Source organism: Capsicum annuum, chromosome 1, assembly GCF_002878395.1.
Source record: "Capsicum annuum cultivar UCD-10X-F1 chromosome 1, UCD10Xv1.1, whole genome shotgun sequence".
Lineage (NCBI taxonomy): Eukaryota > Viridiplantae > Streptophyta > Magnoliopsida > Solanales > Solanaceae > Capsicum > Capsicum annuum.
In genome coordinates, this window is record NC_061111.1 from 147751998 (window position 1) to 147824086 (window position 72089).

Here is a 72089-nt window from a genome sequence, read left to right on the forward strand (position 1 = left end):
AATGCCCAGAACACATGGTGCCTTTCCTAGATCGTTCATATAAAATATTTTGTTCAATCAATGTTTAGTTTTGTGCAATAGTCCCAAATTATTACTAACAAGTAAAATATCATCAATATAAAAAGTGAGAATGATGAACTTACTCCCACTAATCTTGAGATAGACGCAATGATCAATCTTGTTCTTTACAAACCCCATAGAAGTGATAATTTCCTCAAACTTTAAGTACCACTGTCTAGAAGCTTGCTTCAAGCCATAGATAGATTTCTTTAATTTACATACAAGATGCTCATTGACTTTACCAACAAAACCTTGGGGTTGTTGCATGTAAACCTCTTCATTAAGATCACTATCCAAAAAGGTTGCCTTTACATCCATATGATGTAGCTCAAGATCAAAATGGGCTACCAATGCCATAATGATCCTAAAAGAATCCTTAGATGACATTGGTGAAAAAGTTTTATTGTAATCAACCCCTTCTCGCTGTGTGAATCCTTTAGCAACTAATCTCGCCTTGAATTGTTCAACGTTTCCATTTGAATCATTCTTTGTCTTAAAAACCCATTTACATCCAACAACCTTCTGGACTTTAGGAAGCTCTGAAAGCTCCCACACATCATTTTTACTCATGGATTTCATCTCTTTAGACATGGTATCAAGCCACATCTTTGATTGAGAACATGATAAAGCTTCAGAAAAGATTACATGATCAACAATGCCACCTTCAGCTAGGTATACTAAATAATCATCTGATAGCGGCGATCGTCTTGGTCTACTTGATCTCCTTAAAGTCTGAACCTCTTGATCAACAACAACAGGTGCCTGAACCACTTCTTCAATAATAGGCACCTGCATTTCTGCAGGTATAAAGTCCTCAGCTTTCCCATGTATATGAGGTTCATCATGTATAGGTGCAGACATAAATGATTCTGAGGTAATAGTAAGAGAAATTCTGACAGCTTCAATACTTTCAGTTGGCTTATGAGTAATATGCTGAGAACAATCCTTATCTGCAACATTAAATTCAAAAAATTTTGCATTTTGAGATTTAACTATTCTTGTTCCCCTTGTAGAACATTAGAACCTGTATCCTTTAGAATGAGCTGGATAACTAATGAAAAACAACACGAAGTTCTAGGTTCAGTTTTCTTTTCTGAAGGGTTATATATCTTTACCTCCACTGGACATCCCCAAACTCAAAAATGATTTAAATTGGGTTTTCTATTGGTCCACAACTCAAAAGGAGTTTTAGGGACATACTTGGAAGGTACACGATTAACAATATACATGGAGGTTTTAATAGCTTCACCCCAGAGGAACTCAGGTAAGTTAGATCTACTCATCATATCTTTTAAAGTACGATTTCGCCTTTTGGCTACACCATTTTGGTCAGGACTACCACGCATAGTGTACTGGACAACTATGCCCAATCTTATAGATATTTGTCAAAGGGTCCCATCTGTTGCTCAGTCTCAGTGTACCATAGTACTCACCCCCCACTATCAGACCTCACTATCTTAATGACCTTTTCTAGTTTTTTCTCTACTTCAGTTTTAAACACTTTGAACATTTCAAGAGAATTTGATTTTTCTTTAATAAGAAAAACATAACCATACCGAGAAAAGTCATCAATAAAGGTGATAAAATAACTTGAACCACATATTGTAGTAGAATACAAATCACTTATGTCTGTGTAAATAATTTCCAACAAACCAGAACTACGAGTAGCGTTCTTTTTTCTAGTTTTAGTCAACTTTCCTCTAATGCAATCAATACAAGTTCCTATGTCCCCAAAATCAAGAGAAGGTAAAATATTAGACTTAACCAATCTATCAACTCTATCTTTAGAGATATGACATAAACGCCTATGCCACTACATGCCTGATTTTTCATTTAAAATTGGTCGTTTAGACCCAACAATTTCAAAATTAAAAGAGTTATATTCAAAATCAGAAGTCAAGAAAATTTTAAACAAACCATTAGATAGGATTCCATAACCAACAACTCGAGAGTTCAAAAGCAAATTAATTTTTCCATTAAGAAAATTAAAACCTTAACCAAATCTGTCTAAAACTGGAATAGAAATAAAATTTCGTCTAAAAGACGGTACATAAAGAGTGTTTTCAAGAACAAGCTTATAGCCAATTTCTAAGTTTACAACTACAGTTCCTATGAACTTTACTTCAATTTGGACATTTGTAGCGACTCTAATTCTTGACTCCGTTTCATTTGGCTTTCTTTTGTTTTTGAACCCCTGCAAGAAATGACAACATGAGCAGTAGCTCCACTATCAAACCACTAAAAATTAATAGGGATATCTACAAAGTATGACTCAAAACAAACAAGAGTTAGGTGATTACCTTCTTTTGACTCCTTTTTTTATCCAAGAATAACATTTAGTGCAATCTCTCTGCTTGTGACCAGGTTTCTTACAAAAGAAGCAATTATTATTTTTCTTAAAAACCATGTTATTGGTCCCAGGATAATCAGTCTAAGCTTTACCATGCCTTTTGTTGTCCTAAACCTTCTTAAAAGTATGATTATTAGATCTTTCAAACTTCCTAGGTTCCTTGCTAGAGCTTGCTTTGGAATCATGAGAAGCTAACTGACAACCTCACTCTTCTCCTTTTTAATTTTTCCCTCTTCAACAATACATTTAGAGATAAGATCATTGATTGACCAAGATTCATCCCGAGTATTATAGGCAATTTTTATTTGGTTAAACTCAGCAGGCAAAGAGTTACGAGCAGAGTGAACAATGTAAGCATCACAAAGAGTTATTTCAAGAGTTTTTAATTTGGACTGAATGTGGACCATCTTAAGTATGTAACCTCTAACACCCTCAGTAAAGTTATACCTCATCTCTGTAAGTTTATTCATTAGATCTACAGTATCAGCCTTATTGGATATAAGATACCTTTCTTCCACTTGGACAATAAACTTTTTGGCATTGGTAGTTTCAGGCAAGCCACTTTTAAGGTGCTCAACAATTGACCTCTTAAAGTTAAGGATGCATAGCCTATTAGATCTCTCCCACTTAGAATAAAGTTCTTTTTCAGCAGCTGTACTAGAATCAGTAATAGGTGGAGGCTCATCCTCATGCAAGGCTTGATCTATGTCAGCCATGCCCAAAATAAATTCAAGATCTTCTTTCCATCGCTTAAAGTTTAAGCCCAACAGAACCACAACTTCATCGTTGTTATTGTTCAAATAAATGGTAAATATTCACAACATACATGAATGAATTTATCAAAATAGCAAGGCATAAGAATAATAATCTTATCACAACGATGAGTCCCGCAGCATCAACAAGTAGTCCTTCTTTGGGCAGGGCAAGAAAATATTTTCAATATTAGAAACCTATCCCCTTTGGGCAGATAAATTTAATAAAATTAAAATATTTTCACATAATGGGGCTCATTACAATACTAATTTAGAACACACAATAAATCTCCTTTGGTCAGATCATTGTATGTTCTAACTTAGTGATGTCCCTCAAAATGGATTAAACAAGTCTCATAAAGCAAAGCAAATAGGTTACTTTGGTGTACACTAATTACCCTAATTTACAAAAAAAATTCAATCTCAGAAATTCAACAGACCATTGCTTAATTTTCTCATGTGACACAACACGAAACCATATAATTAAAAATAATATAAATAAAATTAACACTTTATCACCAAGAAACACAACGGAAAAGAAAATTAAATTTGTGATAATATTAAATAAATTTCAAAACTCAAATCATGTTGAGGTTCTCAAAAAATACATCATAGTATTCAGTCATAGGGTTCAAGATCTATGTGAAAAGCTCTTGATACCAAGTGTTGAAATTAATAGAGAAATACACCACAGATTCACATAAACCAAGAACACCTATAAGTAATGAAATATGAGGGAAGAAAGGTGCTTACCTTTGTCCTTCATTGATTACACGTAACCAAAGATGAACTAGGTTGAGTCTTCCTCTCCTTTGCTTATGACAGCTGGCAGCTTATGGAAATGCGTTTTATGTTAAAATCAGGAGAGAGGACCTAGACTTAAATTTATAGGCTTAAAATCCTTAACCTAGTGCACCCTCCATTATGGGCTCACAGGTCTACTACAGGCCTATACTATTGCCAGTCCACACCAATAACATGAAATGGATAGAAGCCCATATGGAATCCGCATGAATACATGGCCTATATCTTGTCCACCAACTAATAACATCAACCCATTTTATTTTAATGTAATAAAAATTTAATGTTAAGTCCACATAAAAGAAATAATTCTAACAGGTGTGGCACAGGATCTAAGGTAAATCAGACAAAATGAGTTTAGAAATCTAGTTAGTGCAGAAGATTCTAGGATCAATGTCAATCGTTACTCAATAGCACTAATGTGCAATTAATAAATTTTACGAGGACATGATTTGCAGATCCGATCTCTTAATATTTGTTATGATTTGGACAGATTAAGCAAACCACAAGCAAAAGGAAAAACAAGAAAACAAAGATTTACGTGGAAACCCTTGCGGGAAAAATCACGGATAGAGGCAGAGGAACTCACTATAATGAGGAGAGAGAGTACAACGTGGAGACAAATTTTCTCAATGATGTATTTTTCTAAAAATCCAAAATAACCCACCAAATGCACTTATATAATACATACATACAAATAAGCCTAGGCCCAAAAACATAAAAGTCCATACCTGGTGAGCTCCGGGATCGGGCCTATTGGCCCAATCCCTACGCTACCAGCTCAAAGCCCATTGAGAATCACAAATATGAGTCGCACCACAAAATTTTCTGGGCCGAATTAATAAAATTCGAGTCACAACTCTAACAATATTAGTTATAAATAGAGCATAATTAATCTCCTTGTTGAAAGGATCAAAATTCATTCACAAGCATTATAATAAAATTTCGATACTCATGGTTATTAAGGTTTAACAATATGAAAGTGTTCATATTAGACATTGTCAGTCAAACACATTGAATCTCAGGATAATATCATTTCTTATCTTAATTTGTATTGTTCAATTACTTATTTCTTGTCTAATCTTTGCAAGTTATTTTGACATAATCCATTATTTGATTAATTTAATCTGTGTCCTTATAGAACGTATATAAATTTCACTCTACTATTTTATAGATAAATAGTATTTTGATTTTTTATTGAAAAAATTGTGATAGCTAAAGTGTTGGTGGTTTGATAAGTAATTCATTTGAGATGAAACAAGAATCGAAGAATATAAAAGTATTGTAAGATTTATTAATTATAACTAGAAATTACTCCTTCCGTCCCAAGTGGTCTTTAATGACTTCACACACCTCTTAAAAAAATTAATTAGGAATATATATGGTGCTTTGTAACTCTAAATTTTACTGTTTTTTAATTTATGATGTTATTTAATATTAAGAATAGAAAGAGAATTCCTTCTACTAGAGTAAAACTCATATAGGTAAGTTCTCCACTAGTAGGGTTTATGCTATTTTTGTGGAAACTCTTAATCCAATCCTTTCAATTTCGCCTGAATTTAAAAAATACCAGCTCCTAACAAAGTCAAATCCTTCATTTGGCTACTAAATCATGATAGACCCCCTACTAGATGTTACATTTACTGATTAGGTATAATCATAACACCTAGTTGTTAATTTTGTGACCACCCAAGAGAAGACATTGACCATGTCTTCTTCAAATGCCCAAATATAATCATCCTTTGGACTAACATCCTCAATAAAAGTACTCTAATTCACTCCATCACTCTGAGCCATCTTAATGCCACTGACTGGCTCAAGATCTTGCATTTCCTTAAAGGTAAGACCTACAGTGCTTACACCTACTGGGACAACATTATCTCACAAGGCTTGTGCTGCATGTAACTTAGAAGGAATGACAATCTCTTCACTAACAAGAAATATATTATAGACTGAAAACGTGTACTGAACCTTTCCATTGAATTTACTCTTTTATCCATAATGGCCTGGCAAAATAAAGATTCACAGCACCACCCTTGTGAAATAGGAGCCACCACCAAGGAATTCCTACATACTCAACATTGATGGTGTTGTCCAGTCGAGGTAGAACCTGGAGGTTTAGGGGGCATGATTAGAAACTATCAAGGAGAATGTATCATTGGTTTCATAGACAATGCTCCCTATGTAACCCCCTTCATGATGAAATCAAAGCTCTCCTTAAAGGCCTTACAATAGCCAAAAGTCATAATCTCACCCCTCTCCAAATCAACACTGACTCAATAGAACTAGTGAATATAATTGAATATGACATATACTCTACACTAACCTTCTGTTGGAGTACAGACAATTAATTCAGGAGATGAAAGTAACCAAGGTGACACACATCTTTAGAGAGCAGAATCAGGTAGTGGACAAATTAGCAAAGGAAGAAAGAAAAGACTCTTGTCATCATGAAGCACCACAAAGTTTGATAGTTCCACTATTGTGTGTGACTGCAGTTGTAGAAGCAGACAAACGAGAAACTATTTTTATTAGGCAAAGTAAGCTTCTTAATATTTGCTGCCCAAATTGATAATCCCCATCCCATACTAGAATGGAGCACATGCTCCATGAACACTTAACTTGCTAGTTTTTGTTTTAATATTAACTATCTTTATTATCAAAAAAATAAAATACTTCCTCTGTTTATTTATAAGTACTCATTTTGAGTTGCAATTTTTTTCCTAAGTAAGTTTATGTTTAGGTATTCAAAAATACTTTGACCATAATCTTTCTAATATGCCCTTGAGTTCAAATATATTAATTGATGACAATTTAAAAAGGGATAAAATTTAATTAGGATTAAGTTGGTAAAATTATCTTTAATTTTCTAGGAGTAACTAATTATTATCAGTGTGTATCTAAATAAAAAATATCACTTATTTAAAAATTATTTTTTTCCTAATTTTATAAAGGCCTTTTATAAATTATATAAATAATTTAAAATGATTATTTTTAATATAGTGACAACTAAAACAGAAGAAAGGGAGCTGAATGCTTAACATGAGAATAGCTATACAAGTAATGCACTAATACTTATAACCATAGATTAGTTAAAGCTCATCCTTAATTGGAAAACAAAAATTACGTAACTGTTATAAACTAATAAAGAATAAAGAAGAAGAGTAGAGAGAATAGAGAGAGTAATTTTTATTTCTCTTGAGGAGTGAGAGATTATTAGATTGAGAATATAATGAACAAAATTCTTCTATTTATAGGAAAAATTACTCTTAGTTTCTGACTAAAAGATAGATACTTTAAATCCTGATAGATATCAACTAGATCTTGATAGATCTTATCTATATTCTTGATAGATATTCACTAAATACATTTATAACACCCCCCTTGAATGTCTAACTGATAGATAATGTGGATCGTTAAAACCTTACTAGAAAAAACTCAATGGAAAAAAAATCTAGTGAAGGAAAGAGAGTACACATCTCAAACAATACGCATATAGGCTGCCTCATTAAAACCCTTACAAGGAAAACCCAGCGAGACAAAACCTTGTAAGAAAAAAAGAGTATAACACATATTAACTCCCCTTAATGAGAACATCCTTGAACCTTTGCATCCCGATCTTGTGCACCATCTTCTTGAAAGTTGCAATTTAGGGAGACTTGGTGAATAAATCAGTCACATTGTCACTTGAACGAATCTGTTGCACATTAATATTACCATTCTTTTGTAGCTCATGTATGTAGAAAAACTTTGATGAAGTGTGCTTCGTTCTATCTCCTTTTATTAATCCTCCACTAAGATGTGCTATGTATGCTATATTATCTCTATATAAACTTGTGGGTACATTGTCATATTTCAAACCACATTTTTCTCGAATAAGATGTATCATGAACCTCAACCACTCACATTCCCGGTTTGCTTCATGAATATCTATAATCTCATCATCATTCAATGAAGTGTCTATGATAGACTACTTTGTATATCTCCAAGATATGACAGTACCACCACATATGAACACATAGACTATTTGAGACCGAGCTTTATATAGGTCAGATAAGTATCCAACATCAGCATGACCAATAAGATTGGGACTACAATCTTTAGAAAATAAGATCATGCTTTTGATCCCATTTTGATGTCTCCTAGAAGGAGTAGAACTATACCTTGCTAACAAATTAATCGAAAAGGCTATAGGCCTGGTAGTATTTGCAAGATACATGAATGCACCAATTGAACTAAGATATGGTACTTCATATTTCTCATTTAAGCAAATAATCTATTGTTTTTGAGCACTCTCCAAGAGTTTCAATAATTTTCAAGCTATAAGCTTATACAAATATAAGGATGCTAAGTAAGTTTCCCAAAAACTTTTATATGCTTCAAACATTTTAAATCCTTAGAAAGTTTCACATAAATTTTGTCAAGTGACAATATTCAACATTTCATGTGTGACATCTTCAAGTGTCTGGACTGCAAATCAAATAAGCTTTACACTTACCAAGATGCACCCTTTCATGTCACTTGATAAATGTTTCTATGTCAGCATGCTTAAATAAACGTAGAATTCAAATCCTCGTAATCTTTTACAATATTGCGCTAATATTGTATCAAAGATATCATTGATGATATATCATTTCGTATCGGTTCATAGTATGCTATAACATTTTGAGATTTTATCACTTCATTATTTTCAGGTACCTGAACCTCTCATAAGGTTTCATGAAGTGTTATGTCGTAGGCTCTTCAAGAGCACAATGCCTTCTTATTATGATTATTTTCTCCTTATCCTTTTCAATGATCATTTTATTTGGAACCGATTGGTCTATCATGCTTCACGCATGCATAGATATTGTCCTTTAAGGACACAAAATAGGAGCACTTGCAGCTTAATATGAGATGCTTTCGGCATTTGACTTGAATTATCTTTTGAATGAGGATATGATGATAATACCTAACATATTTCATAGCCGCTTATAATCTCCCTCTTATGTTAGGAAAACTAACATACATCATTCATTTTTTTTTTGAGAAATCTATCTTTGTGTATCATAGTATATTTATTAATTGTATACCGCACATCAAAACTATTGATGGAATAGTCGATTCTTGACCTTAAACCAATTGAGAGGAAAGAAATAATCATAATTTATTGGTCTAATACATACAAGTGTTATTGTATGCAATATATCATATTTCAGACCAACACATAACGTTTTGTTCTCATTAGCAATGATTTAGTTATTTGTTGAAGGCATTCAATGTCAAACCATCATCATCAAGATGAATTGTCTTGATTGCACAATCTGAAAATTATGCTTTTAACTCAATTTTATTGAGCAAGCAACTTTATGAATGCCAAACTGCAGGTTCACAATAAACGTACAAGTGATCATCTTATATCGATGCATCTTTTCAAGATATCACATGATAGGTGACTGGATACTTATTCACCTTTTATACTTTTCAGATTTTAAGGAATCCAATCTCAATATTAGTTGGTCCAACCAACTTATCATAAGAACAAACAACATTAAAAGTAATGAAGAATTTTTTAATTCTTCAATATATGCTCAATATGCACATATTTGAGAGGTCGCAATCATTCATGCTAATTTATGAACTTTTATTATTAGCAAACTCCAAGTTTACCATGACATGTACTTTTTACTTTAGTAAATTTTAGATTTACTATTGCATGAATAAAGTTTAGATTTACTACTTTAGAAGTAGATTTCAAAATAACTCTTTACTACTTCAGAAGTAGATTTCAAAATAACTCTTTACTACTTTAGAAGTAGATTTCAAACGAACTCTTCTCAGTTATTTTGCCTCATTCGGAGGTGAGTTGTGATACCATCACAATCAAGTGCACATTTGTATTGAAACAATTAAAATCTTCATTCCCCAGGAATGAAATATAATCGTGCCCTAAGTCTATCAAATTTTGATAGTTTAAACCTGTTTCATGATATTGCTACTTCAGGAACAAATCGAGGCATACATATCTTTCAAAGTATATCATACATTGCTACCACATTTACTTCAAAAATGAACAAATTGTCATATGAGGAAACTGTCATCTTTCAGACCTATCATATATTGCTACCACATTCACTTCATGGAATGGAGTATATTCAATAGACAAGTTTCACGCCTTTTCATCAAAAACACATTATTTTACTATAACCATCATTATATCATCAATATAGTGCATTGAGATTCAAACTCAACGTTGTATCCATATAAAGACGTCTTAGACATAAATCGATGAGACTTGAACTCAACATCTTCATCATGGTGCATCGAAAGTCTAACCCGATATCTTACCCTTTTTAGTGCGATGAGATTTGAAACCACCGTCAATGACATAATATGTCAAATTGTAAAATAAGATTCATCAAGGAACCTTTAAGATACTACATATTGGCTTTAAGCAAACAATACATAAAATTTGTAAATAAATAAATAAGCATCTTTAAAGCCAATATATAAAGGAAATCATGACTTTTGATATCTATGTCGCGTACTTAATCAATTCTTTGATTATACCTGACTTTAATTTCATGGCAGTGTAAAATGATACAAACGCTTTCTCTTGGTTTCTGGTTTATTAGCAAAAGACTAGTAGCTTATCTAGTCAGCAAGTTAGAGTATCATACTAACAACATGTTATAAACTAATAAACAATAAAAAAAAAAATAGAAAGAGTAATTCTTATTTTTCTTGAAAAGAGATTATTAAATTGAGTATATAATGAATAAAATTTTTTTATTTATAAAAAAAATATTCTACTTTCTAACTAAACAACTTTCTAACTAAAATAGAACTAAACACATTTATACCATTAACAATATTGACATTGATTGATAACCAGCTAGCAATAACAACATTGAATAATCGAAAAGGAAATGTTAACAAACAAAACTGTCGGTGTGTCTTTCTCTCTGTACTCTATTCCCTGTTGAGTTAAGCTAAAGAATCGGCACAACAACCCCCCACCTCACCCCCACCCCCACTCCCACGCCCACTCACACTCACACACACACACTGCAAAGGGAGACTCACAGTAAGTGTGAGATCGGAAATTTTGCCCTTACAAGAAAGTTCTACCATTTACATCTGTTCAAGTTGTAAGTAGTAAATCTTGATTTTCTTCTTCTTCTTCTTTATTGATCTGATTTGATTTGATTTAAGTGTTGAATAAATGAGCTTTTAATCTAATACCCATTTGGGAAAGTAGTTAGTTTTTTCTGTATATTGAGCTAATTGTTTGATTCAATGATGGTTCAAGATCATTCATCTCCTAAAACCTCAAAAACCCTTTATCTGAAACACAAAGTTACACATTATTCTGACACTAAGAATCTTGATTTTTCCACATGGGTATCTGAGAACTCTGGTAAACTACTTGTTGCTTCTCTATTGACAATTAGTGTGGCAGCCCTCTTCTACTTTCGTACCGCTAGTGTACCCACCTCAACACTATGCTTCCAAAATTCCCACCAAAGTCGGCCTCAGGAACCAAAGTTACCAAAACTTGATCTTGATTCAGTACAGCCTATTTTAGATAAGTCCTCTCCGTTTTCATCGTTTCATTCGGAGCAATGGATTGTTGTTTCTGTATCAGATTACCCCTCTAGTTCACTCCAAAGTCTTGTTAGGTTAAAGGGTTGGCAAGTTCTTGCAATAGGCAATTCAAGAACCCCGAAAGATTGGAACTTAAAAGGTGCTATATATCTTTCTTTGGAACAACAAGCGAGTTTGGGGTTTAGGGTGGTGGATTTCCTTCCTTACGATTCTTATGTGAGGAAGAGTGTTGGGTATCTTTTTGCTATTCAACATGGTGCACAGAGAATATTTGATGCTGATGATCGCGGGGAAGTGATCGGTGGGGATCTTGGGAAACATTTTGATTTGGAGTTGGATGGTGCCACTGCTAAGAAGCAGAAGATTTTGCAGTATAGCCTTGAGATTGAGAATAAGACTGTTGTCAATCCTTATATACATTTTGGCCAAAGGTCAGTTTGGCCCAGAGGATTGCCACTGGAAAGTGTTGGTTTTGTAAATCATGAAGAATTCTATACTGAAGTGTCTGGAGGACGACAGTACATACAGCAGGGAATATCAAATGGGCTACCTGATGTTGATTCAGTTTTTTATTCGACAAGGAAGGTTGGATCAGAAGCACTTGATATTGTATTTGATGAACATGCCCCCAAAGTGGCATTGCCTCAAAGTCTAATGGTGCCAATCAATTCATTCAACACGTTGTTTCACTATAATGCATTTTGGTCATTGATGCTTCCAGTGTCAGTCAGCACTATGGCTTCTGATGTCTTAAGAGGTTACTGGGCACAAAGGTTGTTATGGGAGATCGATGGCTTTGTTGTGGTGTATCCTCCTACAATACATAGAGATGACAAAGTTGAAGCATACCCATTTTCAGACGAGAAAGATTTGCATGTAAATGTGGGTCGCTTGATCAAATTTTTGGTTTCTTGGAGATCTGAGAAGCAAAGATTGTTTGAGAAAATCTTAAAATTGAGCCATTCAATGGCATTAGAGGGGTTTTGGAGTGAGAATGATGTCAAATTTACAGCTGCATGGTTGCAAGACTTGGCTGCTGTAGGGTATCAACAGCCTAGACTGATGAAAGTACAATTGGATCTCCAAAAGACAACTGTTCAACGTGGAGAAAAAAAGGAATTTGTCCCCCGAAAACTACCTTCTGTACATCTTGGGGTTGAGGAATCAGGTACAGTGAATTATGAAATCGGGAACTTGATAAGGTGGAGGAAGAATTTTGGCAATGTTGTGCTAATTATGTTTGTTACTGGGCCCGTGCAACAAACTGCATTAGAATGGAGATTGTTATATGGCAGGATCTTCAAAACTGTGGTTATTCTGTCAACACAAGCTGATGCAGATCTTGCCGTTGAGCAAGGACAATTGGATCAAGTATACAAGTAAGTGTACATTATAATTCTTTTCTTCATACAGTGAGTGTACTTATGCCTTACGTAGTAATTAGTATCTACTTATACCCTGTTAAAATAAGGACAATTGGATCAAGTATACAAGTAAGTAGGCATTATCATTCTTTTCTTCATACAGTGAGTGTACTTACACCTTAAGTAGTAATTAGTATCTACTTATACCTTGTTAAAATTTAAGTAGTAGTTAGTATTGTCTTCTCAAGATTATTGGAAACAAAAAGTATACTTCCCATCATTTTGCGTCACATTTTCTATGTCCAGATAGTTCTCTGATGCATACATTTTGACATCTAAAGCATACACCTTCCCAGGAAAAAAATGGTTTTCTTTCTCTTTTGGTTTGTCCAAATATACTTGTCATGTTTCCTTAAATTGAAAAGAGTTTATCCCTCCGGATATTGAACTAATCAATCCGTCTTAACCATCTGTCCAATGTGATCATTTCTAATCTTTTCTAATTCTATATAACCATAGATCCAGTCTAACGTTTGTATTTTATGACACTTATGGGCCTCTAAGGCCGAGTTTCCACGTAACAATTACCCGTCTCACAACTGTTCAATATAACTTATCTTTCACTTTGTTAGGCATCTTCACATCTCATATCACTCCCGTAGCACTTCTCCATTTCAACCACATTTTATGGGATATATCTGCATGCCATGCCACTGTCTTTGTCGATTGTGCCTAGATATTTGATTTGTCTACGTTGGCATTAAAAGCCAATCTAATCTACTTGACTGTCATTCGTCTTATGGGAACTATCCTTGTAGTGCAACTATTCTGCCTTACTTCGCCTAATGTAATAACTCTTTACTTTCTAGGATACATCTTCATACTTCCAACTTTTCATTGACGTCTTTGTTAGTATTGTCAACTAATATCATCTGCAAATAACTTGTGAATCCTCGTTTTGTATACTATTGGTTAGTTCATCCATAACTAGGGTAAACAAGTAGAGGTTCTAGGTAGATCCTTGATGTAAACATAGGTAATTGGGAAATTTTTCGGTATTACTCCGTTGTACATATCATTTGTGGCATTTATATATTTGACATGGATTTCTTTCTTCTAAAGCTCTCTCCCTCAGAAGATTTTTCTTGTCGCTCTATAATATGTTTTCTCTAGGTAATTGAGTATCTTGTGGGAATTCTTCTTCCTCTTCCTATAATTTCTGTCAATCTTCTTAGAAAATTACAGCTTTATCATACATCTACCTACTGAGCATGAATCCAAATTGGTTCCCAGTCAGCTCTTAATTCCTTAATTCCTAACTCTCCAAAGAGTCATTCCTCATTTCAAACTCTTCCCTCAATCAGAACTCTCATTGCTTAGAGTTCTTTTTCAAGTGAGACTTCTTCAATTCCAACTCTTTCCTCTTTAGTGTTGTAGTCAAACTCCAACTCTTCAAATCAGTTTATTTCCTTGAGTTTATCTGAATTAACCACCCATCTGGTCCTTGATTCTTGCATGCTTGTCTTTAATCATCGATGATTTTGCTACAAGTTCATCTAAATGAGACAATGAGACTGTGTGTCTGTGGACCAGCTTGACTGACATTTTTCATATCACGTTGTCAATTTGTCAATCATCAAAACTACATAGTACCCAACAGAGTGAGGCAGAGAGAAGAAGTAAACTGTTGGTAGCATGTTGAAATGACAGGTCTCAAGTTATAGAAATTTTTTGAAAGACTTAAAAAGGCAGTAAATGACCGTACTGGGAAAAAAAGCTCGAAGAGATGTAAGACAAATAGGTTTGTGCTGCCATAACTTTAGTGAGATTAACAGAAATTTGATGGGTATGAAATTTAAATGGACCGGAGAAAGGTGGAATTGGCATCATGTTGTAGAAATACAGAAGACATGTTGATTATGGAGTATTGCTACAGGTATATATATAGTCTGCAGCTGGATACCCGAAGCTAAGGAATACCTACCAGGCAATTAAAACTTTACTCCACAACTCGAGATGTGTGGTAATATTTGTACAATAATTCCTAATTCATAAAGATTAAGCTCATCTCATGCCACACGAGCACTGACAATCAGATTTGATAATGTGTTACACTTGATTCATCACATACATATTAATAGCAAATGGAACTATGGATTTTGTTTTGTTTTATCACCAATAGGGGACCAGTCTCTAACTGTATTTTGCTTCCTCGAGGCTTGTGTGCTGTATGTAGATTGTTTTATCTTAGAACTATTATAGAAGTACCAGAATGTGGGGGCAAAATATTGAATTTTTGAGTAGCAATGCGCTGAAAGTGGGAAATAAAGTTACAAAGGTTTGCACATTTATCAAAAAGAGGCTGGGATGGGGAGCCCAGGGGCTATATAAGCTGGCTAACAGTTATGGGTAGTATTCCTTGATGAAGAAACTGTTAAATCCTATTTGTAGGAATATTGTGAAACAGTCGCATGAAACTGGTCACATCCTGCAAATATTCTACTATCAATACATTCCTTTTTTTGATGATGGGTTCATTTTGACTTGTGCATTTCTTTCTATTATGTGACCATGTTCTGTAATTCATAATAAGGCGTGTTTAATACAATTATTACTCTGAACTTGTTTGTTGCTTTGTAAAAGTTGATTGGTTCTATGTCGAAGGAGTCGGTTTGTACGTTTGTTGATGACAATCAAATCATCTCTTAGGTATCTTCCAAGAATATTCGAAAGATTCAATAGCACAGAAGGATTTCTCTTCCTACAAGACAATACAATTTTGAACTACTGGAACCTTTTGCAAGCCGACAAATCTAAGTTGTGGATCGCCAATAAGGTAATATGATCTTAACATCAAGAAATTCAATTATCTAAAAGGCAAAATATTCATCCCACAATCAATTGGATCAGGTGCCTACATCTCGAAACATGATCAACGGGAAGGACTCTTCATGGTTCGTAAAGCAAGCAGAATTGGTGAAGAAAGTGGTAAGCACAATGCCGGTTCACCTCCAAGTCAACTATAAGGAGAGTGGCCCAACTGACCAGAGCATCGCCTTGTGCGGCTCTGAGGTGTTCTACGTTCCTCGACGTTTCGTACAGGACTTCGTTGACCTTGTAGACTTAGTTGGTGATCTTGATATACACCAGAAGATTGCTGTACCCATGTTCTTCATGGCCATGGATTTACCTCAGAATTTTGATACGTTGCTGAATAAAATGGTTTATAAGACAGGAGCATCTTCTACCAATTTGTTGAAACTGTATTCTGCTCAAGTACCAGCTGTGCACCCGTTCGTTGTTTCCACTGAATCTAAATTTATAAAGTTGATAAGGCTCATGGCAGCAGGTGATCCTTTGCTGATGGAATTGGTTTAGGATCTCATGTTATTGTGAAAATATTAGAAGTTGTAGGAGACAACATCATGTACAATAGAGTTACTCTTCCAACTTCTCATTCCCAAGTGGAGGAAAAAGAAAAAAGTTGGATATATAGTGAAATCTTGTAGTTCTCTTTTGTCTTTCAGCTATGGCTTTTGAGCAATCTCTAGCAGTCTTTCAAGTGTGTATTCTTATAATCAACTACTGATTCCTCTGTTATCCACCTGACAGACATACAATTGATGTACAACCATAGTTGATTAATTTTTTATTCTTCTAAATCTTCTGTGGATTGTGAGTATTTGTTGATATTAAAATATCAGGGTTTTTAAGAGGAGATTGAATCACAAACTGATATTGCAGTGATGTTCCATTGCAGAACCTTGCAGAAAGTTATTAACAAGAACACTGGAGTTTCTATGCTTGCAATCACTGTGTGGCATGATTGTAGGACAATGATAAGTTAATGGATTTGTAGTAGGAACTCTCCAACTTCCTAGATTTGAACACTTCTAATGAGTTGGGTGTCCCAAGAAAACTATCGGTCACTTGTCAATATCAATCGTTGTGGTAACATGGTGTTATAACACTCATCCGGGCGTAGGGTTTCTTGGATAATGTAAGGTGTTGAATTCACCATAAACGCCTTAAATCAAACCGTTAGGAGGAGGTAGTATTGTCTTGGGAGTTCAGTGGTTGGTAATATCAGGGAATATCAATTGGCACTTCAAACAACTCATGAGTTTAAAAGTAAAAGGGAAGAACATTTCCTTTGAGAGGCATGCGACCACCTGCTGTGAAACTAGATAAAGACCAGATTGATAAGCTATTGTCACAGCCAACAACCCTTTCTATGAAACACATCATCCACTGAGAAAGAAAACACAAGTAGAACCAAAGTTGTTATTGTACAATCATGAAAGAGTTTCCATTTCTGTTCATGTTTGACTCTGGAAATGGATGATCTCATCTCAACTGAAATATTTCTCAAATAGAGCAGTAGCAATAGCAAGGGCGTCTCCTTGTGCCTTCACAGGGTAAAGCTCGGTACTTTCTTGCCACTTATTTGAATATGGTATCCACTCTTTTCTCCACTCCAACAAGTTGAAGTCCACTTTTTCTTCTACGCTTCTAGATAGGAGCTTGAAATACATCGATGCTCGTGGAAGATAGTATGCTTCTAATAAGCCACTCCAAAACTTGTTTGCTGAGTGAAGACAAGTGAAATATCAAAATTATTAAATATGAAGTGAAAATGAAGAGGCCGAATTTTCTGATGGAAATAGAGCTTACCATAATCATGAAGTTTACTCTGATTGTACTTTGTGTTGTCATACCACATAGTTATTTGTGTCCTTGCATTCCACTCATACTAAAAAGAAAATACCAAAGGATTAGTAGACAGTAACGAAGAACTAGTTACATTATTAATCTCCAAGATTCAGCAGACAGAATCCCACAGATAAGGACATGTTGTTTGAAGCTTAGTGCATGCTGAATAAATTATAAATGAGAATCCTTTTTACTGGAAGAGAGTTATCTTTTTCTCAGACAAGCTTTTCCATGGGGAGGGCGATGGGGTTGGTCAATCGAAGGGGGGGTACTCGTAGGATTTCTGATAAAAGAATGTAGCTTAGTGATGTGAGTCAATGAGGGGGTGATTTAAGAGTCATAGTCAGGGCTTCGCAAAAAAAGTCCCAAGCTAGGAAAACTAGACTACTAGAACATATACAAAGTCTATGAATTTATTATTTTCACTTGATTGATTCTTTTGCTTTTCTATCACTACAAATTTAACTTAACTTGAGAACTTCCACTCTCATGTTCATTTTCCTGTTAATCAAGTTACTCAAATTGGTAGTAGAAGATATATCTTCATTTAGCTATACTCACCTGCTTCATTTCATCAGAATTCATCGCCAAGTTTTTGGCACTCTCCAGCCACGTTCCAAGTAGAAAATTATCATCAGCTGCTAGAAGCTTGTCAATGTCCTTGATAAGTTGAAGGAATTTCTGACTTTGCAGACTCAACGCTTTAGCATCCTCATGGAGGAAAGCTGATATTGCGTCCAAGTAAACCTGGTTTGCAAGCTTGGAAAGTGATTGTCTGGTTAAATCAACCAAATCGTATCTGTTGAAACCAAATACCCAAGTAGAGGTGATTCTCACGTTTAAGATCATTTTCACTGTGCACATGAGAAGAATAATACATATTCATCTCCTCCAGTGAATGCAAAATAGCTAGAATTTCAGAGTTCAAGGCTTAAGAATTTGTCATTCTATTCTATTGAGCTGAGCATCCTCCCTGTGCCTTTCTTTTTTGTTACAGGATTTTGGGTTTCTTATTTATAATAACTACTCTCACTGTTACATTTTACATTACACTTTCTTTTAATTAGTTCCAAAAAGATCAAGATCTTTCTGTATTGATAGTTCTTTATTCTTAACATTTTCGTTTTGTAATAATAACATGCTCTCATAGGAGTTGCCATGGCATATAGAAGACTACTAGATACTAACAGGGTAGTTTAAGTTATATGTTAAAAGTCTCTCCTTCTTAAACTCCATTCCAACAAACAGCTTTGACAAAGAAATGGACCTTGGGCCTAACTCAACTCTGAAGACAAGCTCATGCACAAGACCACATAAGGAGTTCAATTCCCTTTCCACATCCAGTGTGAGACTCAACAACCTTCATGAAAAACGAAAAATAGCTAGCAGTTCCTATTGATCAGAAAGTGCATGTCATGTACATGAAAGACAATGCAAAGCCCACAAATACATTAAATGATTTTGAAAAGAAATGTTTTGGAATTGTTATAAAAAAGAAGAAAAATAGGTTTGGGAATTTTCAACTTGACTTGTGCTGCCCACTATCTGAAATAGCATATATAAACATCATACCTTTCTTCAAGAGTATTATGAAGTTAATGAAAACAGTAAATCACCATTAATTTCTTATTAAGATATTATAATCCCTGCCTCCCAGTATTTTTATAATTTTGGCGTCCGAGCCGGCTTGCACGCACCTCGGCTAATTCCAAGGGTCCCTGCTAGCTCCCACCATCACAAGTACTAGGTAATTCTGTCCAACAACAGTTGGGCAGATGGGAACAAATCACCAGGTGTTTTTTTTGGGAGCCTTTGCCAAGATTTAACTTGAGACCTCATGGTTCTCAACCCATTTCATTGATACCGTTGGGTGCGCTCTCTTCGTCACAATTCAGAGGCCTCAAACTTAGACACAACAATTAAGGTAAAAGTTGGGATTTTATTATACTTGAAGGTGTTAGAATATGAGTAGGAATAGGAATAACATATAAAATCCTACTTGGAAAAGGATTGTAATGTAGTGTCCTATTAGGAAAAGGATTGGAATGTATTGTCTATAAATAGGGTCTCAATGTAATAATATAGTTACAACAATTCAATAATATTTTTCTCTTATATTTCTCACAGAAGTAAAATGGATTCAGAAGTAGAAATAATGTTGACTTTATATCAATTTGAATTTTCTTTCTTAAAACAGTAATGCTTTTGAAATTATTACAGCATACCTTCATAAAATAATTACTAATATACAGGATCATTTGGAAAGTAGCTCCTCATAAAAGTCGTTTAGCAGCTGGCGTTTAGCTAAAAATATTTTTGATTCTTAAAGGGAATGAAAAAAACAATGCATAAATTATCCAAATAACAGGTTCAATTTGCAAATTTGTACCATAAAAGAGGCTTCTAAAATAACGAGGTAACTGTTAACAGAAAGCCACTAAACAACAGCTCAGGCGCTGTCTTTTCAAAATCACAGACTAGTTCGAAATATTGGTTCATCTAAAGTAAGTGCATTGGAGAAGGAAAATGGGAGAGGTAACACTCATATTGGCAAAGGGTAAAGCCTGCCAATGCAGAATATCAGGCAGCTTGCCTGTGAAAGTTCTGTTGAAGCCATTGGTTGAGTCCACAAAATGAATATCCTTCATGCATTATGGAATTCTGTACAAGATAAGGAACAACTAGTAAGCTGCTTCACCATGAAAAGCGTAGAAGCTGCTTATATGAGCAACAGCTTCTTGCTCAGAAGTGGCTACTCAGATTTGCAGTTTCCCTTGAGAATCAATGTCACCATTGTACAACACTTGGCTTTATAGGGTGCTCTGAGAATTTTGAAGTTGATAATTATATAAGTGGCTTTAATTTTGTTCATTCGACACTACATTTCACGATATCCCTGGCATGGATTGGGAGAACAAGGGAAAAACTTTTTTTTGGTAGGTTGCTTTTCTCTTTTTCTAAACAATATAACATGTCTTAATCTGGATTACACCAATCCAATATAGAGTCTTCTTATACATACAAAGCATTTATACAGTTTTTTAGGCTTCCAAATTGACAAATTTGGATCAACTTTATTGCTAGAGAAGCAAAGATTTTCTTAAAGTTTTAGTTTTCATCCCTCTTTTAAGAGTTGGAATGAATAGTTGGATACACTTTATATATGCCTGCAACAAAAAGGGAATAGCTTTAATGCCTTTACCTATACGTGAGGCTTCCAGAAAGTTCTTTTCCTGCATTAAGGAATAGCTTTAATGCCTTGTTGACATCCTCTGTAGAATACCATAGGTGAGGCTTTGGTAGACTAGAGCTTTTGTCAGAGAAAAGGAACCGTCTATTCCACTGGAACCCTGCAAGTTTTTGCATCCCATTCTGATTGGAAACATCAGTCCCCGAGATATCAGTTCCCGTCTTCCCTGAGGGGTCCCAGTCGGGGAATTTCACAATGTAGTCTGTGTTGTGAAACTACAATTGCACAAGGGAAGAGGCAAGGGTGAGTGAAAGAAACAAATGCCAGTGACAATTCATGAAAACTGGGATGTAAACATTTAGTGCTTCGAAAAATTTTCTTTCAGATCATGGCTTTAATATAGGATTTCTCTCCTCTTTCTCCTGAATAGATTACGATAAAGAAACATGCTTCGATAAGCAATCATGCATACAAGGAAAGAAATTTGTGAAGGATGTTTCCAGTGTACTAGATATGCATTTTCAGTTGAAGACAGAAATTAGCTCTGGACATTCATACAGTTTTCAGTAATAAGATGCTGAGAGTTACAATAAGCAGCTAATTTCATCATAGTTTTAGCTAGAAACATATTGTCTAGTTGTCAGTTCAATGTTGAAGCACGGACAGTTATGAACTTACAGCTATTCCATCAGTGCAGTTGTAGATTGTATGATAAAGGATCTCCCAAGCAGCTTCAATTTGATCATTCACTTTACCATAACGTCTACGAGAATAAGATTTCAACCATCCCTATGCAGCAAAACAAATAACATCTGATGTGAGGATCGGCATTAAGTATAAATTTTGGGCTTTAGGAGATTTAACACAGGTGATGTCGGTGAATACGAGTTTCAAAGACAAATCCACTGCAGCAGGTGTTCTTGAGAAGTTCTGTTCAAACACTGTACCTGCTTTCCTTTTTAAAAACTACTAGTAAAAGTCCTTTTTTACTTTAAGGAGAAAAGAAGACTAGTAGGTATCTCCATTGGCAAGAGCATTCCACTCCCCCGGATAGGAAAAAGAAGTGCACAACCATCACCTTTTTGTTAAAAAAAAAAATCGATAGGAACACAATAGAGGCCTATCAGTTCAAACCTCCTCCTCAAGGCATCATTACTGCTTTTATGTATAGCAAATAGTTTTAGATTAAAAATCACTTTTAATCCAAATCAACATATTTTCACAAGGTTCAAGTTATTTTGTAGTAAAGTTTCAAAAGATCACAGCAGAAATTGACAAAAAGCAAAAGAATATAGTAAAGAACAAGAAACAAAGAGTTTTGGCTGAAAGTTCACTGCAATAGGTCAAAAGTATAGCCTTATGCAACAAATTTGTTATATAACGAGCTCACAAAACGTATAGTCAAAATGGAAAGGGAGATTGAATTGAAAAGGCCTTTACAGTTGAATGAGCAAGATTTATGTGGTGACAATTATCATGAATCCTCGTGATTTCAAATTGACACCAGGTTGTTACCTGAAGTTGAAACTTAGTTCCTCTAAATGCCATTTCGGGCATCAGCTCATAGACAACTGGATTGTGTTCTATTCCTTCCATGCACATTCCAACACCAACCTGCCAAAGAGCATCCGGCAAGCAAAGCAAATAGTAATGGACATACAACAATTTCAAGGAAATGGATTTCAAACTCGATTACTGTTATTTTCGTAAATAAAATCTGTATTCAGTGTTGTGAACTTCCACAATAAGTTCAAACTAAATTATGAACAATCAAACGAAATTCTAACTCTGTATTCACAAATATAAACTTTAACAATAAGTTCAAACCAACTTACTAACAACAAAAATGAATTTCAAACTATTTCAGAAAAAATAGTAAACAAATAAAGAAAGAGATGAATATGGAAGAATCAAGCCCACCAAATTCACGGTGTGTCCTTAAGGAAATTATTCCGCTCAAGTACCAGAGGTTAATGGAATATATCCTCCAAGGATAGAATAATAATAATTCATTTCAGCAGAATAGCGGTACCTCAAATTCTCTGAACTTCGAACTCACTCAACGAAGAAGAAGAAGAAGAAGTAGAAATTCAGAAAATTCGTATGGAAAATCTGAGAATTCAACAGGTATACATAGCCATCAAAGTGTTGCTTTAGAAGAGAAGCAATGGTACAGAAAGGTGCACCTCTTCATGAAGGTGCAATTCTTTAAAAAATTCACAACCTATTAGAAAGGTCATAACCATCTAAAGGAAAAGGTGCCTAATCAAATTGCTCCTTTCTCTTGGTGTCTTTTCGGAAAAACACCTATTCATTTTCCATTCACACCTCTTAAAACCTAACAACTACATCATAGAAATCCAACCGTGCAAGAGGATATAGAATCATAAAAAGTTTAAAATTCTGAATAATAACTTCAGAAAGAAAACAAAGAATAAAATATTTTTACGAAATGCTAGAGATTTTACCATTGTTGAGTTCTCATTTGTGCGGGCATCAATAGGACCAGAGGCCACTGCATCCAACACTCCATACATTTCCATGTTGCCTCCAAAGTTGTGCAGCATACACCTTTATGTGTTGTTACAGGAACATTAGAAAAAGAATTGGTCGATATTCAAGTTTCAATAATCGGGGAAATAACATATTCAGAAACCAAATTATTCAGAGTTGTTTCTACATAGAACCCTCTGATTACCAGATATAAGGAGTGCCATAGAATTGAGAGGATGATTTCCATATTGGTTTGACATCAGCAAATAGATCAAGAACTATCATCTTCCCACGTGGAACTGAATGTAAAAGTGCCTGTTTGGAAGCAAAAAAAATAAAATTAAGCAAGCACAACAGTCAGTGAATTATAAAAAACTGATGGAGAAAATATGTTATTGTCAGGAGTGCGATGTTCCGTTTTGTCCTTTTTGTTGCCAAAAGATTGACTTTACAAATATGGAAGAAATAAGGAGATCATAGTGTCCTTTAAACTGAGTATTTTGTAGCATCAGAAAAATCAGTGCCTTCCAGTCACGTAGGTAACGTGAGCAGTAACTTTTTGTGAAGAGGTACGTAGTCACCACGTAAATGACAGAAAATCTGCCATTAGATGTTCAGAAAGTGTCATTTGGTACTATCCAAGTACACTGTATAACTGAACAAAAAGACCTCCCCATAGTATCTATTTTGTAATGAAAAACATCAAGAGCATGACATTATCATATTAATTTTCTATGATAAGTGATATTATCACATAACTAAAAAGGAGATAAGGAAATGTAAGAACCACACACTCGCATGTACTATAAATCAGAGTTCTTTTTTCTAGTTTTCCCCTGGTTCATCTCACTTGGTTTTGAAGTACATAAGCAGTGACAGAATCAGAATAAAAAAAGGAATTTGGGCAGTGAAATAGTATGAGACATTTAGTAACACCTTTCTGAGTTATAAGTTGTGAAAAATAAGAGAAGAAATATATTGATAACATCATAGCTTGGAAAGCAAGACGCCTATATTTATATGTGTCGAACACTGGCCACTGTGGGACTATATGCAACTAGAGAACTTAGCCTAACATTTAAACTCTAACAAGGACCCTCAAAATCAAATGTGGGAAGATCAACTTGAGTACGCTTATTTTGTAAACACAGAAAAGTAAGAATTTTGCAAAAAAGTCACCATAAAGTTATGGTCGAAGGAATCTTGATGGAGAACAGGAGAAGTTCTGATCGCCAAAATTCAAAGGGAAAGTACATATGAAAATGACCGGAGTAGTAGGTGCAAAAGGTGGTGTGGCTTCAATGGCAACCAATGTGATACAAGTGCAACTAGTTCAAGACCATTCACACGTAGCCAAGCTCGGGAGTTACAAAAACTCCAAGCCATGTTCATGCAAATGGCCGTGTGTACTGTAATCAATTCATCTAAGGGATTCCATGTTTTGAAGTGTGAAAAGGGGCTTTGAAGTGTAAGTTTATTACACTCCAAAAAAAAGTGTAGTAACACTTTTTTTTAATTACACTCCAAAGCCACTCAAGACCAAGGCTAGAATGGTCATTTTCCTTTCATTTTGTGGAGTACTATAAATAGACAATAATAGGGCTATTTCTTGAACTTAGTTCATTCCTATTATTGAAGAAACACAAGGCTTGTAATATTTTGAGAACTTCTCTCTCTTGTTCTTGAGAGTGAACCCAAAACTAGACAACAAAGTGTAGTAACACTTTTGTTGTTCTTTGGCTAGAAACTTGGGGATCTTGAGGTTCATGAGTTCCTCTTGATTCAAGTAAGAATTTGGTGTAAATATCTTTTAGTCTTAGGGTCCTAATCTTCATGTTAGGGTTCTTAGATTCTAGGATATTTTGTGTTAAGTTACTATCCATTATTTTGTAATCATGTTGTTTGTATCTTGATATAATGAAGCCGTGTGGGGCTCTTTCGATTTACTATAGTTATTGCAATCTTGTGTTATTTATCCATCTTGTTGAATATTGTCGTTGTTGCCTTGAAAACCTAGAGAAGCCGAGTGGGGCCTTTGATTCTCTAGTGATGTTCTTGTTGTTCTCTTGATTCTTTGTTGTAAGTTTGATCTTTTGTATCATTTGGTATCAAAGCTCAAGGCTTAGTTTTGTTCTTACAAAACCAATCTTGGGAAGCTCTTACCAAAAAGTGTGTTCTTGAACATTTTGGTCGAAAATTGGTTGTAGATCTACAAAAGATTTTACTTGTTTAGTTTGTTTCTTGTGTTGGTCTCTTCCTCACCAACACAAAAAAAGTGTCTAAATCTAAAGTTGAGCTTAATAAGAAGAGACTTGTTGTGTGAAAACTTGAAGTGGCCTTGAGTTTGACTTGTGTTGGATGTTGGAGTGCCATTGTGGTGTATTGTTGTTCTGTTCTTGAAGGTGTTGATGTTGTGTTCATCTTAAAAGTTTCTCTTCATCCTATGTCTTAAAAGAGCAATAGATTCAAAAAAGCTGCAAGACAAAATTGAAAAAGTTGTTTGTGAGAACACTTGCCACCATCACCTTTCTAGACTTGACAACCACTTTTCCCTTAAAACAAGGAACCTTGTCTTGTGGAACTAGTAAGGTCAAACATCACCTTTTGAGTTTGAAAAAGTTGAAAAGAAAAAAAAAAATTTACAAAACTTTATGTTTCCCTCCAAATAACAAGTCATCCATTACACATGATATAAAGGGACCAAGGCTTCAAGTTGATGAACAACGTATGTGGACCCGTGGCCAATGACATGCTACCATATCACCCTAGTTACTTTTCACATGATAATTAAGCTCAAATTTGGGTGTTCTAGTTTCTAATTATTGATTCCTAGTTTCATCTAATTGACTTGAGAACTAATTAACAAACTAGTACATTTCTACTAGCTTGTCAATTAGTACTTTGAAGCTTTGTGTTCGTGTCAACGTTTGTTTGTGTGCTTTTATCGTTTGAATATGTTGTAACTCTTGGCTCTAGTTCGACGAGAATTCTTTGAGTTTCAAACAAGAATCCATTCCGAACAAGAGCATACTCATACCTTAAGGATTCACGGGTTACTAGCCAATCTACAACACTTGTGGAGCTTGAGTGTGAGTGAACCTAGAGAGTGTACATGTTTGTTGCTTGTGTAGGTGATACCTTGACAATGGAACTTGAGGTTCACCTCAAGTTCCGCAAGAAGGACTTGGGCGTCCAATACCTCCGCTAAATCCAAACCCTCCCTTCCAAGCTCCACTAAACCAAATACCACCTCCACAAAATACAATTCCTCCAAATCAAGTCCCAAACGTCCAAAACCGTCCCGTCCACTTTGAGGAATATGGTACAACGGATTATGAAGGGTATGGAGCCTTTGATGAGGCTTACATGAGGGAAGAGGAGATGAGAGGGGGACGTGTGGATCCAAGAAGATATCGAGGGTATGGAGAAACGGGAAACCGACACCAAGAGAGAGACATAGGCATCAATACCATCAAATTGAGCCTACCTATCTTTAAGGGTGAAAGTGACCCCGAGGTTTATCTTGCTTGGGAATCGGCGTGCGATAAAGTTTTCAAGTGAATGATATCTCGGAAGAGAAGAAGAGTTGTTACGCCATAGCTCACTTTGAAGGTTATGCTAAAACATGGTGAGAATACGTCAAACGGTTTGGTAATGAGTTGATTGATGGACAACCACCACCATGGTTTCGGTTGAGGTATCTAATGAGGCAACGGTATCTTCCCGAAAGTTATCATCATGATGAGTTGCTTGCTAGGTTGTACAATTTGCGACAAAGGAATCGAAGTGTGATGACATATTATGATGAGTTTCAACAACTCATGTTGAAGCTTGATCATCGTGGAGAACAAATTAGTCATAACATCATTCGGTTCAAGTGTGGGTTGAACAAAGAGATCTCCACTCATTTGACACTTCCTAAGTTTGATACCGTCGAAGGTATTTTCCAAGAGGCTCTTGGGATGGAAAGGGAACTTAAAGAGAGGTCGTCGTTCAAAAAAAAGGGACAATCGACCTCGGGTTGGCCAAGGGGCAAGGATATGGTTCAATCCTCTTTGGGTTGGCCCAAAAATAAGGACCAACCCGCCATTACTAGGCTGCCCGAGCCCAAAACAGTCCCCAAAATTCCTCCGAGGCAAGAAGTTCACAAGTATCCTAATCCTAAAGGGTTCCAATGCTTCAAGTGCCAAGGTTGGGGGCATAAAGCCAACGAATCCCCTAACCGACGCAATGTAATCCTAAGGGAAGGTAGATTGTATTTCCATGGTGAAGAAGCGGGTGTTGAAAGAGAGGAAAATGAGGCCGAGCCTCAAGATGGAGAGGAAACTGAGGGTGAGCCACATGATGTTGATGATGGGGAAGATGTTTATCCGCAAGAAGGAGAGTGTGTTGTTCCGAACTTTGTAGTGAGGCGTGTCATGATTAGTAAGGCAATAGGTGATCTTAGCCAAAGGGAGAATCTATTCCATACTAAGTGCCTTATGAAGGGTAGTGTGTGCACTTTGGTGATAGATAGTGGTAGTTGTGCAAATGTTGTTAGTGTTGCTATGGTGAACTTCTTGAAATTGTCCACTACACTTCATACTAGCCCTTATAAGTTGCAATGGTTGAATGAATGTGGTGAATTGAAAGTCATAAGGTAATGTGTGATACGGTTTTAGGTAGGAAACTACCATGACGAAGTGCTTTGTGAAGTAATACCAATGCAAGCGTGTCACTTGTTGTTAGGTAGACCTTGGCAATATGATAGGTCTACCAAACATGATGGGAGGTCTAACCGATATACACTTGAGAGGGATGGCCGAAAGGTCACACTTCATCCACTTTTGCTTTCACAAATGAACGAGCTGCATCAAAGGATGAGGGAATTGAAAGAAAAGGGGAAGAGATCCGAAAATAAAGAAAAGGAGGGGGAACCCGTAGGCTGCCCCAACATCAAATGGAAAAGAAAATATAGTGATGTTGGTTAGAAAGAAAGAGCTCTTCGTGGATCATGATGAGGACACACCTAAGCTTCTTTTGGCACATTGTTTTAACACTAACCCCACTAATTCTTCTATTTCTCCTTTGATTTCTATTGTGTTGCAGGATTATGAAGATGTTTTTCCTAAAGAACTTCCGCAAGGGTTGCCCCCACTTCGGGGTATTGAGCATAAAATTGACTTTGTGCCGGGCTCACAATTGCCAAATAAACCGGCTTATAGAAGCAACCCTACGGACACCAAAGAACTACAACGACAAGTTGAAGAACTTCTCAAGAAAGGGTACATCAAAGAGAGCATGAGTCCATGTGCGGTTCCGGTATTATTAGTGCCAAAGAAGGACGGAACTTGGCGTATGTGAGTGGACTATCGAGCCATCAACAAGATTACGATAAAATATCGTCACCCTATTCCTAGATTAGATGATATGCTTGATGAGTTGAATGGTTCTTGTATATTTTCCTAGATAGATCTTCGGAGTGGTTATCACCAAATTCTTATGCAACCCGGTGATGAATGGAAAACCGCCTTCAAGACCAAATTTGGTCTCTATGAATGGATGGTTATGCCATTCGGCCTAACCAATGCTCCAAGTACTTTCATGCGGCTAATGAATCATGTGATGAAGTCTTTTATTGGAAAGTTTGTTGTTTATTTTGATGATGTCTTGGTATATAGCAAGTCCATAGATGAGCATGTATTGCATTTACAAAGTGTCTTTGATGTGCTTAGAAAAGAGAAGTTGTATGCCAATCTTGAAAAGTGTTCCTTTGGTGTTAATGAAGTTGTTTTCTTGGGTTTTGTTGTTAGTTCAAGAGGGGTTGAAGTGGATAAATCCAAGATAGACGCTATCAAAAATTGGCCAATCCCACAAACCGTTGGTGAAGTAAGAAGCTTCCACGGGTTGGCTAGTTTTTATAGAAGGTTTGTCAAAGGATTTAGCACCATAGCCGCCCCCTTGACCGAGGTCATTTGGAAAGACCAACCCTTCAAGTGGGGTGAAGAGCAAGCTAAGGCTTTTGAAGCTTTGAAAGCTATGCTCATTTCCGCGCCTTTGTTACAATTGCCCAACTTTGATAAGACGTTCGAAGTAGAATGCGATGCTAGTAAAGTAAGCATAGGGGCTATTTTGATGCAAGACTTAAAAACCGTTGCTTATTTTAGTGAAAAGCTCAAGGGTGCTACTCTAAACTACTCCACGTATGATTTAGAGTTGTATGCCTTGATTAGAGTTGTATGCCTTGATTAGAGCATTGGATTGGCAACACTACTTGTGGCCCAAGGAATTTGTGATCCGGACGGACCATGAATCCTTGAAACACTTACGGGCACAAGACAAGCTTAACAAACGGCATGCCAAATGGATTGAGTTTCTAGAAACCTTCCCTTATGTTATTCAATACAAGAAGGGTAAGGACAATGTGGTTGCCGATGCCTTGTCTAGAAAACATGTACTTGTGTCCACTTTGTCTTCAAAGTTAATGGGTTTTGAGAGCCTAAAGGTATTGTATCCCGAGGATCCTCACTTTGCTTCTATTTTTAGGGAATGCAAAGAATTTGGTAGGGACAAATGGGTTTCGGATAGGGGCTCAAATCCCTATGCCAAGTTTGATGGTTACTTGTTTAAAGGTAGACGAATGTGTGTACCTTCTAGCTCTTGGAGAGAGTTTTTTGTGAGGGAAGCACACGATGGCGGTCTAATGGGTCATTTTGAGATTGACAAGACCCTCGGGATATTGGAGGAGCAATTCTATTGGCCTAGAATGCATAAGGATATGGCTAGGATTTGCAGCCAATGTGTAGATTGTAAGGGAGCCAAGTCTCGGCTCCTCCCTCACGGGTTATATACCCCACTTCCCACTCCTTTACGTACTTGGCTTGATATATCTATGGATTTTGTGTTAGGATTGACGAGGACTAGACGAGGTAGGGATAGCATTTTTGTTGTAGTTGATCAGTTTTCTAAGATGTCACACTTCATTCCTTGTTCAAAAAGTGAAGATGCGTCAAGTGTGGCTTCTTTATATGTTGAAAATGTTGTCAAATTGCATGGTGTTCCGAGGACCATTGTAAGTGATAGGGACTCTAAGTTCCTTAGTCACTTTTGGAAGTCAATGTGGGGTAGGCTTGGCACTAGATTGCTATTCTCTACATCTTGCCACCCACAAACCGATGGTCAAACCGAGGTTATAAATAGGACTTTGGGTTCTATGAAATGATCAATGGTTAAAGGAAAAATGACTTCATGGGAGGACCACCTACCTTTGGTGGAATTTGCATACAATCGGGTTATACACTCAAGTACGGGAATGACTCCCTTTGAGTGTGTATACAGCATCAACCCCCTCACCCCTTTGGATTTAACTCCTTTGCCAAGTGATTTTATGATTAGCATAGATGGAAGCAAGAAGGCCGAAGCCATGAAGAAATTGCATGAGAAAGTGAGGCAAAAGCTTGAGAAGAAAAATCAAGAGATTGCTAAGAAAGCAAACAAGGGGAGAAGAAAGCTTATTCTTGAACCGGGTGATTGGGTTTGGGTACACCTTAGAAAAGACCGATTTCCTTCGGAAAGGAAAACCAAGTTGCTGCCGAGAGGTGATGGTCCCGTTCAAGTACTTGAAAGAATCAATGATAATGCCTACAAAATTGACCTTCCTCCGGAATAGCACAACACCTTCAACATATGTGACCTCTCTCCTATTGCCACAGTTGAGGATGAACATCCACCGAATTTAAGGACAAATTCCCTTCAAGATGGAGAGGATGCTACAAGTGCAACTAGTTTAAGGCCATTCACATGTAGCCAAGCTCGGGAGTTACAAAAATTCCAAGCCATATTCATGCAAATGGCCGTGTGTGAGTGTGCAATTAATTCATCTAAGGGATTCCATGTTTTGAAGTGTGAAAAGGGGCTTTGAAGTGTAAGTTTATTACACTCCAAAAAAAAGTTTAGTAACACTTTTTTTAATTACACTCCAAAGCCACTCAAGACCAAGGCTAGAATGGTCATTTTCCTCACTTTGTGGAGTACTATAAATAGACAATAATAGGGTTATTTCTTGGACTTAGTTCATTCCTATTATTGAAGAAACACACGTCTTGTAATATTTTGAGAACTTCTCTCTCTTGTTCTTGAGAGTGAACCCAAAACTAGACAACAAAGTGTAGTAACACTTTTGTTGTTCTTTGGCTAGAAACTTGGGGGTCTTGAGGTTCATGAGTTCCTCTTGATTCAAGTAAGAATTTGGTGTAAATATCTTTTAGTCTTAGGGTCCTAATCTTCATGCTAGGGTTCTTAGATTCTAGGATATTTTGTGTCAAGTTACTATCCATTATTTTGTAATCTTGTTGTTTGTATCTTGATTTAGTGAAGCCGTGTGGGGCTCTTTCGATTCACTATAGTTATTGCAATCTTGTGTTATTTATCTATCTTGTTGAATATTGTCGTTGTTGCCTTGAAAACCTAGAGAAGCCGAGTGGGGCCTTTGATTCTCTAGTGATGTTGTTCTTGTTGTTCTCTTGATTCTTTGTTGTAAGTTTGATCTTTTGTATCACAATGAAAAGAGGCGCAGGTGCCACCAGAATGGGCACCTAAAATACTCGCGATCACAGGAAAGTGGTGCATTGACGCTGAAACAACCATCGGAAATCACAAAAAATTACCATAGAAAAGCACAGTGCCACTAAAGCAGTCACAGAATATAGGTGTGGTGCACTGCATAGAGTGATCACCAGAAATAAGGAGTAGTGCCTCCAACAATCAATAGAAACAAATAAGAATAGCTAACTAGGAAAGGAGTATTGTAAAAATATGAAAAGAATCAAAAACTTTGCCCGTGCAAACAACATAAGATTGCTACCCACCAAGCACAAGACCAGAAGCTACTTAGGTTTTCAACCAAAATCGCAGAGGCTGATAACATATGAGCAAATAAGAGAAGAGAAATGATGTAGTGATGAATGGATAATCTGAACACAAGAAAAACGAAGGACCCATTTGGCCATAGATAGTATTCACTATATTCCAGAATACATTTTCACTTCATTTCGGAATACTTGTTTGGGCATAAATAAACCATATACAATATGAAGTTGCATTTGGAAAACACCTCAACACTGCTTTTGGTTTCACTTTTTGCACTTCTTAATTTTTTTTTTCAAAAAAATTCTAAATATTTCCCAGTTTTCATAAAATTCTAATTTTTTAAAAATTTATTCACTTTTATATTTTTTTAAAAATACATTTGAATTCTAAATATTAACTCCAAAATACTATGACCAAACACAACTCCAACTCTATTTTCAACTTCAAAAATTCCAAATAAAGTGAATATGTTTTTTATTTTCATGTTCAAACGCCTACTAAGTATCAAATTCAGTACATATGATTATTGTCAAATGTGGAAGATTACACACCTAAACATTTTACCGATCAAAAGATAACTCCGTTCTAAAATTCTAAAGATAGTGTAATACAACTCATCAAAAATTACAAAGCAATCAACATAACATGGCAGTTTGACCATGTCATATAAGGAAATGAGATTACTTTCTCTACAGAACTATACCTCCATCTGTGGTGGCTTCCAGTATTTGGAGTCAGAATAAAATAGCCAGCCCTGCACATTGTCAATCAAATAGAAGTTCGTTCATGACTTCATGCAGCAATCTAGAGACACAAAACTAACATTTAATGTAGACTAGAGCAAAGAAGTCAATCACAAGAATAATTTGTCTCAAGACAAATCTTTATACAAATACCAATACCAGGTAAACGGATTCAATGACAAATAAACTCTCATTCACCATAAGATCCAAACTTAATGACATACGAACTTTTAATGTAGACTATGTTGTAAGGGGAGGAGTGCTGGCAAATCAAGAAATCTAAAATTCAGAACATAAAAGTTGTAAAGATGAGGATGTTGTGATGGATTTGTGGCCATACTAAGAGAGATAGGATTGGAAATGAAGATATCTGCGAAAAGGTAGGAGTGGCCTCGGTGGAGGAGAAGATGCGGGAAGCAAGGTTGAGATGGTTCAGACATGTGAAGAGGAGATATATGGATGCTCTAGTGCAGAGGTGTGAGGCGTTGGCTATGGATGGTTTAAGGAGATGTAGAGGTAGAGCGAAGAAATATTGGGGAGAGGTGCATACAAATATCTTAATTTAAGCAAATTGAGGCATGATCTTAGATAGGAGGATGCGGAGGACATAGATTAGGGTGGAAGGTTAATAGGTAGGAGACCGTTGTCTTACTTATCTTCAAAAACTAGTAGCCATAGTATTGGTCAGGGAATTTCTTGTCCTTCGATGTATGTTATTTTCTGTTGTTTCTTGCTCTTCGATTATTATATATTTTGTTGCAGTCCTAGTTCTTTTTTCTTTTCAAAACTTTGACATGCTCTTTATAATATTTTGCAATGATTCTTCACTCCTGTTATTTCTTTACCTGCTTTAAATATTTTTCCTTGAGCCGAGGGTCTATCAAAAATAGTCTCTCTTCCTCCAAAAGTAGGGGTAAGATCTACGTACACTCTGGTAAGATCTACGTACACTCTTCCCTCTCTAGGTCCCACTTATGGATTACACTGGAATGTGGTTGTTGTTGGTCTTTTCCGTATCTGTTTGAATCAAATTAAAGCTTCGGTTAAGAATCTCAAGTGTATAAAATATTGTTTATGACTGATAGATCCCACCCATTGGTAGCCAATTGGCTTATCTTTCCTGTTCTATCCCCCGCCCCGCTCCTTAAACCCCCATTTCTTTAAGTCTGATTTTTCTTCTTTTTGAAATTTGAAAGAATAATGACCTGGATGTTTATCTACCTTCTACTGAAGCCTTTACCATATTTTCTCGTCTTATAAAATAAAAATAGTTAAGTTGAGCAATGGAGTAACAGCTAAAGTTGTTATCATACGATCAGGAGGTTACGGGTTCAAGCCTTGGAAACAACCTTTGGTAGAAATGCAAGGTAAGGCTGCCTACGATACACCCTTGTGGTGGGGCCCTTTCCAGGACTCTGCGTATAGCGGGAGCTTTAGTGCACCAGACTGCCCATTTTTATAAAATAAAAACAGAGGAATTGAGCTCATGTTTCTTATGTTTTTAACTTCCAAACAATTTTTTCTGAACTTCTTGTTTTAAGATGCCAAACTTACAACAGCACAATAGAACTCATTAAATAAATCAGTAGCCAAGTATGATTATTAGTGGTGAGAGTAAGAAGTATACTTGCATCAACCACACTGCATTGTTATTTGCTTTTGACATTGCTTTGTACACAGCAGACCCAAGAGACCAAATATATGACGGATCGTCAGTAGGTGGAGTGTTCTCGTTGAAAGTATCACTGTGTAAACATGCCACTATCAGATTTTGAATCATAAACCAAAAGTTGAAGTGAAACTTTTTATTTTCCTGTTCAAGGCAGTAAGAGTAAGCCTTGAGTGGAAGTTAAAAGGATTCAAAATCCGATGCCCTAAAACAGCCAGATAAGATCCCAAAGCTGGGCAGTTTATGTCAAGGACGAGAATGTCTCGACTTATTTTGCAGGACCCTGTTACAAGTTCTACACTTAAATGTGATCAAAAAACATTGTGACCCTTCAATTATTACTAGTACTTACAGGCTGCAAGAGGTGATGATTGTACATCTAAGGGCATAACATACAAGTAGGGTCATTGTCTTTTAAGTTACAAATCTTTTCTTAATTGTCTTCAAGTTATAATTTATGTATCTTTATAGCCCTATATCTCTCCTAATCTTATTAACAGAATTTCAGTTCAATCTACAGAGCAATAAGAAACCCGAAAACATACAAGTATGTTGTAAGCGCCCAAAAGAGAAATAATTAATTACCCTGCTTAAGCCTTTATATAAACCAAGAACTGAAGCCAAATAATAAGCAACACAAATTGTAAACCAGATCAAAGTGAAAAAAACTGAACTATTTTAGTGCAGTCTTCAAAGTGAAAAATGAAACTGCTTGTGAATTAAAGGCAATTAATTAGGCCAGATGAAGTAGTTTAGTGGAATGATGGAATACCAGTTGTAAATATCGGTGATGTCTCCGTATTCTGCAGTGAAAATACAGAAGATGAATCACAAAAGAGTCAGTTAAGATGAATCGACACCAAATGTCCAATTATAACTGCAAAACATTGACTCTGTTTTTATCAAAGAGAATGCCCGGAAGTGGACCTGCATCGACTTTCCAAACAAACAATATAAATAAGGATTCATGAACTATAACCAACAATATGACTATATCACTGTTATTGGGAATTTGGATCACGCCCTATTCTTCCTAAATATGAACATCACAATAAAACTAGATCTACTACACCTTATTTACTTCTTCCTTCGCAGGAATTGAAGTTAAACAGATATTTTGATCAATTGAGGCACCTTATACTGCAGTTGGACTAAGATATAAGCACTGGGAGGAAAAGAGAGAGAGAGAGAGAGAGAGAAGAATTGGATGTTGAAAGTCAAACTAGTTTAGGGGTTGGAATTAGATCACCGGCATTTTTTTTTCTTTTATTTTCTTTTTCTTGTGGAAGGAGGCCCCAAGTGGAGCAGAACAGTATTCTGAACTTTCTTTTGGGGAGCTGAGTGCTAGGACTATATTTACAATATTCATACACTGCCAGAAAGCAAAAATAAGCAACGCTTAGCACATACTATCAACAAAAACAGCAATATTCAAATATTTTGAGCTCAATTGATGTCATTAATGACCATTGAAGTCTAATGGTATATCGATTATTGGCAAGACCACCACCCTCATCGGCTTTCTGATATTTATGCCAAGATGCTTTTTCCTTTAAGTTGTATCTGTCAGAATTAAAAAATGCATCAAGCACTTTATGCATTTTCCCCTCCCTACCATATTTTCTAAATTTAACTTAGTGCAAAATTTATCAAAACCATACAATGAAATTCATATTAGATTTGTTGTCCGAAAATGGTTGTGTATCAAGGATAGAAAGGAAACAATTTATGCTTGAAGAAGCAAATAGGAAAAAGACAGAAACCACATTTTATATAAGTTTTCATTAGGGCATGACTGATAAATACAAGTGCTAATTCATGATAACTTGTGATTTTGAAGGTACAAATACAAAGCATGCCATCATCTAATTTTGGAGTGAGCATACAAATGAGCAAATGCTGAAAACTGGACTCATCTTATACGACTAGTAGATTCCAGTAAACCCGTATATACCAAATACAAAAATCCTCACAAGGAACAAACTATGCTGCCTTTTCCCAAAAAATAAAATAAAACAAACTCATGCTCCCATAAAAAATTATAACAGACTGACAGAATATAACTTCAGAAGTAACATAGCACAGATACAACATAAATCCCTAGGGACTAGGGTCCTAATTCCTGGGAAGGTCCCAACAGATATGTAGTCAGGGAGTTCATCTTCCTAAAAAAGTGCTGATTCAAGCTCTTGCTATTTAACTCTTTTCTTGGAAAGTGCTCAGTCATGTGCTTGTCATGAATGTGAATTTTGCTTTTCTCTAAGCTTCGTCGTGTTTATGTGTTCTAAATGTACCAGGAAGGCAAGAGAATGTCAACGACTGTTTCAAATTCCTTGCATCTCTTAACTTAATTTAACTATATCGTTCTCTCCAATTTTTGCAGATTTCCAGGATATTCTAAGTTGGAAAATTTGTTTGTGAAAATGCGGACATACAAAATTTCCTCAAAGTTGGTGTGGTGTCATGTCTTCATACTGTCATTTCACTTCTGGACAAGATTTCAAAGTTATAGAGCTGTGGAGAACTCATTGGTTTCCCCAGTGAAGTACAGTGGCATGTAATTTCTCGTATATTCTTTTTCTATCCATTAGTTCATTTAACATAAAATTGGAAACAGATAAGTGCAATATGTTAAAAAGTTTTGGCTCCTCAAAATGGAAAAATATAAAGCAATAGAACAAGAATAAAAAGAGGTTAGGAAGTTTTACAGAAGTCGAAATCCTTTTACATTTTTCATGACCAAACAACCTTTATCTCTGTTCTGTTCATTATAGGAGACTCGTTTGAGCAGTTCAACTGAAAGCAGAAGTATAACTCACCCTCAAACTGTTTCCGAATAAATGCCTCTCCAATTTCAATAAATAAGGGATCGGAAGGAGCAAGGAGAAAAGTACAACACCATCGACGGTCACCACTAACAGTGTTCCTAAAAAAAGTATAAACTCCATCAGGTTAAAAAAGCAAATCTTCCCCAGGATCTGAAAATAAATGTTTTCAGCCAAGTTAGATGTACTCTTTTAGGAGGCACTTCAGAAACATGGAAGATTAAAATTACCAGGATAGAGTTTTTACTTTAAGAAAGAGAAGGCTCATTATCACATATAACATAAAGTGAGTCCTCAAATTACTCCAACCTCTTCAAGACTTCAACACAGAAAAAGGCTCACCGGAATTTGTAGATTGCTCTATACGAATTTAAAATTGGAAAACTCTTGTTCATTTTTAGATAATAGAAGAGAAGTTGGCCATAAATTTAGAGGACAGAGGTAACACACTAAAGGGGGTATCTCACTAGCTGTCATAAGCTTATCATCCAGCAAACATCACAGAAATCGAACTTTGTTTAGAAACATGTTGAATAGAAGGTCTAGAACTTTGCATGGAGAGTGAAACGATGGGAAAGAAAGAGATTCTGAAATATTTGCATATTCTCAAAACAAAAACAATGTTATGAAAAGGACAGCAAGCTGGAAATGTAGCCATTTATATCCAAAAAAGTTAAAAGTAGTGCTCTATCTGCTCAAAGATTTATTCCTATTTGACGTCCTCTATTTTTTCCAATGAGAACTTTGCAACAACAACAACAACATACCCAATGTATTCCCACCTAGTGGGGTCTGGGGAGGGTAGAGTGTATGCAGACCATACCACTACCTCAGAAGAAGTAGAGAGTTGTTTCCGATAGACCCCCGGCTTAGGACCGATAACAGTATAACAAACACAAAAGATAAGCACATATAAACTAGTATGGTACGCAGAACAAACTAACAGTATAACAAACACAAAAGATAAGTGCATAATAAACTAGTACGGGATGCAAAATAAACTAACACCACTGGCCTCAAAATAATACTACAACCACAACACTACGAACAAGAAACTCCAGACACAAAGGAGCGCTCCCCTACTATTACCGACGCACTCTCACCCCCTAACCCTCTACCCTAATCCGCATCCTCCACACCTTCCTATCAAGGGTCATGTCCTCCGTAAGCTGTAACTGCTCCATATCATGCCTAATCACCTCCCTCCAATTTTTCTTCGGTCTACCTCTACCCCGCCTAAAATCATCCATAGTCAGAGACTCACATCTCAATGCCAGTTTCCATCTTAAAATGTTGGATAATGAGAAATATTTAGAAAAAAGTAGCAATAAAAGTGATGTTTCATATGCCTTCTCAAAATCAAAAGGAGGTAGGCAATTAAGGCATAAAAGGAGGATGGCCACCTCTTCTCACATGCTATGGTGGCACAGAGCGGCCTCACATGAATTCAGTGGAAATGGAGAAAGTTACCCAATTATACTAGATCATATGTGATACAATATATTATCCCTTCTAATAAATATGATCTAAGAGGAAGGGCAGGAACAGAAACATTTATGGGAAACAATAAGCTGGAATTGAAGTTAACTGATACTTCATACTTCAAATTAACATACCAGTCTCCAAGCCTCGTAATATTTGCAGACGGGAATATCTTTTTTAATGCAGCTGGAACATTTCCAGAGAATGATGGAAGCACTAGCAGGCATAGAAGAAAAAATAAAGACAAGTAAAATTAACTTAAGCAATAACATTATGCATTGAAGAAGTAAAGAACAGAAACACCTCTTGCTTAATTGGACCATCAGGCTAATAGAAGCCATTGTCTGCCAATCAGAAATTGGACATAAAGAAGGCAAAATAGATGAAAAAGTCCTTTGAAACCAAAATAATGCCATACCTGGGGTCATGCCCAACTCTTGCATGCGAGATAATATCTGTTTCTGCAATGCTAACTGAATATTTAACCAGTTTTGAGATAAAGGCCCACCCCATCTGCAGTGGGATATAACTTTGGAGTGTAAATATCCAGAAATGGAACACAATACACTACAGAGAGCAGCCCACAGCAAAATTTGAAGCATAAATCCCATGAGGGGCATACTACAGATGAATTCAGTCACATCTAGTCTTTCTTACCTCAACATAAAAATGGTAAGACACAATGGCAAAGGATAATAGGCTACTAGAAAAACATGGAGATGAATCAGTTTAGCTTCGCAAAAAATTGAGGCACAAACGATTTTTCGAGACAACATTGGTAGAAAACTAACTTGAATATGAATCCCATCAAAAAAAAAATTAAGAACCAGAGGTCGCAATATGATGGAAATTTTTTATAGGTAGACCTAACCTATCACCTGCTGACCATTCAATCGTATAAGAAAAATTGCATGAATCGATCAGATGACAAGTAAATTTAGAATTCATTATAGAACTCACTTAGATGTAGTGGAAAAGACTAAAATAGGTCTGTCAACACATCAGAAATATCCTCCTTTCTTAGGCACTACACCCTTAACTTTGAGCGCCATATACGAAAGTTCAAAGTCAATTTGCCGCATGACATTTAATTCACAAAATCTTTACAAATTATATCCCTTGCCTCACAAGATACCTGAACCAGACAATATTTGTTACAATATACAGTTTGACAGCATTGTGGCTGGAAATCCCTTAACTGAAAGACAAGTTAGAAGTAAAGGATGGATTATGGCACTCACGCGTGTAGGTTTCCCATGCGAGCCCAAGCCAGGAAAGCAGGTCCACCAAAGAAATCATTTAGATCTCGCGTAGTAATATTATAATCCTGATCATAAACAAACATGAACAAGAAAATGTTTATATGTGTCTTATAAAGCAATATCAGACTGTCATGAGCTATAACTAACCTAGCACAGTGGTATTTGTCTCTTACACACTATCAGTATTAAGAACCCCAAGGTACACATCAAGCAGATATAATCTCTGTAGCAAACATAAGATATGGACAAAGTGACCATAAAAGAAGTAGGAAGGTAACACTTTAGCAGATATTGGCAAATTGCTTTTTAGCACACAAATAGAACAGTCAAGACTGTCAAGAACGGATCTTGGGCCTAACTCAACCTCAAAAGCTAGCTCAAGAGGTGAGGATTACCCAAGTCCATATAAGCAAACCACTAGTCTATTCCCTAACCAATGTGGGACTTTTACCCACTCTAACAAAGACTTAGTAGCATCAAGGTTAGATATTTTCAGTAAATTTCAGAGAAAATTGATGATCTGATGGCAAATGAAACCTTAAATACTTCGTCACAAAGAATAAACATTGTTAATAAACTTTATCTGAAATAGTTCCTGAGCCTGGCCTACTTCATAGAAGTAGATACAAGACAGAAGTGCTAAGATTAGCAATATGAAAACAACGCATGGGTTAGCAAAAAGATAGGTCTAACTGATTCCCCTACCATACACACAACTCAGGCCCTTGCTCAAAGCCAAAGGTATCAAACAGTTTGTAGGAATTTCCTCATTTAATATCACGTGGTAACTGCCATGGCAACAATCATGGACTAAATAAAACTAGTTGAACCCACAAATTCAAAGCTATAAACATACCAAGAAAACTTTTTGCCAGATAGCTTCTTGTCCCGTAAATGCTAGAGGCAAGTTGATTCCTTGAAGTGCCATCCAATCAATCTCTTTCTCCCATCTTTGCCAATCCCACCAAACAAATGAATCTGTATGGAGAAGTAGAAATATGCCAAAGCTGTTACACTAGCAGCATCTTAAAAGTACCAATAAGTAGAAATACGATAAGCTGTTATACCAGAGGCATCTCCAAAATATCAACAGTAAGCATCCATAATTCATAAATAGAAAAATCAAAATTCTCTTAATGTCAACACTCAACAGAGTAGACTTATCAAGTAAAAGGGTTTTCAATCAAGCTCAACTCAACTGAACAGCTTAAATCTTCTGGAATAGTTCACAAAAATGGCTGAAATCGCAAGGTATCTACAGATCCATCGTGTCTTATAAATGCTTTGCTTTATAAAATTAACATTCTTGATTGACATGACTTCAATCTCCTGATAAGTTGTCCGTGACCAGAGTTAGACTGGTTACAGCCTTAGAAAATATAAGGATGACAAACCGTCAACTAGATCTGTTTATCTTCTCTATTTTGCTCTTAGGACATCGTCCTCTAATAAGTTCAGGCAAAGGAGAGAATTTTCAAAGAGAACCTTGGCATTGCATAAGACATCCAAATGAAAGTCCTCAAACACCACACCGCTGACATACACAAGCATAAGTTTCTTTAATTATGCACAAGCATAAAAGGGAGGATTAAGGAACATCATGAATGTGGTTTCATCGTCCTATGATTAGATGAAAAAAGGAATGAGTTCTAAAGAGTACAAGGAAAAATAGCTAGAAAAGAGAAAGCAAAAGAAAACATCAATTTCACTTCTGAAAATACAGAGAGAAATTGCAGTGGCGTAACGCTTTGGATATCAGAAGAAAGATGCTCACACTCTCTAAAAGTCAGCTAATACTGCACTATGTTCTCCATCATTTATGTATTGGTGGAAGACCTACTACCAGTATTTCGGCGATAGTGTCTGTAATTGCACTTTATTATGCGATAACATTTTATGCATAAAAGGTTCTTAGGGGAGGAAAGAGAGAGAGAGTTGTCTGCTTACAGCTGGATGTGACGACATTTTGATAGTAGTTCCATGGTACTGGCCGTTGGATCATCACTCCCTCCGCTTCTACGAGAGGCAGTGATCCTGGCTTGGGAACTGAAGCTAACTGAACACCCCCTGTCTTGTCCCATGAAATATGAGCTCCACACGTATACTTTAAATACCAGTGTAGCCCCGATGTGATTTCAACGGCAGTAGTTCCTTCAATCCTAAGAGAAAACAAATTAAAGATAGATTCATAACCTAATTTAAGCCACTTTCAGACTAGTGATTGAAGCAGAACTAGACGTGGAATCACATGTTCAATTGTATCACTGCATTGGATAACAAATTTATAAATATTATCTTATCTTCTACTGTGAAAAGAAAATCTGGACTACGGATGCCAAAAGCTATGGCAATCAACTATCAACCCTTGGGACATAAAAAAAGGGCAGCCCGGTGCACTAAAGTTCCCGCTATGTGTGGGGTCCTTGGGACATAGATATATCATATTCAAAAGCTTGAACCGATTACGAAGAGTGCTAAATGATATCAATAAAACAATCTCTTTAGGATATTTCAGAAGAAACTACTTGCAGATATCAGCAGCCACCTGGTATGGAGGCAAAGTTGGTAATATTATGAACCAAGGAGTTAAACCAAAAAATAACTAATTAAATAACATGCATCTGGAAGAAGAAAATTAGAAGTATAAACTTTCATTGTCTGCTTAAAGGAAACTATAAATTTTCTACGGTCAGAAAGATAGACATCAAAAGTAACATAATAAGATCCTTGTAACCATTCGTTTACATACAAAATCTCAGGTGAACTTCTGCTTGAACTCTTGTAATTGGTTATACAAAAGCAACTTCTTCCACCACAAAGATCCTACATTTACATATGAAATGTCACGTATAAATTTCAATTGCTCAAGTAACAAATCAGTTCGGCAAGAAAAATGTCCCAGCAACAAAAATATACAAATATAGAAAATCCAAACTTACAGCAGACTAAGACTATTATTCAACATCATTAGGAAGAAGAAAGCTATGTGAAGCCACTTAAATACAACTTCTTACCTTTATTTATTCAAGACATAGATTATTGTATCCTCATACACACAGTGATCATAAAGTAAGTATCATTTACCAATGCTGATGGTACTAACAAGTGTTACAGCAGTAGTTTCTTCCCAAAATTTGTACCATTAGGTATCAGATTCAAACCCCCCAACAGAGACAAAAAAAACATTAGATGGTTTCTTTTAATCTGTCCTAGCAAGTATCACCAGGAATTAGTCGAGGTGCGCGTAAGCTGCCTTGGATACCACGGTTATCAAAAAAAGAAAAAGTAGTACTGCGTGCTTTGAATTTATCAGTGAACCAATGAAAAGTTCACAGAAAGCACATATACTGATCCCATTTGTGCTTATAAGCATAAAAGTCTACTAGTTCTTCAAGAAAATGACATTATCTCAGCAATCTTGAACATTAATCAATAAAACCAAGAAAAGCAGTAAACTTTAAGTTAAAGAAACAAAAATGGATAAATGAGAGAGACCCAGAACTGGAAAAAAGGCAAGGGAGATAATAGTACAGTACCTTGGAGACAATCTTAAATTCAAAACTGTGCAGATGGGTTGGAAGTAACCTCTGCAAAACACCCTTAGCTGCAGATTCTTGAACTACAGATGGTGCCTTTTTGCTATCCAAACGCCTTAACACAGACTCTATTGCATCTGATCCCAGTGCTGCTGTACATAGGAACACATAAAGAATTGATAGTATAAACCAAGATTTTAAATTTATCATTTTCTTTTCTTTGTAATTTGGAATTAGCTTCAGAAATGTGCGCAATTCTTGCTGATCCTATAATACTGTAATTTGTGTCTTTGTGTTTGTAAGAACACTGGAATTTACAAAGTTAAGGTTTACTATGGTGGGGATTTGAATTAAAGAATTAGACAGAGAGTGATAATTTTGTTTAGTGTTGTTGGTTGTCTCATGTCTGCTTCCTCGACAGATAATAATGAAGAAGATTTCTTTTTAGATTAATTATTTAATTAGAGGACAATTATATAATGAGAAGGCATAATTTCCTCCATAATTTATATCAACGTATCTGTGACATGAGAATTTGAAAATTGGTTAGTAGTAAAATTACTATACACTACTATATTTTATTATTTTATTTTATTTTATTACTAATTACTATACTACTTTCTCTTATATATTCTTACCGGAGGTGCATGGCCATGGGCTCAATACTATAAATATTTTTTAGCATTAAAATTCAATATTGATGAGATACAAATATAAATGTACATTGATTTAAAATGATAACTTTTTAAATAGTAACTATTTGACGGTACTCGTTAGGGAGTGAAGTTTTATAAGATAGTTTTTTCACATAATAAGAAAGTGTGATATGTCATGTAGTTGGGCTATTTTAATTATTTGATGATAAGATTGAGACCTGTTACAAAATATAGAAAAGATGTAGAACTAATATTCATAGAATTATTTCATACAAAAACTGGAACAAAAGACTTCAATTGACAACAAAGTCTTGGATCATCTTCTCAAAGACAAAACACTTATAAATACAGATATTGAAATGTTTTGAACCACTACAAGCTAGATATCCAAATATAACAACAGTTAGAACTGAGGTGGCAGCGCAAAAAATATTTTCAAGATTAACTATTGTGATTTATAATACTTTTTATGCAATTTTAAAATGATATATGTTATACCTCTGGCTCAATTTATGTGGTATTGATACAATTTTTTAGAGTTAACTAAATTTTTTACATATTTTTAAAATATTTTAAATTATTAATTATTGTGATTTGTAATATTTTTTCTTCTGTTAGAGTCAACCAAAATTTTTGTATGTCTTTTTAATTACTTTAAATTGTTAATTATTATGATTTATAATACTTTTACGTAATTCTCAAATATATAATAGATTAAAATTGAAAGTAAAATAAACAAATATAGAAGAAAGTATCTAAGTAGGCAACACAAACAAACATGTCGATCTGCTACTTGCTTATCATTTTATATCTATTTAATCTTTTTTATTAAATATCATTAATTTTTTAATACTTAGATGATTAATTAAGAGCGGTATTTAGTAAAATTACAATTGAAGCAGCTGAAATAGACATGTCATAAATGTTTATTTTTCTTTTTTTAATTAAATATTATTATTTTTTAATACATAAATGACCTACAATAATTAATTAGGAGTGATACAGTAAAATCAAGGTTGAAGGACGCCAACTTAATTTAAAGCATCAAGAGTTAATTTATCATTTGTCGATTTTATCATTTTATTAAATATTATTAATTTTTTAATATTTAGATGACTCATCATAATTAATTAGGAGCGATATTTAGGAAAATTATAGTTGAAGCAGCTGCAACAAACATGTCATAAACGCATATTGTTCTTGTTTTAATTAAATACGATTAATATGCTAATACATAAATGACTTATAATAATTAATTAGGGGTGATATAGTAAAATCATGACGTAGTTCTTAAAGCAGCCATGTCAAAACTAATATTTTAATCAAATATTATGAATTTTTAATACATAAATGACTTGTAGTAATTAATTAGGGGTGATACGGTAAAATCACGGTTGAAGGAGGTCAACTTAATTTAACACATCAAAAGTTAATTTATCACTTTATGTTTATTTTATTTTTTTAAGATATTATTAAATTTTTAATACTTAGATGACTCATAATAATTGATTATGAGCGATACTTAGCAAAATTATGGTTGAAGTAGCTGTAGCAGACATGTCATCTATTTTTTTAATTAAATATTATTAATTTTTTAATACATAAATGACTTATAATAATTAATTAAGAATGATATAGTAAAATCATAGTTAAAGCAGATGAAACAAACATCATAAATATCTATTTTTGATTAAATATTATTAATTCTAATATATAAATGACTTATAATAATTAATTAGGGGTAATATAGTAAAAAATATTATTAATTCTAATATATAAATGACTTATAATAATTAATTAAGGGTAATATGGTAAATCACAGAGCAATTAGGGGTAATATAATAAATAATGAAGCAGTTGGTCGAAACCAGCGCTTCTATTATATAGACATATATACTAGATACCTAGGTCAGGGCTAGTATATGTTATTTTTTTATCTTAATTTATGTGACACAAATAGAAGTTAGATAATCAATCATATTTTTAATATATTTGTAGATATTTTAAGTTGTTAACCATTACAATCTATAATAATTTTTATATAATTTTCAAATAATATATATTACTCTACTTGTCCAAAATTTTTGTGGCATTGATAGTCAATTATATTTTTTAAAGAATTTAGTTATTTAATTATTGTGATTTATAATACTTTTTCTTCTATTCCAATTTAAGTAGTGCTGATATAATTTTGAGAGTTCGACAAATATTTTATAGCTCTTAAATTTTTTAAGTTGTTAATTATTATGATTTATAATATTTTTTTACGTATTTTTATCTTAATTTATATGACACAAATAAAATTTAAATAATTATTTTTTTAATATGTTTATAGATTTTTTAAGCTATTAGCTATTGTAATTATAATACTTTTTTGGCACTGTAATTTTCTATTTTAAGCTGTTAGTTATTGTAATTTATAATACTTTCTCCTTGTCAAAACTTTTGTGGCATGATAGTCAATTATATTTTAAAAATAATTTATATTTTTAATTATTATGATTTATAATACTTTTTCTTTTATTTCAATTTAAGTGATACTGATATAATTTCGAGAGTCAATCAAATATTGCGATTGAAGTAACTAAGTACACATATCTTAAATTACTCATAATAACCAATTAAAAGTAATATAGCAAAATTGCTATAAAAATACTTGTAGAAAAATATTAAGTGGACATTATATAAGACATTAAGTTAATTTAAAATATCAAGAATTAATTTATTATTTTATATCTATTTTATATTTTTTATTAAATATTATTAGTTTTTTAATGATTAAACGACTTATAATAATTAATTAAGGGTGATATAGTAAGATCATGATTGAAGTAGTGAATCAGACATGTTTTAAATGACTTATAATAATTAATTAAAAGTGATATAGCAAAATTATTATAAAAAAAATACATGTGAAAAAATAATCAAGTAAACCTCATATAAGACGTCAAGTTTTTAGCATTAAATATTATTATTTTCTTCATACTTAGATGACTTTATAATAATTTTTTAATATAATTTTTTTAATACTTAGATGAGTTATAATCATTAATTAGGGGTGATATAGTAAAATTACAGTTGAAACAGCTGAAGAGACACAACATAAATGTCTATTTTATTTTTTTATTAAATATTATTCTTTCCGTCTCAAATTGAGATGACACATTGATTAAAAAAATAATTAATAACATGGCTAGTTTATTATAGTACTCTTATTAAATGATGTTTACATTTTAATTTAAAGAAAAAGTAATTAATACAAAGGGTAAAACATGAAAAAAAAATTGTCTCCTCTTGATTAATGAAAAAGGACAAGTAAAATGAGAAATCAAATTAGGAAATTTGAGACGGGTAATTTGAGATGGAGGGATTATTAATTTTTTAATACGTAAACGACATATAATTAATTAGAAGTAATATAATAAAATCACGAAGCAAACAGGTGAATTGGTCGGCAAGGAGGACGACGGGAAGCTCCTCTCAACTGCCGCTTATATATAAGTAGGTTATAAGAGACAATGAGGTGCTTCACGTCGTCCTCACCGACATTCACTTGGTTGCTCCCTGATTTTACTATACCACCCTTAATTAATTATTATATGTCATTTACTTATTAGAAAAATATTAATAATTTTTAAATATTATTGATTTTCAAAAAAAAACAAAATAAAATAAAATCAAATAAAAGTCAATTTATTCAGCTTGAATCAATTTTTACCTAAATTGCGAACACTCGTTGTTCCAACAATCAACCAATATGTGTGTCAATTAAAATTTAGCTAAAAATATAGTAAAAGTTTATGAAAATAAAAATCTTAGAAAATATTTTGTTATATATCCTGTAGACACGTAATTTTTTTTGACCCTCCCGTAACTTTTACCTATTTTTAACATAAAAAAATATTTATTTATTTATTTATTGTTTAATTTTTTTTCAGATTTTATTTTTCATTTTTAGTTGGTTTTATATGAAAAAATGTAAAAAAAAAAAAAAAAGGTTTTTCTTTAAAAATAAAGTTACACTTTAGGGTATATTTTACTTTTATTTTTATTTTTAAATATTAATTTTTTTTTTAATTTAGACTTTAGTAAATAAGCTAGTAATTTTATTATTATCTTAATTATTATATTTTATTTTAGGCTGGTTATGATTTTTTTTATATTTTTTTAAAGTATAAAAATTAATTAGTTAATATTTTTTATTATTATTTATTTTATATATTTTTATTTTTTTAAATTTTTTTAAAAATTATTTTATCCTAAACTACCCCAACCTTTCCACATTTTTCTCAACTCCTCACATGACTGAAAACTGGGACAAGGCCTCCAGTAGACCAAAATCATAATAACGATAAATGACTGAAGGAAAATTAGGCCCTCTGAAATATAGAAGGCTTACCAATTGAACTCTTCACTTCGGTCTGAAGAAATCTACTGCTTATCCAGATCCCTAGATTGTGCCTCAGAACCTGAGAGGTAGGGGGTCAATACAGTTGTACTGGTACTCAAAGCAAATCCAAAATAGTAATTGGTATTCAACATAAATGAGAGCAATTTAAAACAATTCATAAATATATCATAAGGTAAAATCACATGGGCATATTTAAAAGACTGTAAAATCATCTGAACTCTGTGATACTCTTTGTTTTACTTCTGAGTTAGGTGGTATATCCTACAATTCTGTAATTCCATGGGCTATATGGAATCTGCCGTTAACTCGGCAGCCAAGCCCCCAACCCAAGTTTGCCGCAAGGATCGGAGTCTCTGAATCTCTACTACGCCACAGGGCCATCGCTAGCGTACAAAAGTAACATACCCGTATCGGAAAAATACGATTTTAGGCTATGAGTCGATTGGCTCATGCCCTCTTCGGGTAACCACCTAACCCTCTTTAAGCCCATTTTTAATTCTTTACAATATGCAAACTCTGAAATCAAGTTCTGAAGACTCTAATTCTGCTATGGCATATATTAACATGGTATCGTCATACCACTGACTTACAAGTCGCATTCTTTGAGCCATTTATAACAACTTATGTCTCCATTCTCAAATCATGGAATTTAGGACCACCATATCAACAATTCTTTTCAAGAAACTCATTCTTTAAAACTCATGTAAAACCATGCAAGCAATTCTCTTTATCAATAATTCAATAAACAAAGGTGGTCATGTCAAAATTCTTAATTACATACAATTCTTTCTCTTTAACACAAAACATAGTTATATCAAGAAACACCCTCTCATCATCTCTAAATCATAGTCAAATACTATGACATTGAGAAAACTACTTCCAATCATAAAACATGCATTTCAACTCTTTTCCGACAAAATCATAAACTTCAATTCAATACAAGAGAGGGAGTTCATAATTTGTTCTCTCAAACAATCTTCAATCTCAATTTTCATACATATACATATACATGTAAATCAATTTAGGAGAAAGGACCACAAGGCCAAAGCAATAGTAACATTGAAACATTCGGAATACATAATTTAAAACATAGATTTCAAAACCCTTTTAAAATTCCTGCTTAATAATCTTAAAATCATGCTCTAGTATTTTCAAGCCCACGTAGTTTTTAGGATAAACCCCACGTACCTTAGACTATAAGAGTTAAAAGATGGAATGTAATACCCCGTACTTTTCCTAGCTTGAAAAGTTTTCCAAAAATGTTAGAAACTTTCTTTGAATATGAATCCACTTTTGTACATGTGGTATTTTCAAGATTTTCACTTCTTATCATGTGGGTAATCAAATAAGCTTTCCATCGATACCAAATTCGCCCAAATCCGACACTCGGGTGAAGAGTTAGAGCCTTTTTAGTGAGATAGTGTATCACCTGAGCCTTCAGCGCATCGCGGAGATGGCTCTAATGACAATTGTCAATTTTCGGTGTTGCTCCGCGATAGTAGCGCATCGCGCCAAACTTTCAGGTTGCAGACAAGGTGTCAACGCGATATCTCCGCATCGCGCCACCGTGCAATTTCCCATTTGTCACTTTTCAGTGACTTAGCGTGATAGTGGCGCGTCGCGCCAAAGGATGAAAATCGAGAAATTTTCTCTGAAATTAAAGACGTGTCCAAGGGTTAAAACGGGCAATTTTCTACCCCTATTTAAACCCAATAACACGTGATTTAGCCATTCTTCACCCAAAATATACTAGTTTCTCTCAAGTTTCTCTCAAGAACAAGCTAGGGTTTCTATTGGGAATTCAAATTCAAGAAGGTTTCACTGTCAATCTTCACAAAATCACGAACTAAGGTATGGGTAGTGTTCATTAATGGACTCCTTTCATCCATGAAGCCCGAGAATCTCTTTTCTAAGTTTAAGTTTATGGATTTCTTTATGAATTTCATATAGGGTTTGTTTTGTTTATGTTGAGAATGATCAATTGAATTCAAATCCATGTTGGGTGATCAATTTTATATAGAATTTATTTGTATAGATGTATATTCATGTGAACCTATAAATAAACCCTAAGATGATGAAATTAGAGATGACTCATGACGATTAATTGTTGTGTAATGTTGTCTACATGTGCTATGCCTACCATTTGTATGATTAAATGCCTAGATGAAGGAGCAATGGCCAACTAGTATGATATCATGAAATCCCCATGTATGTACAAGCTTATGCATATCACATGTTTGATGAAGTGCTTCAATATATGAATTATGAGTTGTGTTGTTGGTCATGTGTTCAAGTAAGCCATGCTATGTCAGTTTCTTCTCATCAAGTCCTGGGGGTACTTGTACCCAAACATTTAGCTGTGTACCTAGAGCCATGTCATGTTTTCATGATCTCCTCAATCAAGCTATGATCCATAGAACTCAGCCGATCATGTGACTCAGGAAATCTCAGTAATTTCAGTAATCTCAGTAACTTCAGTATTCCCAGTCAATATCAGTAACTTCAGTATTCTCAGTTCAGTTTAGTTAATCAGCTCAGTTCAGTTAATCAGTTTAGTATATTTCAGATGGGAGTAGGATCCAACACCGAGCGAACCTAGGGATGGGGACTCACCCGCTAGATAGGACTGATCCCTAGAAGCAATCCCTAAGTTCTAGAACTACGTAGCCAGCATAGGTATGAGATGTCACCCGTTAGATAGGACTGACATACTTGGGGATCACCCGTTACCGCATTTAAATGATAGGACTGATCCCGGGGGTTACCTGCTAGATTAAGACTGACTCCACAACAATTGTCTTTACCAGTGGCGTAGTACGACACCCTTTTAGCTGGGGTTATAGGTTGGACCCCAGTTAGCTTAGTATGGGGAATGTCGGTTAGATGAATACATCCCACAGTTTCAGTTACAGAATCAGGACTGTCAGATACAGTCAATTCAACTCAGTAGTATAGATTTAGGACTGTCAGATACAGTTACTCCTTATCATTATAAATAGACTCTGGGATCACCCACTAGACAAGACTGATCTCAACTATGGTTAATCAGTAATAGTATCATCAGATTTAGAGATCACCCACTAGATAGAACTGATCTCAGATTTAGTTACTCAAATACAGTACGGAACTCAACTAGTTTTATCAGATTCAGGATTGTCAGATACAGTCACTCATGTTATCAATTATATTAGTTATCAGAACTTATATTATTAGCATTTAGTTTCAGGACTGTCAGATACAGTCAACCAAACCAGTTCTTTATAATTAGAACTATCAGACACAATTATCCATATATCAGTAACATAGTATCAGTCCCTCAGTATTTAGTAATACAGTATCAATTTCTCACTCATCAGTGACTCAAATGCCAATGTCAATAGACTCAGTAGTCAAAACTCAGTATTCATTCCTAACATGATCTCAGTTACAGTTATGTATGTATGCATATATTCTCGTGTTTATGTTAGTCAGTCAGCTAGTATTGTTCATGCATATGAACCTATTGCATTCAGCCTACCTTACTTGTATACCAGTACATTCAAAGTACTGATGCATTTGTGCTATGGTGTCTTATACCATAGGTTTAGAAGCACGAGCTCTAGAGAACCAGTAACATCTTAGTTCAGCAATCAGAGTTAGCAGTGCATCCTCATCCTTCGAGGACATGATGATCACATTAATATTTCAGTTTTTAGTTTATTTCAGACTACAGTATGTTTGGACAGTTATTTTAGATTTGTTTTGGTATTGTTATACCATATTTTGCAGTTATATACTAGTATTGAACCTTATGACCTTTCAGTTTATGTTTTTGTATTTACGATATTATTACTATTATTCAGTACTCAATTTACAGATATTAGTCATGGGTTAGTTTGTGGTCCTTCGGGGTCATGGGCACCATGTAGCATTTCGGGTACCAGATTCGAGGCGTTACAAACATGGTATCAAAGCCTAAGGTTCAATAGTGTCCTAGGAAGTCTGAAAAGCCGCATCTAGTAGAGTCTTGTACATATGTGTGTTGTGCACCACACTTATGTACAAGAGGCTATGAGATGTTTTAGGAACAGTTTCCCTTCTTTCAGTATTCATGTCGCGCCAGTGAGCATTATCTCAAGTCAATCTCTCAGTCTAATTCATTTTTCTTTTTCTTCTACAGAATATGCCTCCTAAAATAAAAAATAAAAATCAATTAGCCCTTCAGCCCGAAGAACCTTTGGGCAATCATATTTCTCATGCGGAGTCCTGGGCCGCATTCACTATTCTTGCTCAGTCAGTTGCTACTCATAATGAACGAACAACTATCGTTCCGGCCAACCCAGTGGCCAATTCAGCTGAGGCCAAGATTCGGGAGTTCACCTGAATAAACCCCCCATCCTTTCTTGGGTCTAAATCAGATGAGAACCCTCAGGAATTCTTAGATTAGGTTCAGAAAGTGACTTGATATCATAGGGGTCACTACTGTTGAGAGTGCTAAGCTAGCTGCATACTAGTTGTAGGATATTGCTCACACTTGGTTCAAGCAGTGGAAGTCAGGGAGGGAAGATGATGTAGGGTCAGTTGAGTGGGAAGAGTTTGCTTCCGTATTCCTTTATAGATTCTTTTCTCTAGAGCTTAGAGAAGCCAAGGTGATAGAGTTCATCAACCTCATACAGGGAAATATGACAGTGAAAGAGTATTCTCTTAAGTTTACTCAATTAGCTAGATATGTCCCTCATGTGGTTGCAGACAGTAGGGCCAAGATGAGTAAGTTTTTGTCGGAGGTGAATGATAGCGTGGTTAATGAATGCAAATCTGCCATGCAGAATAGTGACATAACATTAGCCAGACTTATGACCCATTCTTAGTAGATAGAAGAGCAAAAGATTAAAATGAAGGAAAAGCAGAATAAGAGGGCAAGGACAAGTAGTTTCAGTTTTGCTCAGCCTAAGTCAGAGGGTGGTATCCGTTCTCAGTATAGTCATAAGCTTTCAGTCGCAGCTCCATCTTTAGATAGTGCACCAGTACCCAAGCTCGTGAATAACAATCGTGATGGTTCGCTAGGATCCGAGGCCCAGGATAGTGAGAACAGGAGTCTTACCTATCCATTTTTTGAAAAATGTGGTAAGAATAATCTAGGTGTATGTAGAGCAGGCAGTGAGGTATGTTATGGATGTGGTAAGCCAGGCCACAGGCTACGAGAATGTAGAGTAAGGGCTCAGAAGGGAAAAGCAGTACCACTAGTGGTCAGTATCAGAACAGGTTTAATTCTCTTCAGACTCGCCATGATCAAGAGAATTCCCCCGACATAGATTCGGGTAGGTTATAGGTCCTTCATACTCATGATATGCATTGCTAGACCTCTTGCTCTCATTTTAGCTTAAGATTTTCAGCATGAGTTATTTAGTCATAAATCAGTCCGTGGATGCCCTATGCATCACCCTAGTATCTCAATAGGGTGAATATTCTTAGAGGGACACAAGGGGGCGATACCCCATTATTTCCTCAATGTTCTCATGCCTTAAATAAAATTTCTCTTTGAATAAAGAATCCAGTTTAGAGTAGAGGGTATTCATAAGTTGACCCTCAAAGTCCCAACCTCAGCTTTGGGCCAAGTATTCAGAGGCTCAATTTCATTCATGATGTTCAGTTCATATGTCGCATATCAGACCAGACTCATTTAGGTTCTCGTATTTCCGTTCATGCATGTTTAGTAAGACGATCTCAGATTCATTAGAATTTTTGGTTAAGATAACAGTTCTCCTTAGTATTACTCAGTTTCATATTCAGTGTTCATCACAAACTTGGTACTAAGTACCCTTGCATATTCAACCATGCATTCATATATCAGTTCAGGAATGTAATTATGCATTAGACATGCATTCTCACCGTGAGAAATTCAGTTCATCAAAATATTCAGTCATGTACTCATAAGTCAATTATCAGTCATGCATCAGATATGCATGAATTCAGCTTATTAGTCATGCATCAGATATGCATATTCAGTATGTTATATTCAGCCATAAGTCATGTCATTCATGAAATCATGTTCCATCTAGTCATGTTCAGTATGTACGTCAGTTTGTATTCTTTCCCTCTCACTTAATATCATCCGAGGATGAATGTTCTCAAGGGAGAGACATTGTAATACCCCATACTTTTTCTAGCTTGAAAAGTCTCCCAAGAATGTTAGAAGATTTCTTTGAAAGATGAATCCACTTTTGTACACGTGGTATTTTAAAGATTTTTGCTTTTTATCATGTGTGGAATCAAATAAGCATTCCATCGATACCAAATTTTCCCAAAGACGACACCCGGGTGAAGAGTTCGAGCCTTTTTAGTGAGACAGTGTATCGCCTGAGCCTTCAACGCGTCGCGGAGATAGCTCTAATGGAAATTATCAATTTCCAGTGTTGCCCTGTGATAGTGGTGCATCGCACCAAACTTCCAGGTCGTAGACAAGGTGGCAACGCGATAGTGGCACGTCGCGCCAAGGATGAAAATAGAGAAATTTTCTTAGAAATTTAAGACGCGTCCAAGGGTTAAAAGGGTCAATTTCCTACCCCTATTTAAACCCAACAACATATGATTTAGCCATTCTTCTCCCAAAATATACTAGTTTCTCTCAAGAACAAGCTAGGGTTTCTATTGGGGATTCAAATTCAAGAAGGTTTCACCGTCAATCTTCACAAAATCATGAACTAAGGTATGCGTAGTATTCATTCATGGACTCCTTTCGTCCATGAAGCCCAAGAATCTCTTTTCTAAGTTTAAGTTTATGGATTTCTTTATGAATTTCATGTTGGGTCTGTTTTGTTTATGTTGAGAATGATCAATTGAATTCAAATCCATGTTGGGTGATTAATTTTATATGGAATTTATTTGTATAGATGTATATTCATGTGAACCTATAAATAAACCCTAAGATGATGAAATTAGAGATGACTCATGACGATTAATTGTTGTGTAATGTTGTCTACATGTGCTATGCCTACCATTTGTATGATTAAATGCCTAGATGAAGGAGCAATGCCCAACTAGTATGATATCATGAAATCCCCATGTATGTAAAAACTTATGCATATCACATGTTTGATGAAGTGCTTCAATATATGAATTATGAGTTGTGTTGTTGGTCATATGTTCAAGTAAGCCATGCTATGTTAGTTTTTTCTCATCGAGTCCTGGGGGTACCTGTACCCGAACATTTAGCTGTGTACCTAGAGCCATATCATTTTTTCACAATCTCCTCAGTCAAGCTATGATCCATATAACTTAACCAGTTATGTGACTCAGGAAATCTCAAAAATCTTAGTAATTTCAATAGCTCAGTAATCTCTGTAACCTCAGTATTCCCAGTTAATCTCAGTAACTTCAGTATTCCCAATCAGTCCTGAGAACTCAGTACATTCCATCAGTCAATGGAACTTAGTAAAATTAGTTTAGCTCCACTAGACAATACCATTAGTATTAGTTTAGTTTAGTTAATCAGCTCAGTTTAGTTAATTAGTTCAGTGTCTTTCAGATTGGAGTAGGATTTAGCACCGAGAGAGCCTAGGAATGGGGACTCACCCGCTAAATAGGACTGAGATCCCTAGAAGCAATCCCTAAGTTACAGAACTACTTTGTCAGTGTAGGTATGAGATATCACCCGTTAGATAGGACTGACAGATTCGGGGATCACCCGTTAGAGCATTTAAATATATAGGACTGATCCCAGGGGTCACCTGCTAGATTAGGACTGACTCTATAGCAGTTGTCTTTACCAGTGGCGCAGTACTGACACCCTTATAGCTAGGGTTACAGGTTGGAACCCAGTTATCTTAGTATGGGGCATGTCTGTTAGATGAATACATCCCACATTTTTAGTTACAGAATTAGGATTGTCAGATACAGTCAATTCAGCTCAGTAGTATAGATTTAGGACTGTCAGATACAATCACTCTTTATAATTATAAATAGACTCTGGGATCACCCACTAGACAGGACTGATCTCAACTATGGTCAATCAGTAATGGTATCATCAGATTTAGAGATCACCCGCTAAATAGGACAAATCTTAGATTCAGTTACTTAGATATAGTACAGAGCTCAGCTAGTTCCATCAGATTCAGGACTGTCAGATACAGTCACTCATGTTATCAGTTATATTAGTTATCAAAACTTATATTACTAGCATTCAGTTTCAGAACTGTCAGATACAGTCAACCAGACCAGTTCTTTATAATTAAAACTGTCAGACACCGTTATCCATGTATTAGTAACATAGTATCAGTCCCTCAGTATTCAGTAATACAGTATTAGTTTCTTACTCATTAGTAACTCAGATGTCAATATCAGTAGATTCAGTAGTCAGAACTCAATATTCATTCCTATTATGATCTCAGTTACAGTTACGTATGTATGTATTCTCACATTCATGTTAGTCAGTCAGCTAGTATTGTTCATGCATATGAACCTATTGCATTCAGCGTACCTCACTTGCATACCAGTACATTCAAAGTACTAACGTATTTGTGCTATGGTATCTTATACCATTGGTTTAGAAGCACGAGCTCCAGAGAACCAGTAGCATCCCAGTTCGGCGATCAGAGTTAGCAGTGAGTCCTCATCTTTCGAGGACATGATGATCATATTACTATTTTAGTTTTTAATTTATTTCAGTAGTTGGAGTTAGTTGGGGACATGTCCCATCAACTCCTTATTCAGTCAGTTTAAAGGCTTTTAGACTACAGTATGTTCGAACAGTTATTTCAAATTTGTTTTGGTATTTTTATACCATATTTTGCAGTTATGTACTAGTATTAAACCTTATTGCCTTTCAGTTTATGTTTTCATATTTATGATATTATTATTATTATTATTATTATTATTATTTAATGCTCAGTTTACAGATATCGGTCATAGGTTAGCTTGTGGTCCTTCGGGGTCATGATCACCGTCTAGCATTTTGGATATCAGATTCGGGGTGTTACAAACTTGGTATCAGAGCCTAAGGTTTAATAGTGTCCTAGGAAGTCTGAAAAGCCGCATCTAGTAGAGTCTTGTACATGCGTGTGTTGTGCACTACACTTATATGCAGGAGGCTATGAGATATTTTGGGAACAATTTCCCTTCTTTCAGTCTTCATGTCATGCCAGTGAGTATAATCTCAAGTCAATCTCTCAGTCCAATTCGTTTCTCCCTTTCTTCTATAGAACATGCCTCCTAAAAGAAAAACAAAAATCAGTCAGCCCCTCAGCTTGAAAAACCTTTGGGCGATCATTTTTCTCATGCGGAGTTTAGGGTCGTATTCACTACTCTTGCTCAGTCAGTTTCTACTCATAATGAATGACCAGCTATCATTCCGGCCAACCCAATAGCCAATTCAGCTGTGGCCAGGACCCAGGACTTTACCTGAATGAGCCCCCCATCCTTTCTTGGGTCTAACACAGATGAGAACCCTCAGGAATTCCTAGATCAGGTTCAGAAGGTGACTGACATCATGGAGATGACTACTGTTGAGAGTGCTAAGCTAGCTACATACTAGTTGCAGGATATTTCTCACACTTAGTTCAAGCAGTGGAAGTTAGAGAGGGCAGACGATGCGGGGTCAGTTGAGTGGAAAGAGTTTGCTTCCGCATTTCTTGATAAATTCTTTCCTCTAGAGCTTAGAGAAGCCAAGGTGCTAGAGTTCATCAACCTCATGCAGGGCAATATGACAGTGAAAGAGTATTCTCTTAAGTTTACTCAATTAGCCAGATATGCCCCTCATGTGGTTGCAGACAGTAGGGCCAAGATGAGTAAGTTTGTGTCAGGGGTGAATGATAGCGTGGTTAATGAGTGCAGATCTACCATGCTGAATAGTGACATGACTTTAGCTAGACTTATGAAACATGCTCAGCAGATAGAAGAGCAAAAGATTAAGATGAAGGAAAAGCAGAATAAGAGGGCAAGGATAGGTAGTTTCAGTTTTACTCAGCCTAAGTCAGGGGGTGGTAGCCGTTCTCAGTACAGTGATAAACTTTCAGTCCCAGCTCCATCTTCAGCTAGTGCACCAGTACCCAAGCTCATGAATAACAGTTGTGATGGGTCGCCAGGATCTGAGGCCCAGGATAGTGAGAACAGGAGTCTTACCTATCCGCTTTGCGAAAAGTATGGTAAGAATCACCTAGGTGTATGTAGAGTAGACAGTGAGGTATGTTATAGATGTGGTAATCGAGGCCACAGGCTAAGGGAATATAGAGTAAGGGATCAGAAGGTAATAGATTTGCGCCAGCAAGGCGTCACTTGTCAGCGTCAGAACAGGTTTTATGCTCTTCAGACTTGCCATGATCAAGAAAATTTCCCCGACATAGATTCGGGTATGTTATAGGTCCTTCATACTCATGATATACATTGCTAGACCTCTTGCTCTCATTTTAGCTTAAGATTTTTAGCATAAGTTATTCAGTCATGAATCAGTCTGTAGATGCCCTGTGCATCACCCTAGTATCTCAGTAGGGTGAACATTATTAGAGGGACATAGTGTCCCAAGGGGAAGATACCCTATTATTTCCTTAATGTATAGGACTGATCCCAGGGGTCACCCGCTAGATTTGGATTAAATCCATAGCAGTTGTCTTTACCAGTGGTGCGGTACTGACACCCTTCCAGTTGGGGTTACAGGTTGGACCCAGCTAGCTTAGTATGGGACATGTCGGTTAGATGAATACATCCCATAGCTTCAGTTACAGAATCAAGATTGTCAGATACAGTCAATTCAGTTCAGTAGTATAGATTTAAGACTGTCAGATACAGTCACTCCTTATCATTATAAATAGACTCCGGGATCACCCATGAGATAGGACTGATCTCAACTATGGTTAATCAGTAATGGTATCATCAGATTTGATCACCCACTAGATAGGACTAATCTCAGATTTAGTTACTCAAATACAGTATGGAACTCATCTAGTTTCATCAGATTCGGGAATTTTAGATATAGTCACTCATGTTATTAGTTATATCAGTTGTTAGAACTTATGTTATTAGCATTCAGTTTTAGGATTGTCAGATACAGTCAACCAGACCAGTTCTTCATAATCAGAACTGTCAGACACAGTAATTCATGTATCAATAACATAGTATTAGTCCCTCAATATTCAATAATACAGTATCAGTTTCTCACTCATCATTGACTCAGATGCCAATATCAGTAGACTCAGTAGTCAGAACTCAGTATTCAGTCCTATCATGATCTCAGTTGCAGTTACATATAAATGCATGTATTCTTACGTTCATGTTAGCCAGTCAGTTAGTATTGTTCATGCATATGAACCTATTGCATTCAGCCTACATCATTTGCATACCAGTACATTCAAAGTACTGATGCATTTGCGCTATGATGTCTTATACCATAGGTTTAGAAGCACGAGCTTCAGAGAACCAGTAGCATCCCATTTCAGTGATCAGAGTTAGCAGTGAGTCCTCATCCTTCAAGGACATGATGATCACATTACTATTTCAGTTTCAGTTTATTTCAGTAGTTTGAGTTAGTTGGAGACATGTCCCATCTACTCCTTATTCAGACAGTTTAGAGGCTTTTAGACTATAGTATGTTCAGACAGTTATTTTAGATTTGTTTTGGTATTGTTATGGCATATTTTCAGTTATGTACTAGTATTGAACCTTATGGCCTTTCAGTTCATGTTTCCGCATTTATGATATTATTACTATTACAGATATCAGTCATGGGTTAGCTTGTGGTACTTCAGGGTCATGGGCACCGTGTAGCATTCCAGGTACCAGATTCGGGGCGTTATATGGAACCTAGATCTTGATAGATGGAACTCGGATCTTGACCCTTTTCTTGGAGTCTTGAACTTAAGATCTTGATTCTTGATCTTGAGGGAAAGGATTTAGGGTCATAATTTGAGAGAAAAAATTGAATTATGGAGTGTATTCTGCTTTTGGGGCGTTAATCTTATGTTATGGACATACCTTGGGTGAGGTAAAGGTCCAAATTGCCCTTAAAAATACGAAAATAGAACCTGAAAATTAGGTGCGTGCGACGGAGCGTGCGTCGCACGCTAATCGCACGCAGCTACTGCCTCTCTCACAAAAATAGCTATAACTTTTTGCTCGGGTATCGAATTTTGGCAAAATTGATATCATTGAAAAGCTACTTCAAAGGCCTTTCATTTGATATATAGTAGACCCTCTAATTCAATATATATAATAAGTTATGGTCAATGTAAGTTGACCCAAGTTTAAACGTCCACTGAAACTTAATCGCTAAAAATGTTTTCAACTCGTCTTAGAGTTAGGGGATTTTTCTGACCTCAATTCATATTCAAAGGTATTACCACGCTATATTATTGATAAGCACACATATATTATCAAGAAATTATCTAGTTCGGGTCTATACACCTAGGAACGACGCTCTAGATTCTATTCCGAAAGTATGGGATGATACATTATCTCCCCCTTGGGATCATTCATCCCCGAATGATGGGTAGTGACCTTTTGAAGCTTTAAGAGTGTATAATAAAGAATGGAACATTTCTTTTAACATTTTTCTCAACAAAAATATGCAAAGGCATCAAACGATCTTCATGATAACCCCTAGGAAAACGAGTAAGCACAAAACCTGAGATAATGAAACTTGATATCGACATGATCTTGGCATGTGTTTTATGGCACATGATCAAAATATTGCAAAACATAACTTTTTATAAGAGTCCTCATCCTGATTAAGATCGGTACAAGACATGAGATAAGCTTCTCGCGGAACACAGGAGTATTAGCATTCTCCATTACAAAATACAGTGAAAAGACTTAAATTAGCAACACTTCTTATCTATACTCTGACATTAAGGGTGCATTTTTTTAAGATTCAAACGTTTGAATACGAATGCACATCTGAATGATTAAGATGTTGTCTCTAGATCTGAAAACTGAATGATTAAGACTGTTTGTTTTTCAACATTTGAATGTACAAAAAAAATTTATTTGTATATATAATAAAATAAAAAATACAATTCAAATAAAAAATTAATTATGTATTATAAAAGTATATAATTTACTACAATAAAATTATTATTTGATTGAGAAAAATATTTATGTTTGTTAGTGATAATAGAGATGGTTTATAATGGTGGTTGCAGTGACAATGATTGATGTTGGTGATAAATAATGTTGGTGGTGATAGTTGTGATGGTTGGTAATATAGTGACTGTTATGAAGGTAGCGATTGATGGTAGTGGTGATGTGACATTGCTTAATGTTAGTAGTTTGAGGTGTTGATTGTGTTGACTAAAACATGAATGCATGATGGTTGATGATGTGTTGGTACTAGTTAGAGATATTGTTTGTTGGGATGGTGGAGATGGTTTTAGAAGAGATAAATTGTAACGACGGTAGTTGTTGAAATGGTGGTAGAGGTAATGTTACTAGTGATAATGGTGGTGGCGGCCAAAGAATATGTGGAGGCTGTGATGTAGTAGGGGTAGTTAGTGGTGGTCCTAGTTGTGATAGATGAGTTGGTCGGTAGTAGGGATTGGCTGGTAGTGGTTGATGATGGTGGTGGTATCGACATTGGTGGTGGTGGTTATATAATAGAATAACAGAGGTAGTAGGTGCGGTAGAGGTTAATAATAGTAGTTGGTAACGATATTAGTTGTCGATGGTGGTTGTGATGGTGGAGGTGGTTGGTGGAGGTTGATGGTGGTTGACAATGGTAGAGGTGGTAGAGGTGGTAAGTGGTGGTGACTGCTGATTATGAATAGAATGGTGAATATTATCAAACACCAGAATATCTATTTAGACCTATTAAGACTTGAGTCTAGATCTGAATTATTAAGACCTATTCAGACCTATTAAGAGCTAAAATATTAATAAAAAACAAATACGCTTAATGGTCTGAAGACTGAACCATTAAGATTCAGATATCCATTAAGTGCAAACAAATGAGGCCTAATCAACATACTTCATCATTCCCAACTTACAATTCTCTCGTAACGCATATAACCATAAGAATTTGTGTCCTTCCGTATAATACTTCAATGTTCAAGCCTAACTCAGAGGAAAGAGGGGCTAACTTAAACTATGGGGCCCTGCACCCTACATCACATCAAGAAATCACCTCACCTCATCACTGTAATCCAACAATCTCAAGTCTTAATTCAAAGAATACTAACCACATGGCACATAGGTTTGTGTTTTCATCATTCAGAACATTCAAGCCTAATAATTACTACAACCACTACATGGATCTCCCTACTAAGACCAGCAATTTCAATCACTCTCAAAACTATTTTCGCCATATTTCTCCTTCGTAGCTATTTCACACAACAAAAGTTCATCTCCTTCTTTTCCCTTCAGCTATAACCTTAGCTCGACAACTACATCAAAATCTTTACCTTCAAGAACATTTACTCCCCCACCTAATACACTTCTACGCTTCCACAACCACCATCATACTAGCATACAAAGGGTCATTAAAGGACCTGAGCAAATGCATCATGAAAGAGAGTAACACTATTTGGCTATAACATATACTGATTTCCATACTCAAGGTGGGATATGAGTTGAAGATACTGCACAAGCACAAAGTATTTCATATATCAAGCATTTGGATCACAAGTGAAGAGTCGTTTTGGCTCAATTTCAATGTAGCACGAGTTCTTAGGACAATCATAGTGAGAAACATGAGAGCTTACATCATGAATCTTATAACATGAGTGTGGACTTCATGAAGTCGACGATTTTGGCAAGGACTTCTACTTGGAGCTATCGCTTCCCATTTTCAAAACTGAATTAGTCATAAGTTCGCACAACTTTATCATTTTAGCTAATACCGACATAAAATGAATCATCAACATACAAAAATTATAGTTTCTTAGAACCAATCATGATTTAGGACACAAATTTATCAATCATGATCAATGTCACATAGAGCTTAGATGCTTAGAATATTGGATCACCGAGGGATATTATGTTTTCTAGTTTGGAAGTCAGGACATGTTATGAATTACACCGATGCTCAAAACTTAGACATAGGTAGGACTTGGATACATAAAGTAAGGCATTAGCAGAGTGACCTCTTAGATTAAAGCAGGAGGAACATACTTGAATAGGAGTAGGTTCATCATGACTCTTCCCCAACTCGCCACAATGAGAAAATTTCAGGAACTAACCTAATTCCTCATCTCCCTCTTAGATCGAAGTCACAATTCTCAACATAAAAGAGACATCGCCATATACTTAAACTCTAACTCTCCCTAATGATCTATACCCCAAAGGTCTTGCTTTTCTGTAGATGTTACTCTTAACTTTCGCTAACCATTATATCCATCACTCTACAACCCCCACTCCCATGAGAGTACGCATTTACACTCCTTATCACCAAGGGATATCAATATGTACATGAATACAACTCCTCTCAATAATTTAACATAAAGGCACTAAATTTCTTTTGGGACATCCCCCCCTCAGGGATACTAATCAACTTTCTCTAACCTCAAAGTCATCAACTCATGACTAACATAATTATGGGCATGGACATCCCCGCTTCTAAACACTTAACACTCTATCTTCAACTCCTTAGAATACTCGCATTACACCTCTAATCACATAACTTACAACTTAATAAACTTGGTAAAACCATACCCAAGGCTCATATTGCCTACCAATATTTCCTCAATTCAACTCTAATGAATATCGTACAACAACTCACCAGACTCCTTCATACTACAATTTAAAATACAACCCAGGTATGTAAAACACATATACACATTAAAGCTAAACTTCCCCTTTCTAAGTAATCTCTAAAGTCATTTATTTCCAAGAACGCTACTCTTAACTTTTGATATCCTCTGCTGTCATCAACCTATAACATGCGGTCTCATGAGGATAAACTTCCTCGCTTCTTATCACATAAAACTCCACTCTCTGCTACTTAACCTTCTAACATATGATCGTTAATCGCATAATTCATATCATAAAATCTTACCTAACGTCATACTACCGGGGGCAACTTATTCTTATATACTTACGCCTTTATCCACTCAATGACTCACCCACAAGTCATCATTTTAAAACTCGTTCTCATACACACATATACCTCACAATTACCACTTAAACCTTTTATCAATTATCAACCTAGGCTCTTTCACAAATCACTTCAAGCCTACTAATTCATCCCGATAAAACATACTTCATTAATCTTAAGCTACTATTCTTACCACCACATTCTATATCTAGAATCCAATCCTATAGTCTAGCATCAATCATCTACCACTAATAAAGCGAAACATACAACATAATGTACCAGTCCATCAAATTGGGAAAACAACTCTAAATACTCATTTCATTTAACTACTACCTACAATCAAAATCCCCTCCATGACATCACTATTAAGGTCAAAATCCACTTCATACCTTCACACATGAAGTACTAGTTTACAACCACTAAAGGAAAGAAGGTTAAGGGGTAAAGTCATATAATAGACATAGTCAACCTTAGTCTTATATAATAACCCACCTTACATACAATTCTCACTTGTAAGTTATAGAATAAGACATCACGAAACACTAGCTCACCAGAATCTCATAACAACTATATTTGGCCATAATCATATGGCCTATCTTATTTATAATCCATTAACGCATCATCCTTCTACACATCATTAGTATTTACCTATATATACACTTAAACTTCTTTCATAGCTCAATAAGTTTCAACTAAACTCCCTCTTGCAAACTCAGAGAACCCTAAATTAACAACACTCATCCACTAAGTACTTTTACCAATAACCTATACTTTTCTAGCACAACAAACACCATCAACAACTCCTTTCATACTTCAAGAAAACAATAATTTACCTTAACCAATAACTCTTTCTCCACCTTCTACTAACCTAACACATAAGGATATATCACTTCATTACTGACTCCATCATATGCAAAAAAAAGTTTTGGCTACATATATTCAATAAATCACTCTTACCACTTTTCTTGTCACTACACCTCTAAAACCACAGTTCCAACCAACACAAGAACGACAAGATGAACAACAAGTTGCTAGTGAATCAAAATAGGCCTCACTCGGCTTCACTAGACTTGATTTTTTTGTTTTGAACCAGAAAATAAAATGAATAACAAAGCAACTATGCTAGTGAATCGAAAGATCCCCACACGGCTTCACTAGATTTTTAGTTTCAAAACACAATGATAACAAGATCACAAGAAATGGAAATTTGACACACAATATTCAAGGATCTAAGAATACACATCTTACTCTTATCTTAACTAAACGCCTCATAAGAACGAGGACACAACTTTAAACTTGAGGGACTTACGACACACTAGGGAGCTCCTCCCAAGCCCTTTGTGTGACTTCTAAAATTTATGTTAGTAAATTTGAGAGCATTATCTGGGAACACCAGAGTAAGGAAAGAATTAGGATAACTTTTCTTTCATATGGGCGACACTATAGCACAAATTAGAGTATGAAAGAGGAACATTTTGACTCTATAGCACGAACTAGAACATGAAGAAAGAGAAACATTCCTAAATGCCTTGTAGCCTCTTGCTTATAAGTATGATGCGTTATACACCCATAAACAAGACTCTACCCGATGTAATTTTACAGATACCCTGGGACTATGAACCATTCTCTGATACCAAGTTTGTCACAACCCAAACCTAGGCCCTGGCCATGACGAGCAAACTGATACGAGAAAAATAACGAAAACACAAAATCAGTCCAAAAACAATCCATAAAATAGAAGAAATCCGTGAACTCTTTTGGAGACAAGTCTTCGTTTCCCAAGAACACAATAACAAGAATATAACAAGGTATTTATTACACCAAATCAGTGGACAACAAACTAGATTAACAACATAAGATGATGAACAATAAGAGACAAAATTTGGATTTAATAATAACAATAAGAACATAAAATTACAACACAAACACTAAGCAAGATTACAAGAAGGTAAAAGGATAAATAGTTAGACAAATTGAAGGTATAATCTTAAAAACCCAAAAGCCTATTCCACTCTTGGACCTTTAACATCACACACAACAAATACCTAACTCTTATGTTGGCATAAGAGTGACCTCAATTTCCCAAACATCCAATGTTTCCAAGCTTGAGTCCAACACGAGTGAATCTACACACAATGTTAATTTCCCTAGTTACAAGTTTCGGCTATGGGGGACTTTCTCACAAGAGAGAGAGTTTCAAATGTTACAACTTCAATATTCAACAAAACTAATGACTAAAACCCTACATCATTCTATTTATAGTGTATTACAAATAATAGGTAAAGTGACCAAAAGTTTCCTTTAATGAAATGTGACCAAGGGTGCCCTTGGAGTGCAATTTTAGGGTCGGTTTTGGTGTGATCCAAGGTCTTCTCCACACTTCACTTAGTCGCTTTATTGGACGGGTCCAATGCATTCTCATATACGTGCATTCCCGTGGTCATTCCCGTATCATCCTTCTCTTCTTGAAAAAGGATTCGACCTCGAATTCGTACCTCGCAAAATCAAGAGAAGACAACAAGCACACATCCTCAAGGCATGAGAGGTTAGGGTTAGAAAAATCCATACATCATATTCCATGCTGAGGGGGGAGGGGAGACAAACTTAGAGTATATCCATGGGTCCTTTGTGTTGAACATAAAAAGCTTAGTACAAAAGACACAAAGAAAGTGGTCATCATCCACAAAAAGAGATAAGGAAGAAGTTTGTATTCCTTCATTAGCACCCATAACCAAACATTGCTTATCGTATTGACCAAGTATTAAGTGAGGAGTGTAGAGGTTTCCACATTACAAGAGGGTGCCAGGATCAAATGGAAAAATTAGCCAAGGGCCTAAGCCGAGGCTAGCACTCCCTTCCCCTAAAATGTCACTCCGACACTCACACACAAAAATATTTTCATACACATGGTCTCTATGAACAACTAATTGCAATTCTTTTACCACACAAGATGTTCAAAGAGTCATGTGCATTATCAAGATCAATTCTATAGAGATCATCACTAACTTGAAAATTTTTAAGCACATTATTCATATGCTCAAGTAGTGAACTACATTTAAGAGTAAATTAATCATCATGCACACCAAGAGTACTACCAAGAGTACTCATTTCTAAGACTACACATTCCTTGCCCATAAGAGTACTCTCATCTTCCAAGAAGAGATTTCCATTTTAAGGAGAAATATTGTCACACCATAGTGGGTTAGCATATCGGCTATAGCCTTTAAGGTAAGCTATACCATTATTTTTACCACTAGGTTCATTAGGAGTGTTTATATCATCTTCAAACAAAACATTAAAACTAAAGAGAGCATGATCTATCTCACGGACAGATTTGGAACTAGTAAGTGCTTTGTTCTCTATAAGTTCACTATCAAGTACCAAAGATATTTCAATATCCTCTTTACCTTGGTGTGGGTTGGGGTATCCCACTTCTTCATTTGGAAGCTCTCGGCACAAGGTGTTTGGACAAGGGAAGTTGGATTTTGTGGGATAAGTTTAAGTAACAATTGGCGTATCCTTTCCACGTGCCATTTCATTTCTTCAATATCGTCATTGATGTGATCAAATGTGGCATCAGGATTAGTGGAAGCCATGGTACCTAAAGCAAAGGACAACAACAAATAACAAAACAAACTTGTTATTTTAAAATGCCTCGCCACACTCTCACTCTCGGTTTTTCCTCACACTTGGTTTCACAAGTGTTGAAAACCGATTTATACTTCGAGAGTGATTAAGGGTCGAGTCTACTCTTGTTCGAAATGGATTTTCATTTGAGTTTACTCAAAGAAAATTTGTTTATAGACTTGAACCAACAAAATACAATGAATTCAAAAAAGCGAAGAGCACACAACAAATGTTTAACACGAATGAACGAACATAAAGACTAACTAATAATCTAGTAGATAAGTACTAGTTTGCCAATTAGTATTGGAACCAACGAAATTGAAAATAAGGAACAACAAAAGGAAACTAAGAAATCTAAAATTTAAGATTAAATATGTTGTGTGAACAGTAATAATGATGATGTGGCAACACGTAATTGGTTGCGGTTTCTAATAATTTTTTTTTTGTTGTCCAATTTCAAGTCTTGGTCAATTTACAATTTAGGAATTGGTGGAATTTGTTTTAAGGAGGGAAATTCAAATAAGTCTTGGAGCCTTTTCAAAGTCAAGTTTTCAAGACTTTGATTTTCTTATACTTCTCCTTATAACATGGACCGCTGTTTTAAGGAAAGTTGTTGGAAAGTGGTTGAGATATGATTGACTATTTGATGAGTGATGGGAAGTCTTTCAAGACTAACAAAGCTTCACCCCTTTTTCCTTCACCTTTATAGATCTAATGTTAACTTTATATTGACAAGCTATGAAGGTTGTGAAGAACTTCAAGAACAACATCAACAATCACCAAGAAAAATCAACAACAATCTCCAAAAAATACCATAATTTTCACATGGCCAACTTCCAATTTTCACAATACAGTATCTTCAACACTTGGCCAAGACAACTACAATTTCAACAAAATGGTTCTTAGGCCACCAATAACAACAATATCACTTGGTCCATCTTAGAAAAACAACAAGATGAAGACCACAAGGCCAAAACATTCCACCACAACAATGTTTCAACAACAATTCGGCGAAGCCTTATGTTCACAAAAACAACACCAACAATGTAAGCTCAAACTTAGATTTAGACTCAATTAGAGATGAAGAAAACTAACACTAGAAATAAAAAAACAAGTAAAAATCTCAACCAAGACACAACAATAACACAATTTCGGCAAAGAACACAAAATGGACAGATTTGCTTCTTTTTGATTTTTTAGTTTTCTAACACTTTTTTTTTTGAATTTTCTACCAAGAAAGCCCAAGATTGATCTTGTAGGAAAAAAATCAAGTCATTCTCTAATACCAAATGATATGAGAAAAACAACGAAAACACAAAATCAGTCCCAAAATAGTCCACAAAATAGAAGAAATCCATAAACTCTTTTGGAGACAAGTCTGGGCTTCCCAAGAACACAATAACAAGAAGATAACAAGGTATTTATTACACCAAATCAGCGGACAACAAACTATATTAACAACATAAGATGATGAACAAGAAGACACAAGATTCGGATTTAACAATAACAACAAGAGCACAAAATTATAACACAAACACTAAGCAAGATTACAAGAAGGTAAAAGGATAAATAGTTAGACAAATTGAAGGTATAATATTAAAAACCCAAAAGCCTATTCCACTCTTGGACCTTTAACATCACACAGAACAAATACCTAACTCTTACGTTGGCACAAGAGTGACCTCTACCTCCCAAGCATCCAACGTTTCGAAACTTAAGTCCAACACAAGTGATCCACACCCAATGTTGATTTCCTTAGTTACAAGTTTTGGCCATGGGGGCCTTTCTCACAAGAGAGAGAGAGTTTCAAGTGTTACAACTTCAATATTCAACAAAAACTAATGACTAAAACCCTACATAATTCTATTTATAGTGTATTACAAATAATAGGTAAAGTAACCAAAAGGTCCCTTTAATGAAATGTGACCAAGGGCGCCCTTGGAGTGCAAGTTTAGGGTCAGTTTTGGTGTGATCCAAGGTCTTCTCCACACTTCACTTGGACGCTTCACTAGATGGGTCTAATGAATTCTCACATATGTGCATCCTCGTGGTCGTACCCGTATCACAAATCGAACCATGAAGGCCCGGACGCCCATCTAACTTGTAATCCCATACACCATTCATATACATAAATAAATGAGAAAATATAATTGAATAATGGATCATGGTCATGCTCTGAAAACAATATAATGTTAAAGACTGCAATTCGATAACATTAAAATAATATCTTAGTTTGCGAAATCTATACTACATAAGAGCAAAGCTATTTGAAAACTAGGACAAGGCCCCCAGTAGACCAAAACCTTAATAATGATAAATAAATAAAGAAAATTAGGCCATCTGATATATGGAAGGCTCACCCACTGAACTCTACACTTTGATTTGAAGAAATCTACTGCTTATTCGGACCCCTAGATTGTGCCTCAGAACCTGAGAGGTAGGGGGTCAATACAATTGTACTGGTACGCAGAGCAAATCCAAAATAGTAATTGTTATTCAACATATATGAGATCACTTTAAAAAAATTCATAAATATTTTTTTTAAATTATTTTAATATAAAATTAACCAAAAATTGACCTCCACTCGCACCCTAGGCGCGTGCCTGCATGCACTTTGTCCTAGTCAGCTATTTTAATGCCACATAGGTACTGTCAATGATCAAAGCATTTAAAATATTGATTTTTAGTGGGTTCAAGGGTCCAGATGACAAACATGTAAGTAGGAGTATCCACATTACAAAATGGACAAAGTACAAGGATTCATCGAATCATTTTACCTCTTTTTTTAAAAAAAAAATTCTCATTAGTCAAATAAAAAAAGTGTACTTCATATCTCCAGTTTCACGAACTACGCACACCTGATTCTCACCTAATACGTAGACAACCCTTATTAGGTTTGGTGATATTCTTAAGAAAAAAATTTGAAATTATGAAATTCCGACATATTCTTTATCTCTAAAGTCAAAATAGAATTAAGGTGATTGGTTTGTGGTTAAGCCGGCATCTCATTCATATAACGGGGATCCAAAAGAAAAGGCAAGCTGACCCACAAAGAGAGCATGGAGTTCGACAATGAAGAAATGCAAAATCAGTCGATTTCATAGGAATCTGCATCAATAAAAGAGATAGAGATGATTGATATCTTTCCCCAACCACAAGAACATGAGTACTTTAATCACCTCCTTTCTACAGTAGATAAAACCTTTGTTGAAATAATCAAAATCGGAGAAATGATTGAAAAAGAAATCGAATCTAAAAAAAGTTGCAAGTCAAGGAGCCCTTAAGACCACAACTCATGCAATTTAGAAAAGTTCGGGATACTTTGGGGTCAAGAATAAAAATCAAAGTTGCAGAAATGATTGTGGAGACTTTATTAAGGCTGACGTACAAATCAGTGGCTAAAATTTCAAAGCTTGACAAATCGGCAGTCATTCCACTCTTCATGAGGAGGGAGTTTTGGTAGTTTTTTTTCTTTCTTCTACCTGAATTATTTCAGGGTTGTATCTATCCTGTCTTATTTCTTATCGTCTCTATTCAAACCCTTCTATCTTTTTATCAACAAAATATGTGTCCCTTTTATTTTTATTTGTAGTTCGGGAGTATATATTATATTTGTTTTCCTTTTCTTTATACAGTTCTTTTTATGGTGATTCTAATGATATGATATCCATGCTAAATTCACAGGCTGATCTTTAAACTCAATCTAATTCTGAAACATCGATCCAAGAAG

General features: G+C 35.4%; 2 protein-coding genes across 7 annotated transcripts; one reads left to right on the plus strand and one right to left on the minus strand.

Moving 5' to 3' along the window:
- Positions 1-10824: 10824 nt before the first annotated feature.
- On the plus strand, positions 10825-16576 carry LOC107839593 (probable glycosyltransferase STELLO1). The gene is made up of 3 exons (XM_016683142.2): positions 10825-12929; positions 15624-15750; positions 15825-16576. Exons 1-3 carry the CDS (start codon positions 11242-11244, stop codon positions 16290-16292), a joined length of 2283 nt encoding a protein of 760 aa, XP_016538628.1. The 5' UTR covers positions 10825-11241; the 3' UTR covers positions 16293-16576.
- A 412-nt stretch (positions 16577-16988) lies between these two features.
- On the minus strand, positions 16989-44147 carry LOC107839602 (alpha-N-acetylglucosaminidase). 6 transcript variants are annotated; one of them, XM_047397715.1, is made up of 20 exons: positions 43675-44120; positions 42888-42961; positions 42086-42297; positions 40995-41116; positions 40118-40203; positions 39295-39389; positions 39011-39092; positions 37389-37495; positions 35342-35372; positions 34528-34645; positions 32861-32911; positions 23516-23625; positions 23286-23388; positions 22333-22431; positions 21496-21606; positions 20830-21092; positions 18895-18987; positions 18189-18426; positions 17589-17667; positions 16989-17502 (listed from the first exon to the last, which is right to left on the minus strand). In XM_047397715.1, the coding sequence occupies exons 1-20, from the start codon at positions 43882-43884 to the stop codon at positions 17267-17269; spliced, it is 2520 nt and encodes an 839-aa protein (XP_047253671.1). In that variant the 5' UTR covers positions 43885-44120; the 3' UTR covers positions 16989-17266. The 6 variants fall into 6 exon arrangements, with proteins under 6 accessions (XP_047253671.1, XP_016538641.1, XP_047253677.1 ...); XM_016683155.2 differs by lacking the exon at positions 18895-18987 and having other exon boundaries at positions 43675-44147; XM_047397721.1 differs by lacking the exon at positions 42888-42961 and having other exon boundaries at positions 43675-43813.
- Between the last annotated feature and the right edge of the window lie 27942 nt (positions 44148-72089).

Coding starts and splice junctions, on each gene's coding strand:
- LOC107839593 (XM_016683142.2), top strand. CDS start 11,242: ATGATGGTTCAAGATCATTCATCTCCTAAAACCTCAAAAACCCTTTAT. Junction 12,930..15,623: donor CAATTGGATCAAGTATACAA/GTAAGTGTACAT, acceptor ATCATCTCTTAG/GTATCTTCCAAGAATATTCG. Junction 15,751..15,824: donor AGTTGTGGATCGCCAATAAG/GTAATATGATCT, acceptor CAATTGGATCAG/GTGCCTACATCTCGAAACAT.
- LOC107839602 (XM_047397715.1), bottom strand. CDS start 43,884: ATGATAAATTTAAAATCTTGGTTTATACTATCAATTCTTTATGTGTTC. Junction 34,646..35,341: donor ATCACCGATATTTACAACTG/GTATTCCATCAT, acceptor ATGTTTACACAG/TGATACTTTCAACGAGAACA. Junction 17,503..17,588: donor GAGTAAACTTCATGATTATG/GTAAGCTCTATT, acceptor GTCTTCACTCAG/CAAACAAGTTTTGGAGTGGC.